The sequence below is a fragment of the Neofelis nebulosa genome, chromosome 13 (genome assembly GCF_028018385.1).
Source record: "Neofelis nebulosa isolate mNeoNeb1 chromosome 13, mNeoNeb1.pri, whole genome shotgun sequence".
Classification (NCBI taxonomy): Eukaryota; Metazoa; Chordata; class Mammalia; order Carnivora; family Felidae; genus Neofelis; species Neofelis nebulosa.
The window spans coordinates 11,249,429-11,310,376 of record NC_080794.1 but is presented as its reverse complement, the minus strand read 5'-3'; the positions used below and the strand labels follow the sequence as shown (position 1 = coordinate 11,310,376).

General features: G+C 45.1%; 1 protein-coding gene across 2 annotated transcripts; it reads left to right on the top strand.

Moving 5' to 3' along the window:
- The first annotated feature begins 284 nt into the window (after positions 1 to 284).
- On the top strand, positions 285 to 29,260 carry FAS (Fas cell surface death receptor). 2 transcript variants are annotated; one of them, XM_058696267.1, is made up of 9 exons: positions 285 to 1,021; positions 15,252 to 15,417; positions 19,763 to 19,900; positions 20,934 to 21,042; positions 23,963 to 24,021; positions 24,176 to 24,244; positions 25,683 to 25,789; positions 26,841 to 26,865; positions 27,579 to 29,260. In XM_058696267.1, the coding sequence occupies exons 1-9, from the start codon at positions 992 to 994 to the stop codon at positions 27,863 to 27,865; spliced, it is 990 nt and encodes a 329-aa protein (XP_058552250.1). In that variant the 5' UTR covers positions 285 to 991; the 3' UTR covers positions 27,866 to 29,260. The 2 variants fall into 2 exon arrangements, with proteins under 2 accessions (XP_058552250.1, XP_058552251.1); XM_058696268.1 differs by having other exon boundaries at positions 287 to 1,021; positions 25,683 to 25,744.
- The last annotated feature ends 31,688 nt before the right edge of the window (positions 29,261 to 60,948 follow it).

Genomic DNA, 60,948 nt, shown 5'->3' with positions numbered 1-60,948 from the left:
AAGCAGAAAGGGGGGCGGGGGCGGGGGAGACTGAGGCTCAGAACTCCATGAAGGGTGGGAAGAAATTCTGAGTACTTCACTCGAGCCCCGCCTGGGAACCGCTTTCAGATTCACACTCCCTACGACGTCATACAAACTTCCCTTCTGTAAAACTCTTGCAAAATACTCTCTGACCAGACAGATCAATTTCTCCAAAACAGTAAAGACTTTGAACTGTGTTAACGCCATCACTAAAGAACTGCAATTTTAAAGAGAGAGAGAGAGAGAGAGAGAGAGAGAGAGAGAGAGAGAGAGAGAGAATTGGCCAGGAAATGATGAGTAACAAGGAGGGGAAGTCCTCCTCAACACGAAATGCTGCTGGAGCTGCGTGATGTGTCCTAACCGGTTAGCTTTGTCCTCTCCTTGAGCGATAAAGGCGAATCCCCAGGGCACAACATCTGAACCCTTTGCGGGACAGCTGTCACCGGGTACCACAGTCAGGGGCTCTCGGGAGCCTCGATCGCAGCCACCGCCCGCGAGCGGAGGGAGGCCGGGTCTTCGTCGGACCGTTCCCAGCCATCGGCCGAGGCTCCGGGTCGCAGCAGGACGGCCAGCCGGCCCCCCCGGGGTCCTCACCTGAAACCCCGCCCGCCGGCCGCTCGCGGAAACGCCTCCGCGCTGGGAATGCCCGTCTGTGCACCCGAGCCTGACCCCTCCCTGCGCCCCTCGCGGCGCCTCCCCCCGTCTCCCCCTGCCCCGGGCGCTCCCCGGCCGGGCTTCCCCCTGCGCCCCGGCCCCGGGACGGTCTCGGGGAGCCGCGGCGGGGCGCGCGCAGGTGCTGGGAGACTTCCGGGGCGCGGGGAGCGCGGTCGGGGCGGGCCGGGCGGGGAGCTCCTTCGCGGGCTGGCGGGGCCCGGGGAGGGGCCAGGCGGCGGTCACTCCTCCCGGACCCGGGGGCGGCGGCGCTGGCACTCGAGGAGGCTCTGGCGGACCGGCGGGGCGCTCCACAGCCATGAAGGGGCCCTGGGCCGTCCGTTGGCTGGTGAGTCCGCGGCCCTGGGGCGCACGGCGGGGGAGGCGCGTTGCGGGGTGGGGTGGGGGGGATCTCCGGGATCTGAGAGCCGCCCCCTCCCCGGGGATGGGGGACGAGGTGGGGCGGGGGGGGGGGGGGAGTGTTCGGGATCGGTGCTGCGCGTCCGGCTCCGGGGACCTACCCCGCGCGCTCCGCGGCCGCTCCGGGATTTGGGGCAGAAAGCGGCCTCCGGGCGGTGGGGGACGTCGGGCTGGGGTTTCCCGAGCCGTTTCTTGGCTCGGGAAAGTGATTTGGGGGCTGAATGCGCCTCTGGAGGCTTGTGACTTTCTTATCAGGGGACAGAAAAAGAAACTGGTTTTATTTCCCTTCCGGGAATCCCTCTCCTTAAGACTGTAAGTCACCGTCTCAGGTTTGTGTTCTCTTTCGTCTCGTTTCTTTTTGTCCTTCCTTTTCTTCTCGAAACCTGGCTGCGCTGGCGCTCCTGCCGCTTCTGTCTCCCCCCCCCCCCCCCCCCCCCGGGGCGGGAGGTGGGACCTGATCCCAGCGCGCCCGCACCCGGGCGCCCGACCTTGGCCTCGAATCCCGGGCAGCAGGGAGAGTCCCCAAGCTCAGAAGCGCCAGCCTGGTGGCCCGTCGAAGGGACTTGGATCATTTGAGCTCCATGGGAGTCCACGGATTCTCGTTCTATCGGGACCCACCCAAGCTCCCAGCGCCGTGATGGGGCCGCTTATAAATGCCACCCCAGTCCAAGCTCACCGCGGGTGCGGGCCGCGGAAGATGCCTTCAGCTCCATTTCACAGATGGCGAAATGGAGGCCAGAAAGCTCACGTAAATGCACCCGAGATCGCACAGCGCGTGTAAGGGGCAGAGCTGGGCCTTGATTTAGACCTAGGTCCAAAGTCCAGGTAACTTGTTGCTGGGGCCTGGTTTCCAGACCACGCCAAAAGTTGAAAGGGAAGGGGCAGGGATGTCTGGAACCATCTTATGATGGGGGGTGGGGGGAGGGAGAAACCAACAACAACAACTCACTGGGCCTTTCGGAAGTAATGCACAGTATTTGGCTTCCTTTAGGAGCTCTCTTAGAGAAGATGTAAGATTCAAAATTGATTTGTACAAATCAGACTACACTCTCTTCTTCCTATCCTTAACCACTGCTTTATCGCAGGGCCGGTTGCTTTTGCAAAATCTCTCCCGGTTCTTGGGACAGCAGCACTAGTGAGTGTAGCAAAATTATCCAAACCCAGAAGGGCTTCGTTTTTTAACTTGTATACTGTTGCATCTTTGCCAGAAGTTTTTGCTTTTCTGAAAGAATGCACACACAAATAATGTGTGTGTATACCTATTATGATGATATGTGTATAGTTACATATAATATATGGCCTAGCAGATTAAGAAGTTTCAGGTTTATTCAATAAAATTTGTAAGTGCAGACGAATAAAGAAGAAAAAAATCTGGCACAACCCCATCACGTAGGCAATCGCCGTCTATATTTTGTGGTGTGCATTCCGTTTCGCCCCTCCAACGTGGCTCTTAAATTTAATTACACAGAATCTTGCCTCGTGCCCACTGCTCGCCCAAGAGCATACCTGTATTCTTCAAGATGTTTCCACGCTGTCGTGTCACCTCCTGTGTTTCTAGCAAATGCTGCCTTTTGTGCCTTTGCAGGTAGCAGTGCTGACTTATTAGTAACAAGAATGAGAAAATGGCGGGAGGAGTGGAACCCAGAAGCAGATGTTTAACCTTGGCAATGGGCTTGCCTCATGTATTCTTCCCCTCGGTTTTTTCCAGTCTTCTAGTCTCTGTTGCTGCCCGTGGTCCACAGATACGCCCACCTCTTACCTCCGCACGTCTCTCTCTCCCTTCTTGGAGCCTTCTCTCCTCCAGCTTCTCCTGCTGCTTGTGCGGCACCTACAAGAAATAAGTTTGAAATCCCCAGACAATTCACGAGTGTCTAAAGGAGACAGAAAAAGAGTCAGACCTAATGTAGAAATGTGTCTGAGAAAGAGCTGTGGGGACGTCTTGCTTGTTTCCTTCCTTTCTTCTTTTCTTTTCTTTTTTATTCTATTCTTTTTTTTTTTTCTTTTTCTTTTTTCTTTTTTTTTTAGCACATGGCTCTGGTAGGTTTTATCTTGTATTGTTGAGGTCTGTGGTCAGGCAGGGACTAGATGCACAGTTTTTTCTACATTTCTTAGAGCAGTTGTCTTAAAATTATGGTCAAGAGAAAGGAGAGGGCATTTGAAAAGAAACCAGTGTATTTATAAGCAATCATATGGAAGATTTTTGGTGGAAGAATTAAGAACGATTGCTTAATTTATAATTTAGTCATTTTCCTTTAAACCAACCTAAGAAACATGAAATGAGTTGTAGTGTGTGTTTTTTTTTAATTTTTAAATTTTATTATTTTTTTATTTTAGAGAGAGACAGTATGTGAGCAGGGGAGAGGGGTAAAGGGAGAGGCAAGGAGAGAGAGAGAGAGAGAGAGAGAGAGAGAGAGAGAGAGAGAGAGAATCAATCCCAAGCAGTCTCCACACTGTCAGCACAGAGCCCCATGAGGGACTCCATCCCACAACCTTAGGATCATGACCTCAGCCAAAATTAAGAGTCAGCTGCTCAACTTGCTGAGCCACCTAGGCGCCCCCTTTTGGTATATTTAATGTAATTTACTTTAGTTCATTATTTTATTATTTTTAACTTTTTAATGTTTATTTACTTTGAGAGAGAGAGAGAAAGAGCGTGACCAGGGGAGGGGTAGAGAGCGAGAAATCCCAAGCAGGCTCCCCACTGCCAGCGTAGAGCCCACTGTAGGGCTCGATCTCACCAACTGTGAGATCATGACCTGAGCCAAAATCAAGAGTCAGACGCTTAATGCACTGAACCGCCCAGGCATCCCTATTTTATTTTTTTGACACAATGTGTTTTTTAATGGGTTTTACTTCTCTCACAATGGGCTTAAAAATTTTTAGAATGAAACGAAATTACGAAATGTAATTTAAAACAATAACCACCGGGATGTAAAAACACAGACTTCTAAAGGATGGCAAGATTGGGCAGCAGAAATGAAATTGCTACACGGAGCCCATCAGGGCCCCAGTCTTAGCTCCAGTTAGATCAACAAGTGTCCCCTCCTCCCTCTCTGACACACAGTTACCACCCCTAGTGGCAAATTAGAGTTTAAAACTTTAGAAAACTAAATTTCAGTTCTTGCCCTAAGTTTAGAGGGGGAAAGGTAAAAAGAGTAAGAAGGAAAGAGGACCGAGGATTTGGATGTAAGTCTCTTTGGGACACTATACAAGTAATTCATTTCTAAATAGCTCTTAGAATAGAACTGTCAGGATTTTGAAAAAATCTCTCAGAAGGCTAGCGAAGCCAGATGACTCCAGTTACAACTAGCAGTTAGAGAAAATGAACAACACTGAAGGGATGTCTAAAAACCTGAATAAGGAAATCCCCCAGTTGAAAACCCCTAGTGAATGAAGTGCCTTTTGGCAAATTATCTTGGTCCCAAAAGTCCCTCGTGAGCACATGTTTTGTAATAGGTACTAAAGACCGTTGCCTTAGGATGAAAAATCATAAAAGGGCATGTTTAAAAAGTGGACCCATAAGATGCAAAGCAAGGCGAAACCAAATTTAGGACAGTGAATCTCCTTCTTCCTTTTAAGTCAGTATAGAGAGAGAAATTGACTATGATGTGAAACAAAAAATAATTCTTGAGAAAATAAAGCCACATATTTTTTTTAATTTTTTTTTTTCTTTAACATTTATTTATTTTTGAGACAGAGAGCATGAACAGGGGAGGGGCAGAGAGAGAGGGAGACACAGAATCTGAAACAGGCTCCAGGCTCTGAGCTGTCAGCACAGAACCTGACGCGGGGCTCGAACTTACGGACCGCGAGATCATGACCTGAGCCGAAGTCAGACGCTTAACCGACCGAGCCACCCAGGCACCCCATTTTTTTCACCACCAAATACAAGCAGTTTTTATTTTATTTATGGCCTCTTGGTTTCATCTACACTTGCACATAATTACATGTTTCCTCAGTGGTGTTTATAGTCTGCTTTCTGTCCCTTCTTGGGTACACAGTTTTTATCTTTTAATTTGTATTGGATGTGTTTACAGAGAGGGCATTTATTCAGTGCACTTGGATTTCTATAATGCTCATCACTTACTGTTTTATTTATTACCTTGTAATAATCTCTTATTATAAAGAAAACATTTCTAATTGTACTGGGATCAATCTCTATATGTCTTATCACCAAAAAAATTATTTGTAAACCACTGTCAGGACCTTAGTGTATTTAGTACTATATTCCTTTTGCTGTCTGTGTGTATCTTTTCCCAAATGTGGGGAAATGGCATTTAACTACCTCAAAAGTCCTTTTCATTTCCGGAAGGCCCTTGCTTTGAAAAAGAAAAACAAAGTGCCTTTAGCTTCCTAACACCAGCTAAGTGTCTTCAGCTCAGTCCTGAACAGGAACAAAACTCAATGCACTTGCGCCCTTTTCTTTCCTTTGAAGTGAGATGGAAACCGTAAAGCTCTAATTAGGAAGAAACTGATCGCGGTAGCATCGGTAACCCCACCTTCCCCCGAAGGCATGCGCTCCTTCTTGCCTTTGATCTGTTCCCTTCGTGTTCTGGAATGGACTTCTGTGCAACTGCGATCTTTGCACCACCGCAGCCGTCTGTGGGCATTTAGAAACAGCCGTCTATGTTGGACAACTGGCCCGAGTTCCACCAGGTGTGAGGACGATAGTGAATTTAGCGTGGACTTGGGCATTTGGAGCAAGATCAGCCTTACAAATGAGCAAATCCGACTACAGGTCAACGGGCGGACATGCTGAGCCCAGCAAGGCAAGCGCGCCTCCTGTAGGTTTTGTTAAACTGTGAGCTGGGATAAACTTGCAACATTGGAATAAACTTGGCCATGGAGCCATTAATGACAGGCTGTCCCCTGGTCAAGTCATGCAAGATTCCAGATGTATTCACCTCTGTGCTCTGGGAGGCTGTAAAAATACAAGGTGTGGGAAACATGGATGCTTTTGATTTCTGAGGGCAGAGATCTTGGAAGAGAGAGACAGAGAGAGAGAGACAGACAGAGAGAGAGAGAGAATATGTACTCAGAGCGTGTGGATTATGTTCTTGCCCCGTGCTGATGATTGAGCTTTGGTTTTTTGCCATCCTCGCAAGGAATCCTTGATCATAGTAGACTGTTTTTTCATATGGATGTCTTAATAGATTTAGGCCTGATTGCAAAAATTGGGCTGACACTGTCCCAGACTGGTTTTTTGTTGTTTTTCTTTTTTTGTCCACATGGGATTGACACACACTGTATATATATATGTGTGTGTGTGTGTGTGTATATACATATATATGTGTGTGTGTGTATATATATGTATATGTTATATATATATGTATATGTTATATATATATATATATGTTAGTGTGTATTTTTTTTTGACACAGAGAGAGGGTGCATGGGAGGGGCAGAGAGAGAGAGGAAGACAGAATCTTAAGAAGGCTCCACACTCAGCATGGAGCCTGTTTCAGGGTTCGATCCCACGACGCTGGGATCATAACCTGAGCCGAAATCAAGAGTGGGAGGTTTAACTGATTGAGCCACCCAGGCGTCCCTGTAGGAACGTATTTTTAATATTAGTTGCTACCTAAATGGTGGAGGATTTGGGTTTCTCTTGAAAAGTGGGAGACCTAGGCCCACATGCCCTACTCCCCTCCCCATTGCCTGTTACATACTCCTGTGCTCCCTCTTTGGCCCCCTGGGCATTTAAGGACTCCAGGCTCTTGTTTAGAATTTTGTAGCCCCCCCATTATGTGTTTTCTCCATCAAAGGTGACTTCCCTTCCTTCGGGCCTATTTTTGGAAGGGTGTGTTTCTCTGGGAGAAGTCAACTTCTGGTTCGCAAGGGCAGAACACAGGCTGTTGGTCTGTAAAGCTCTCAACTTGTCACTTGTAAATGTCAAGGCTGGCTCCCCTCAGATCTTCCTCTAGGAGGACAGCTGTGGTGAACATCCACGGGACTGAGAACTTGCTGAAGGTGGCCATAGGGAGGGCCTCGTCCTCAGAGACTCTGATTTATTATTATTATTATTATTATTATTATTATTATTATTTTAACGCATCACTACATGATTCTGATCTCCATCACAGTTTTGAAAACTGTTTTTCTAACTCTAGTCAACATCTAATCCCAGGTAGAATTTTCTAGATTCCCTCACTGTATTTTGTTCATTGCTTGATCACTCAGAGATCTTGCCAGTCCCTTACCGCCCCCCCCCCCACCTGCCCCCCAACTGCCTCAACTCTTTCTCTCTCTCTTGGTCTTTTCAGAAGCTGGCCTTAAGAAAGAAAAGAGATTACACCTTTTGAAAGAGTAAGAAGGAGTGGAATCTTCACTTATCTCTTTCATGCAGAAAAATTTATTTTATTTCTCTGCATCTCCATGTTTCAGTAATGTACCTCTTACAAAAGGACATGACTGTTGCCTGATTTTTTTTTTACCCGAATACATTAGAAATGCCTTTCATCATTGGAAATGGTGGACTGGCCATGGTGGACTGGCCATGGCCTAAGACGTCTTTCTCCTCCTTTGTTTTAAGTAACTAAACATCAAAAAAAGCAAGCAAGGAAACAGAATCATTTCTTGCTCCATTTATGTCCTCAGCAGCAGGGGACAGGGCGAAGCACTGAAAAAGGTCACACTCTTTCGATGCACCTGTTACTCATTCTTGCCATTCGAAGGGCAGCCATTTTTCACCACCTCACAAACATTATTTTCCCGTTTGCTTTCAACTTCACTAAGAGTAAAAAAATGTTTAAAAAAGGTTTTTTTTTGCCACTTCCATTTCAAATCCTATTTCCTCTCTCAAGGGCAGTTGATTTCTCTGGAGTAATCCAAAGGGTAGTCCCAGCGTCTTCCAGCAGCTTGCTTAATTCAGTCACTGAGACGTCACTCTCTCTGAAACTACCGTGTTAGACCTTGAGTGTTTGCAAGTCTGGGGAGTGTGTGGACAGCTTGCCACAGTGCGGTGTGGTGCATGGTGCGGGGCCCTGATCAACTTCCGGGTCTGGCCATCCCCACCTCAGTTCTTGTATTGAGGGACCTGGTGGGCTGTGAAGGGTGATCCATCACTGATGCTGGGGACTAATGAATGTCCAGTTACTCTCTCAGTGTCTCGTCACCTGCTACAAGGAATAGACTCTCATGCAGCCCTGTTTCTGAGTCTCAAAAGGAGCCAGTGCAAAGATTCTAGTGGGGGGGGGGGAGACTTGGGGTTCCTATTTGTGCATTGCAGACCCCCACCCCTGCAAGAGACCACAGACCCAGTGAGCATCGTGCCAGTGCTCAGAAACTCAGCACCCACATTGGAGGAAAGGAGACGTAAACCCAACTTCTTCCCAAGTTGCAGACCAGGATGTGGAGTTTCGCCTCTTGTGCCAGCCAGAACCCCAACCAGGAAGAAAACTTCCTGCCTCAGTTTTCTCAGACTTGGGACTGACTCTGGTTCTCAGAGAGTTCCTGCCAGACCCCCTCTTTCCACCCTCAATATGCATTTCCTTTGCAGATTCTTTGTTTCTTGTCAACAAGCGTCTGAAAACACACTGAGTTGTTTGTGTGCCTAAGTGGAGTAGAAGTAGTTAGGAAACCATTTTACAAACCTAAAACAGAGCCCAGGGTTAGGTCAGGAGTGCTGGGTTTTCCCTTGGCCCTTCCCAGTCGTAGATTATTGGACAAGTCATTTCGTGTGCTCTGGGCACTATAAAATACGACAGCAGGGGGCGCCTGGGGGCTGGGTCAGTTAAGCGTCCAACTCTTGGTTTCCACTCAGGTCATGATTTCACAGTTTGTAGGATCCAGCCCCACGTCGGACTCCACGCTGACAGCATGGAGCCTGCTTGGGATTCTCTCTTCCTTTCTCTCTGCCCTCCCCTGACCCCCTCTCTCAATAAATAGAGAAACATAAAATAAGAAAATAAAATAAAATAAAATAAAATAAAATAAAATAAAACAAAATAAAATAAAATCGTAAAGTAAAATAAAATAAAATAAAGTAAAATAAAATAAAATAAAATAAAATAAAATATAAATAAAAGACAGTGAGAATTCCTCATGCAAAGGTTTGTTGTAACTACCACGAGGAGATACATACTGTTGGACTTTGTACTGGGCCAGGCAAATGTCACGCCGGAGCGGGGAAAACGGCCTTCTGAGGGACCGGAGCCCCCACTTCACATTTTCATGGATAATTCAGGAGAGAGAGAAACACATATTCTGATTTGCAGAAAATACTAAAATCCAGGGGCGCCCGGGTGGCTCAGTCGGTTAAACGTCCAACTTCAGCTCAGGTCACGATCTCGAGTTTGGTGGGTTCAAGCCCCACATTGGGCTCAGGTCCTGGAGCCTGCTTTGGATTCTGTGTCCTCCTCTCTCTCTGCCCCTTCCCGACTCACACACTGTCTTTCTCTCTCTCTCTCTCTCTCTCACACACACACACACACACATAAATAAACATTAAAAAAATTTTGTTTAATGTTAAAATCCTGTAGATAAGGAACGACTCAACGGAGGTCTGTCTTGCAGCTGAACAGGTGTTTGTGGCCCCTCTCTGCTCTGACATTCCAGGGGTCCATGAGGTCGCTGTGTCTACGGTTATGGTGGCCATAGAATCCCGCTATGGCTTGCTAGTCAGAGTGCTAATGACTCGTGTGGCTCGGGAGACGTGATCCTTACTTTTTTTTTTTTTTTAATTTTTTTTTTCAACGTTTTTTATTTATTTTTGGGACAGAGAGAGACAGAGCATGAACGGGGGACGGGCAGAGAGAGAGGGAGACACAGAATCGGAAACAGGCTCCAGGCTCCGAGCCGTCAGCCCAGAGCCCGACGCGGGGCTCGAACTCACGGACAGTGAGATCGTGACCTGGCTGAAGTCGGACGCTTAACCGACTGCGCCACCCAGGCGCCCCGATCCTTACTTATTTTAACAGCTAGTTGCTAGTGATGATTTCGCTGAGGACCTCAGGCTCTTCCCTACTTTGGCAGGTCTGAGTGCCACCTGCCCAGAAAGCCACCTGTTGGCTCTTCCCCACATTTCCATCCGCTCACTGCGCAAACATCTTACTTGGTGGCCTTCCCGGACCACGCTTTCTAAAACAGCACCGCCCCGCCCCTCCAAGTCTCCACACCCCCTAAGCTTTCTTTATTGCTTTACACAGCACTTACCCCTCCCTGGCATAGTGTGCATTTCTCTGTGTGTATTCACGTCATATCCTTGCATGGGATGCCGCATTGTATGTGTCAACGTGACTGGACCACAGAGCTCAGATATCTGCTCAAATGTTATTCTGGGTGTTTTTATGACAGTGTATTTTTGGTGTGGTGTTTGTTTTTTGTTGTTGCCACTTTTTAACAAGATTAGCATTTAAAGTGGTAGACTTTGGGGTGCCCGGGTGGCTCACTCAGTTAAGCATCTGACTCAGCTCAGGTCATGAGGTCATGATCTCATGGTCTGTGAGCTTGAGCCCTGTGTTGGGCCTGTGCTGACAGCTCAGAGCCTGGAGCCTGCTTCGGATTCTGTGTCTCCCTCTCTCTCTGCTCCCCCTGCCCCTGCTCATGCTCTGTCTCTCTTTCTCTCTCTCTCAAAATAAATGAACATTAACAGAATTAAAAAAAAAAACAAAGTGGTAAACTTTGAGTAAAGGAGATTTTCCTCCCCCATGTGGGTGGGCCTCATCCAATCAGTTGAAGGCCTTAACAGCACAGAGACTGCACACCTTGAGGAAGAAGAAATTCTGCCTCCAGACTTGAACTGGAGTCAGCTCTTCCTGACTTCCCATCAGATTTTGGACTTGCCAAGCCTCTCTCTCTCTCTCTCTCTCTCCCACACACAAACACACACACACCCTCTCTCTCTCTTTGAGTCCTATTTCTCTGGAGAACCCTGACTAACACAGCTCACTTACATATAATCTGTATGAGAATAGAGTCTTTACGTGTTCACGGCTCTGTTCCAGGCACCTGTCTGGCACATAGTAGGTACCCAACAAAGTATTTGCTCAGTTAATTAATGGATTAATGGGTTAGAGAATATTCCCAGCAGAATACACAACTGAGGTTCTCTGACTTTCTCATCTTTAGGATGATGGAGATGTAAAACTATTTTTCTTTTTCATTGTTTCCCATTTGGTTATCATCTGACTTAGTTTCTTCACATTTCAGACCTTTAATTTAACCCATTTTCGGGCCTTTTCAGCTTTTCTGCAAACTTTTTTTTTTTTTTTTTTTTTTTTTTGAGCATTCAGATCATTTAGTTCTTTGTGGGTTTCCTGCCTTGTCACAGTCCAAATGCCTCAGTTCCTGCCCGGACAGTTTGGGTTAGATCTTTGCATACTGCAAACTTGAGTTAATGCAACCATCAAAAAGGAAATACAAGCTGTATGGAGCACGGGGCACTGCCTACATCACATTTTGTACCCGTCACTGCCTGCCCTTCAGATCAGCTTTCTTTTTCTTATTTAACGTAAGTCTCTGAGGCTCACTTGAACTCAACTCTGTGAAGCAGATGTGATCAGACATGAAATGAAGTTAGGCCTGATGTCTGTGCTCGTGGCCAGTGATAGTCGTGTCTTTCCATGCTCTACCCCGGGTTTTGCATGTCTCAATGTCTTGATGGATTTGGCACAGTGGATGTTGATTTCCAACGAAAAATTTCAAAACTGGGGCGTCTGGGCGGCTCAGTCGGTTGAGCATCTGACTCTTGGTTTGGGCCCAGGTCATGATCTCACAGTTTCATGAGTTCGAGCCCCACGTTGGGCTCTGTGCTAGCAGCATGGAGCCTGCTTGGGATTCTCTTTCTCCCTCTCTCTGTCTCTCTCTGCCCCTCCACTGCTCGTGTGCTGTCTCTTTCTCTCAAAATAGATAAATAAACTTAAAAAAGAAAAAAAAACCTGTGAAACAAAAACAACGTGAGTTGGAAAGTACATTGGTTTTAGACAGCTCTAGAAAGTCGACTAGATGCACGGTTCTCCAGAAATCGCATTCGTATCACAATCCGTGAGTGTAAGATGTGAACACTTATCGCCTAAACCAAGAATGACTCGTGGACCCGCTCGTAACACTGTCTCAGCAATACTGGATGGAATTAGAATACCAAAGAGGATGGGGCCCCCTGGGCCTAGGAGACCCCCACGCACACAGGATTGGGTATCAGCTCTCAGCACTTTTCACTTGTCAATTTGGGCTGGCTCAGTCCCCATCAGTCTCTTCTGAGTTTAACTATGTACCATTTTCTTCAGTTTCTGGTGGGAAACCTGAGTTGAAAGAGGAGAGCAAGTGTTATTCACCGTGACCTCCGTCTTCATAGCCGTGGAGGTGCCTGACGACAGGAAAGAATTTGGGGTGCTTACATCCAGTCTTGTGTTATCTGTTGCAAACAACACTCCCTGGTAACTTCCGGCAGTGGGGAGATTTTTACACTGGCTCGAGACTGTACGTGCTGGCGATGCCTGGAATGTTAGATGGCTAGTATGTTTAATCCCTGACCGTCATATAGAACAGCCAGACGGTTTTGGAATAAGGATCCTAAAAATTTGGAAAATTTTCATTGGAAAGCCCTTCCCATCTCAGCAGTTAACACTTTGCTATGCTTACCGTCACATTATTTTTCCCAGGACGCCCAATTCAGTTACTATGCATTAGCTTTTGATTCTCTGATCTAGAAGAGGGACGGATATTAACCGGATGACAGGATAACCCACAGATAAAGTAAGAAGTGGGGAACAGTCACCCAGAAAAGAGAGTTGGATGCTAATAAAGATCTTTTGTGCAAAGTTGCACATTTTGGCTTAGAAAAAGCTCATAGATTCAAAAGTCTTTTAAAAAACTGAGAGGCATCCATCCCGGGGCGCCTGGGTGGCTCAGTCGGTTAAGCGTCAACTCTTGATTTCGGCTCAGGTCACAGTCTCAGAGTTCGTTGAGTTCAAGCCCTGCATCAGGCTCAGCGCTGACAGTGTGGAGACTGCTTGGGATTCTCTCTCCCTCTGTCTTTGCCCTCCCCTGCTCACTCTCTGTCTCTCACAGAATAAATAAACTTAAAAAAAATTAAAAAGTAAGAGGCATGCCAATATAAAGTGTAAAACATCCCCAAATTATTAATGCACCACAAACAACCTGCCTGCAAATCTGGTTTTGGACACTTAATACTCATTGTCTATTACAATCAATGTTACTTTGTATTCTTGTAACCTGGCGTATAATAGGTGCTCAAGGAACGTCTGTGGGATTGAAGAGGCAGTGAAGCCAGCATATTTAGGCATTATTCCTCTGATCTGGGTACCAGTTCCAGTGGTTCTTTACGCAGAAGTGTTCATATAGAAAGCATATGTATAGGCTATAGCCTGTAGTAAGCACCCCTGTCTCTTGGGTGTAGGGAAAGAACGCCACTGTGAAAGGCATTTGGAGACTCAGACAAGTCCTACCTTTTGCTGGCCAGAGACCCCGGTCAAGTGAGATATTTTCTTGATATTTTGGTGTCATTCGCCCTCTTGGAAGAAGACCGAATTTTAGAAATGCATTTTTAAGCACATCCATCCCAGGAGGAAAAGAGGGCCATCTCATCTCCTGTAAGGTCCCGTGGTATCCTGTGACCTGAAGGGGACACAGGCTTTGGTGACATAGGGGGAGGGGCTAGAAGGGAAGACGTAGGAACTTGTGTGCAGGGGCTTATACGTGAAGAACACTTAGTTCTCTTTACTCAGAAGATGCTGGTATTATTACTATGCCATAGAGTAGAAAAAAATAATATGTGCCATGAAAACGGTGAAAAATGACCTTAAAAAAAGTCTTCGGAATTAAGAGTTTAAATTTTTTGGATGCTTAGCAATAGAATTTACATATTCCACCTAAAAGAAGGAATTGTTTATATTTATGGTTAGAGACACCAAAAATACTTAGGCAGTCAGAGAAAGGAACCAACCAGAGATTATGTCCAAATGCTTCCGTACATTTTGGGGGGCTCATTTTTCCAAGGAATTCTGGTGTGTAACTGACTAAGATAAATTTGACACCGATATCACTTAAACCGATGGACTTTTATCTCCAGAAGAAGGGAACTGAAAATAGAGTAAAGACTGGTTCTCCACTAAAAGAAGTTCATTTTTTTTTTTTTTTTTCTGAACAAAGGTGAAGAAAATCCCATCGGATTCATTGTATGGTTGGACAACCAGACAAGACTTCATCAAAACTGTTTGTTCTGTGGTTAGGTATAAAAAGAGAAGACATAGAACTTGTTATAAACTAAATGCCAGGTTTGGGAGAAGCTATCACTTCTTATCCTCCTAATAACTCTCCAAGACACAAAGTGCTGTCGTCACCTACGAGTCAGGAAATTGAGGGTCAGGGTGGTTTTATAAATTGCCTGAAGCCACACTGTTGGTAGAAAAGCCGGGATGCACACCGCAATCAGTCATTTTGAAATTTACTGGTTTTCCTACGTCACGACGTTGTCCCTCACTAGAGCTGTGTGACGATAACAATAATGGTAATTAAGAAAACAGTAATAATACAATTTACTGGGCACCTCTTTATTATGTGCCAGAAATCGCGTGAAGAGTTGTTTTTTTTTTTTAATTTTTTTTTTCAACGTTTTTAATTTATTTTTGGGACAGAGAGAGACAGACAGAGCATGAACGGGGGAGGGGCAGAGAGAGGGAGACACAGAATCGGAAACAGGCTCCAGGCTCCGAGCCATCAGCCCAGAGCCTGACGCGGGGCTCGAACTCACGGACAGTGAGATCGTGACCTGGCTGAAGTCGGACGCTTAACCGACTGTGCCACCCAGGCGCCCCGCGTGAAGAGTTTTAAGGGCGTATTCCGTTTAATTATCACAACAAACTCATGAAAAGGACATCATTTCCACTCTATAGATAACGCAATGGAGACTGGGAGCATTTGAGGGACTTTACCCACAGTGATGGGGCCGGTAACTGGGGGGCCAGGGTTCACTTGAGCCCAGAATCCTGGCTCCTGTCATCCCCAATGCCATTAATAGAGTAGTTTGGATTGTAACACAACCAGTGTGCTCCTTTTCTGGAGGCGAGTCAGCAGAAGGAGGCAGCCCCACGTGGATTTTGCCTGTGCGACAGCAAATGTAACCATTCGGGGCAGGTCACCCCTGTTTACCGCGTTGCCTGGTTGACAAGTCAGTGTTTGCTCATGCTTTCCTTTTTCAGATACTTACCTCTGTTGCCGGATCACTGTTCAGAGGCGACAGTGCTCAGGTCACCGATGTCAACTCCAAGGTGTTGAAATTGAGTAAGAACGCTACGGAAGGGGAGCCTGGATGCAAGGAAGGTCTGCATCGTGGGAGCAAGTTCTGCTGTCTGCCATGCTCTCCTGGTATGTGACCCAAAACATCCAGCCGTTAGCTGGAAAGTCAGGGTGAGGCGTAGCACGGAGTAATAATGGAGAAAAAATGTTTGCGGTGCTTGGTTCTCCTCTATCAGAGCATTGCTGGAAAGAGAAACAACTGGGAAATTACTTTCCGGACGCTAATGTAGTTCAACTGTATCCTGCTTGTTGGGTGCGGGTACAAATAAATACGATTTATAAATGGCAGGTGCCACTGGAGGGAGAGCATTTCTTCAGCTGTTTTTCAGGAGCAAAAGAAGACTCATGTGTGGATATTAAAGCTTATCACAGGGGCGCCTGGGTGGCTCAGTCGGTTTGACTTCGGCTCAGGTCATGATCTCATAGTTTGAGTTTGAGCCCCGCATCTGCCCTCTGTGCTGACGGCGTGAAGCCTGCTTGGGATTCTCTCTCTCCCTCTCCCTCTCTGCCCCTCCCCTGCTTGCTCTCTATCTCTTTCTCAAAATAAATAAAAATACACTTAAAAAAAAACTCATCACAATGGGCCCGACTAAAATATATCATAGTATATCATAGTAATTGCGGGGCTCTGAGAGCAAGGGACCCCCCCACCCTTCAGAGATGTGTCTAGCAATTCCCTTCAGTTGGAAGGTCTCTGGAGCCTGCAAAATACATTTGCGTTTTTGCAGCTGCGACTCGGTGAGCGAGAAAAGCAGTGGACAAAGGCCAACAATTTTAGAACACCAGGGTTTTGAAACGCAAACCAATTTCAGATCGGAAATCCTTCGAACACGAGCAAATTCGAAGCTTTGCAAAAACGCAGTTGTGGGGCAAGCCTGGTTTTCAACATGGAGTAGAGTTGAGGGCTCGTTCCTACCGGCATGAACCCCTCTCAGCTGCACAGTGAAGGGAGGCAGGAGGGGAGAGGGAAGAGCACCTGGACTGCCGTAGATTAACACAGCCAATAAGGACCGAGCGTGGTAGGTTTCGTAGTAGGTCTGCAGGCTTCCAGAACTCCAGCAGCTGAACAGGCTTAGGTCCTGTGTCTAAAGATCCTACCAGCCTCCCTTGGGCTCCTGTCCAGTTTTTAATAACCTTCATGGAAAATCCCACCCACTTAGACTTAATCCTCTTTACATTTGTTTCGTCTTCTCCAAATGGGAATAAAGAATGGCTTCCTAGCTTTTTTATACCTTGTTAAACATCATCCATGGGGCCTCTGGGTTAAGATCCTTATGTCTTTAAAGCGTAAGTTGCAAATTCAAACATGGATAAGAGGCTCTGCGTATCAGACTGTCAAGAATTTTTGTGTTTGCTTTTTTTGTTTGATTTGCTTTGTTTTATTTTCTCTGAAGAAGTGCTTTCAGCCCCGCTGAGCTTGCTTGTGAGATAAGAACTCTCAGAAACCACGACTGGAATGTAAATTATCACTAACTTTTTAAGAAAGAAATTTGGACACACGGAACAAAAACCTGAAAACGTTCATGCCTACTGTTACAGTAATAAATTTATGGGGAAAAGGTCTTTAAAAATCATCAGACATAGGGGCGCCTGGTGGCTCAGTCAGTTGAGCGTCGACTTCAGCTCAGGTCATGATCCCGCAGTTGATGAGTTCAAGCCCCGCATTGGGCTCTGTGTTGACAGCTCAGACCCTGGAGCCTGCTTCAGATTCTGTGTGTGTGTGTCTCTCTCTGCCCCTCCCCTGCTTGTGCGCTCTCTCTCTCTCTCTCTCTCTCTCTCTCTCAAAAATAAATAAACATCAAAAAAAATTAAAAAGTAGTCAAATGTAAAGGAAAATATTGTATGCATGGCATTTCATTGTGGTACCCTGTGATGTGGGATCGGTGAAGTAAATCTGGGAGTATTCAAAAGTTAGAATGTCTCAAGCAAATATATCATGTTTTCTCATATATTTCTGACATGAGCCTCAAGGTGTAAATTCCCTGAGGGGATTTCTCACTGATCTGTCGTTGGATTACCCGACTGTCTCTGCTGCATCCCTAAGAATCCTGGGTGGTGACGAATGCACACTGATCCGCTGCCCTTCCTTCTCCCGCCTGTTGAATTGTAGGCTTATCGCTATTCACATTGCTTCCAACTCTTTTTATGCTCATGGGTGCTGTGATATTCATGTGTAATTTAATCAACTATTATATAAACCCATGCTATATGAATACGGAGAAAAGGCAGATTTTATTCCTATGAAAACTCATTTCCATGTTTGCAGGATTTCAGTAAAGGCGAGTCGCTGAAAGAATTGTTGATGAACGAGATGAGATCAAAGTCAATGGAAAAATCACAAAGTCCTTGAAAGCTTTTCGTACAAATTACTGGTATCTTGAAGGTTTTATTTCCATCAAAAAGAGGAAGAAAAGAAAAAAGGGAGGGAGGGAGGAAAGGGAAGAAAAACAAGAAAGGAGGCATTTTGGATGTCACTTACATGAGGAAGAATCTGGAATTATAACAACTTTTTCTGTGCCATCAGACTGGGAAGTCATTATATAGTTATGTTTCATAATTTGAAATATTTACAGTATTTTTTTCAATGATTCTCTACGTGAACTGACTTTTGATTGACTGATCAAAAAGCCATCCCTTCACCATATCCGATAAGAAGGATTCTGTGGTACACTGAATACATCACACACACACACACACACACCACATGCACATATACTCGCATGTACGTGTGCGTGCATATGCGTTAAGAACACACCAAAATGATAGTGAATCTCTCGGAGTGGTTGACATATAGGTGCTTTTTAGACTTCCCTAACTTTTCCAAAGTCTCTACGGTGAGCAAGTGTACTATCACTTTCAGAAACGCATGTATTTTAAAATCTGATTTGCAAGAAAACAACCGCTCACTTTTGATTCTTTGATAAATTTAGGTTGTATACATCGGAGGAGAGAAAACTCTGGGTTTCTTGTATGCCTGTCATGCCCTCGACCTTGGGCTGGGCATATTGTGCAAGGTAATCTGCTACGGAGGCCGATTTGTTTAGAAACCAGTATAACACTACCACTGGCAAGCGAGGAAAATTAAACTTTGGTTCAGTTTTCTTAAGCATCCCTATGATGTTATACAGCACTGTATTTGAATTTGAAGTTGGTTCTGGGTTTTCACAATCGGTTTATTTTTTTCTATCGGCACACTATTGTCTTAGTTTATGATAATATCACCCATGTTTAAATTGCATAATTTGCGTATGTAGTATTTTGTTTTATCAGAAAGAATGCTATCGTGTTACTAAGAAAGTTACGTATCCAGGAAAAATAGCTTAAATTATTGTTGCTGTGCACATGTGTGTGGCAGACAGACTCTGTTTATTCTTTTAATTTTTTTAATTCTTTTAATACCATGAATAATTGGGGTCATGAGTCCTGCTTCCTCTTAGATTTTCCTTCTCTAGCTCTTGCCCAACATGGCACTTACCCCCATGTTTTCCCCAGAACACTTACCATCACCTGACATCATATGCTTACTTGTGCATTTTCTGCTTCTTCCCTGGAAACACGGAGCCCCTGAAGATCTAGGCTTTGTCTTGTTTCATGCAGCATCTCTGGCTCCTAGAAAGTGCCTGGCACACAATAGGCATTGAATAAACACTTGTTAAATAAATGAATTTTCAGGAGAAAGCATGGTTGTATAAAGCTTACTAACACCGATACAGTGACTCACTTTATTTGTAAAGGAAATGTGAATATTATTCACGATTGTGTGTACTGAGATTAAAAAAAAGCCTGATGATAAATGTTGTAAATACGTTCACGCCTTCCCATCCAAACGTACTCTATCCCTTAATGGCAAAGGAACAGAAAGAAATTGAATGAATACCAGCCTCTGACCTCCTTGCAAAAAAAGTTGCTAGAGGCATTTCTTCAAGTGCATTTGGTCATCGTAAGCTTTTAAAAAAGATATACTCCTGGGGCTCCTGGGCGGCTCAGTCGGTTGAGCGTCTGACTCATGGTTCGTGAGTTCGAGCACCGTGTCAGGCTCTGTGCTGACAGCTCGGAGCCTGGAGCCTGCTTCGGATTCTGTGTCTCCCCCTCTCTCTCTGCCCCTCCGCAGCTCGTACCCTGTCTCTCTCTCTCTCTCAAAAATAAATAAACAATAAAAAAATTAAAATATATAATCCTATTGTGAATCATCCTATGTCTGTAGGCATATTCCTTCAGTCGCTCTTTTAGGTTTAGTCTTGGGAGCCGTCCTGTCTGTTGACGTGATTTTCACAATAACCTTCTCCCCCGTTGTGTTTGTACTTCGTTAGCCTAACAACCCTGACCCCCATTTTGTTGTCATACCTGCATGTCTCCCATGCTGTTGCGTGACCACCTTGTGTTCAAACACTCGTTCCATCTCTCTCTTGGGCAGGCACACGAAAAGCTGCCGACTGTGAAGAAGATGGGGGTACAGCATCCTGTATACCCTGTGAAGAAGGGAAGGACTACACAGACACGAGCCATTTTTCTCCCAGATGCAGAAGATGTAGAATTTGTGATGGAGAGCACGGTAGGCATCTTTCAAAGCAATCAAAAAGACCAATCATGGGGCTCCACGTAGAACCATGCATAATCCAGTTCGAAATTGGGGCCTACTCTGGTACTATGTTTGCACACAGAAAAGGGCAGCATGGAGCTGGCCGGGGTGAAGCGGGACCAGGTACCAGGCTAATCACCTGTCTACACATTTGCGGGTCAAATCCAGGCAGTTCTCCCAGAATAACTAAATACGAACCTGGTGAACAGGGTTCATCCGCTCCGATCAACATTGCATACATTTTTTCGCCACCTCGATTTATGCTCTTGTCGTGGCCCTCAAGAGCTCAGAAGCCTTCTGATACAAGGACAGAGGAATCCAGAGGTGCGTGGGATGCTCCCCGTTCTTTGAGGATCGATTTTGTCCTGATAATTCCAACGGGGGACCTGAATTTTTACGACCGTCCCAATCTATTGTGAGAACCTAGATTCAAATGTAACAAATACTCCCAGTTTCATTTGATATCAAGAAGTCTCTGGACATAAAGCTTTCCTTGGCCCCACGCAGGCTCTAAAGCAATGTTTCTCAACTGTGGCTGTACATTAGGGTCACCCAGGGAGCTATGAAAAATGTCAACTGTTAGGTCCCACCTCAGAGCAATTAAATAAGGATCTCTGAGTGAGGGCTTTGGCCTTGGCCTCACTGACTGGGTCTGGAGCAGGGCCTGATATTCTGCATTTCTCACAGGCTTCCAAGTGATGCCGATTGCTGCTGGTCTCCAACCCAGGCCCTGAGCAGCCAGGCTCCAGAAGAACAGGGGAACTATTTAAGCAAAAGTGAGGTGGCATTCGTTGCTGGATTGTCTGCCCACTTAAAAGTCGGCTAAAATGATTTCGACTATTTCCACCTGGGGTTACCTGTTTGCCATGTAAATGCTCTCTGTGTTAGGGAAGATGTGCCGATTTAAGCGGTAGATCTCAAAACTTCTTGTGGCCCCTGCTCACCATTTGCAGGGTCCACTTATAACCAGCTGCTCTAATTAATAGTCTGAAAATTGGCTTTCTAGGCTTAGAAGTGGAAAAAACCTGTACCCGGACCCAGGATACCAAGTGCAGATGTAAATCAAACTTTTTTTGTAACGTCTCTCTGTGTGAACACTGTAACCCGTGCATGATGTAAGTTTTCATCTTTCTTTGATCAAAATGCTAGAGATCTACCTGGATAGACCATGTCTTCCCAGGGGGGAAACAACACTGGCCGGGAGTCAAGAATTTGGGTTCTAGTCTTGCTTCGCCTCTTCGTTCATTCAAACATCCAGTCTCCGAACATTGATTGAACATCTCCTATGTGCTGGATAGTGCGCGAGCTGCGTAAGCTAACAAATGTTCTGAGCAAGCCATGTTCCCGGCGTCAAACGTCTCAGGAGAGAGGCAGAGGCAGAGAGAGTCAAGAAAAACAATGGTTGGGGCGCCTGGGTGGCGCAGTCGGTTAAGCGTCCGACTTCAGCCAGGTCACGATCTCGCGGTCCGTGAGTTCGAGCCCCGCGTCAGGCTCTGGGCTGATGGCTCGGAGCCTGGAGCCTGTTTCCGATTCTGTGTCTCCCTCTCTCTCTGTCCCTCCCCCATTCATGCTCTGTCTCTCTCTGTCCCAAAAATAAATAAATAAACGTTGAAAAAAAAAAATTTAAAAAAAAAAAAAAAAGAAAAGAAAAACAATGGTTATGGGGCCAACACCGTGTGTCGAACAGCAGAAGAGACCTGCGCCCAGGGTGTTATGAGTTCTACAAGAGAACCTTTCCCCTCGGCCTGGGGAGGTGGGGGGCGGGGTGTGAAGATATGACACGTGGCCAGAGTCTTGAAAGAGGAAAGAGAACATTCCCAGGAGTACACAGATGGATAGGACATCTCGAGCAGGGAACAACATCTGCCGAGAGACAGGTGGACACTCCAGAGAGCAGAGTAGCTGGCCGGGGTGTGGTGAAAAGGAGCCAGGGCCAGATGACAAAAGGTGTTGTCTTTCATGCTACAGATCTTAGTTTTGAGCCAATGGTAGAAAACCTGATGGTGCATCTCACTTTTCTTCTGATTAATTGGGTGATTTTGAGCAGAGTCAGCTAGCCTCCCTGACCCCCAGTTCCCTCACTCAGAGGACGCAGGTAATACTCACTTCTCCTGTCAGCCTCACTGCTGTGACGTCAGGGTGGGTAATATGTGTTGTATATTAGCATTTGCTTTGTAAGTTATTGTTTTGTGCAAATAGAAACGTTTAGCATTATGTTCATGTGCCTGGCCTTAAACTTGTATTTCACCTTGGGAACGTTGGCTTGACAAGTAGGGACATGATGCCTTATGTCTCTTACTTACTAGAAAATTCTAAATTATGGGCAGTCAACTTAGCCCTGACTTCTAGCCCCACATGTCTGAGAGTGCCTCATGGCGATAGGATAGGTAGGGACTAATGTACGAAAATAAGAGGAATAATAGTGTGGGTTCACTTATGTGTGAGTTTCTTTCAAGAAGTCTAGTGCAGCGTTGTAAATGTATATTCTCTTCCTTATGATTTTTAAATGTCATTTTCTTTTCTCTAGCTCACTTTATTGTAAGAATTCAGTATAGGGGTTGCCTGGGTGGCTCAGTCATTAAGTATCAGACTTCGACTCAGGTTATGATCTCACGGTTCGTGAGTTTGAGTCCCACATCAGGTAAGCTCCAGCCCCTCTTTGGGTGAGCCCCACTTCTCTCTCTCTCTCCCTCTCTCTCTTTGTCTCTCTGCCCCTCCTGGGATTGTCTCTCTCTGCCCCTCGCTTATTTGCACTCTCTCTCTCAAAAAAGAAAAAATACAGTATAGAATGCATACAGTATACAAAATATGTATTTTTAAGTTTATTTATTTGAGAGAAAGAGATAAGAGTGTGAGAAGGCAGAGAGAGAGAGGGAGAGAGAATCCCAAGCAGGCTCTGCACTGTTATGACAGAGCCCCATGTGGGGCTCTATCTCACAACTATGAGATTATGACCTGAGCAGAAACCAAGAGTCGGATGCTTAACGCACTGAGCCACCCGGGGGCCCCAGTATACAAAATATGTTAATCCACTGTTTATGTTATCAGTAAGGCTGTTGGTTAACAGTAGGCTATTTAGTAGTTAAGTTTTAGGGGAGTCACAAGCTGTATGTCGATTTTCAGCTGTGCATTGGGGGGGCTGGCGGTCAGTGCCCCTAGCCCCATATCCTCGAGGGTCAGCTGTAATAATAGTTCTAAATACCTCATAATCTCCATTCAATTTTGTTCTCACCATAACTGTTGGATGCAAATGTTATCTCTTTGTTATTGATGGGGAAACAGGCTCATGGTGGATAAGCCACTTATCCTAGCTCGCTTACTTAGGGAATCGGCTGAACCGATCTCATTCAGGCAATCTGACAATCTGACTGTCAGGGTTCGGCTGTCGAAGAAAACCCCAAGGATTTTCCTCTTGAGTGTCCTCATCACCACTGGATGCCCTGACATCTCTACTGGCCAGCTGGGTGGGATTTCTAAGCAGTATCATGGGTAGTGCTTGTCCTCGGGTCTTTTTATAGTTCAGTGGGACTGTTTTGAAATAGTTTTTTGGCAGTTTATGATTTCAAGTTGTTTCCTACGAATTTTAAGATCTTTGTCCATTTCATCCTTTTTCCTAATTGTCAATGTTTTATTACCTTTCTGTAATTCTTGGCAGCGTAAAGATTTTTTTTTAAGTAATCCCTTCGCTCATTGTGGGGCTCAAACCTGCGACCCCGAGATCAAGAACTTACAAACTGTGAGATCATGACCTGAGTCGAAGTCAGTTGTTTAACCGGCTGAGCCACCCAGGTGCCTCTCAACTCTTTGTCTTTTAAAACATCCTCCCTCTGTAGGATATTTCTCACCCAAACGTCCAAATCATGTTGTGAATTTGTGCCAGCGTTAGATGCTAATCTAGCAACATTTGAGGGAATATGTTTGTCAGAGATGCAAAGATAAATAAAATGGCCCGGCGTGTATAGTGTGTCATTGCGGATGACCAAGGAGCCAGTCCACCAGGCATTTTGAATTTCCTCTGGATTCTTTCATTTTTAGGTGTGAACATGGAATCCTTGAGAATTGCACACCAACCAGCAACACCAAATGTAAACAAGGTGACTGTTTCTTTCTATGACTGTATTCTCCTTTCTCTCGTCCCCCCTGTAGAATCTGACGAAAAGCCAATCCCTTCTGATTCTTTGGGAGTACTCTGTTTAATCTTAAAGATGACTTGGTTTCACGTTCAGTGCTCCATGTTTCTCCCTACAGGATCCAGCTCCAAACTTCTGTGGCTTTGCGCCCTGCTCCTGATTCTACCGTCCACACTAGTATGTTGCTGTAAGTTCTTACTGTGTTCAAACTGCAGGATGAAATAACTTGGGAAGTAGTAATTCCCAAGAATTCCCATCTGTCTCCTACCCATAAGAAAACTGCCAGGTAGGCAGCCTTGTTGTGTTGTTAAATTCCTGCCACTGGATGCACCCCCCTGAGACCTGATAAGAATGAGGGGTACGGCCATCCCTCAGCTACTGTTTTTAAACAATTATTCTGAAGTCCCGAATGGATATTCCCATCCTCCCTGTGAACAAGGATGTTTTCATCCAGGCCCCAGCTGAGTTGGCCAAGGACGAGAAGTAACCCTTCACTGCTCACTGAGATGGTCCCATGCATTAAGAGAATAAGAAGTGGGGCGCCCGGGTGGCTCAGTCAGTTAAACGTCCAACTTCGGCTCAGGTCACGATCTCGCGGTCCGTGAGTTCGAGCCCCGCGTCAGGCTCTGTGCTGACGGCTCAGAGCCTGGAGCCTGTTTCGGATTCTGTGTCTCCCTCTCTCTCTGCCCCTCCCCTGCACGCACTCTGTCTCTCTCTGTCTCTCAATAATAAATAAACATTGAAAAAATTAAAAAAAAAAAAAAAAAAGAGAACAAGAAGGTTCTTCCTGGGCAAGCCTGCAGGGAACACTTAATAAATTCATCCTCTCTGTGCCTCCTCTCCTTTTTCAAACTCCATGGGTTTTTCTTTTAATTTTTTATTTCTCCCCCTTAATTTAAAATACTCTGGCCGTGTAGTCTATGCCAGGGCTACCGAGAAAGTCAACACGTAAGCCCCAATTGGGTATATTCGTAATTACTGCAGGAAAATCGCTCATAAAGGCACAGAACGTGTCAGGTTTTGAGAACTCTAGAGCATCCGGTTTTTCCCTCCCCAGTGGAACAAATCACTGTCTCCGGTTCAGGTGAAGAATGCAAAGTGTGCTTTGCCTTTGGAGACCAAACAGACACCAGCTGTGCTTGGAGATGTACCCACTCCTTTCTTGCATCTCCTACTGACTCGAAGGCACACGCACACTGAGTGTGTGTACTTAGCTATTTGTGTGAGTATGTACTTGAACTGCCCGGCATGAAATGTCACCCCGGGGCCAGCCGATGCCAACTTGCCACGTCCTCTGGCTTCTGTGTTCTGCGATCGACACGCACCCAACTCCAAGCTGGTGAAAGGGAGCGGCGGGGCCCCACGATAAGTGATAAGCCAGCTTCCGGCTAGGCCAGGGTGTGATGACCGGACGACTCGCGTGAAACGTGACATACCTCTAGAACATTCGACCGAGGGGGCCGGGATTTCCAGAAACGGGACAGTGCTGCCTCTTGGGTATCGGTCACGTTAAGTTTCAGGGAATTGCTCCCTCCTTCTCACGTTCTCTTCGTGGGAGAGTGTGTTCGCACAGGCTTCCTGCAAGCCTGAGAACCGAGTCTGATAGAAATCTCTTTGTCTTTCAGATGTGTTGAAAAAGTACAGGAATACGAAGAATGGCCGCCAGAGATCTACAGTCTCATCTACTGTAGGTGTTGAAACGTGCATCGGCTTCCTTAAGGAAACAGAGAAAGTAGTCATTCAGCTTTTTATTTGTTCTTTTTTTTTTTAAACAAACACCTATTGTGTGTGCGTGTGCGTGGGCTAGAGGGGCATCAAAAATGAACTAAGGGGCACCTGGGTGGCTCAATCGGTTGAGCATCCGGCTCTGGATTTCAGCTCGGGTCATGATCTCATGGTTGGTGGGATCGAGCCCTGCGTCAGGTGCCGCGCTGAGTGTGGAGCCTGCTTGGGATTTTCTCTCTCTCTCTCTCTCTCTCTCTCTCTCTCAAAATAATAAAGTTTAAAAAAGAACTGAACTGAGATATGGTGCCCAGTTTATAAGAAGCCTCGACACAAATAACGTAAGTATGAGAATGTACTCAGCGTGAGTTGGAGAGAGAACGTGGCCAAGCTTCTGTGTTCTGCGTTGGTGTTATCCCTGCAGACGCACTGCGGACAGACGTTCTTTACGAGAGCAGGGACTCATTATCCGAGCCCCGGGCACACAGAAAACTCTGAAAGCCTGTCGCAGAGGCACAACTCAGCTCGCTCCAGCCACTTGTTACCTTCTCTCTCACCATATCTTTTATCAACGTGGATCAAAGCATTTCAGATAGCAAAAGATACAGTGGGGAGAGAAAACAGTTCACTTGATGAATGATGATTTCCATTTGGGGTCAGGGCTCGGTGAAAGTCGGGGTTTATTAAGGAGTTTCAACTTAAACCATTTTCTCAGCTCAAAAACAAGATTAGTAACTGTAAAGAAAATTGTAGAATAATTATGTTTGTCATGTTTATTCTCACGAGTCTGTATGAAAAAATCATCTCAGCACATTCCATGAATCCTTAGATTCCTTGCCTGCCTAAAAAATAAGCTAATATTCCTTAGTTTCGGGCAGCATAAAACTTTGGATGGTGGGAGAATCCTCCTCAATCATGTAATCTAGCTAATTTTATACATCAAGATACTGATTGTACCTCCTTTGTATTAAGGAAGAATTAGACAGTTACATGTAGAATATTATATACAAATATATTTTTATTTATCTTGCTCCTTCCCTCCCTTTTTCTTGTCCCCTCAGGAGAGTATCCCAATGAATTTCGCAGGTAAGGCTTCTGTCTTTTCATTTCATGGACATGGCTTCCTTAGGCGTTTACGGGCTAATTTCAGTGACATATCGCGAGGTCTTACTCCTCGTTAAACACAGTCCTTCCTGCTCACCGTCAAGTGTTTATCCGACAGTGTGTTTGAATGTATAACTAATACTCACGGTGAAAACTGAATTGGGTAGCAAGAAGACAGTATATTCTGAGGCTTAAGAGAATTTTCCTCCATAAACTGGTTTTTATAGAACGCCTGCTTAAGTTGACCTAGCGGCCAAATCACCTGAATTGCAGACTCTGTTATGAGTGGTGTATTCCTGGTTCTGTAATAATATTCATGATTCTGTTCAGTCCTGCTCCTTGGCCTGTGAGTCAGAGAGAAGATCATAGAGTCTTGCCTGCCATTGAACTTTGTGGGTCATTGATCATCCAATCCATAGGGAACGTCAGAGGTGATCTCTCCCAACGCTCTTAGTTTATAGCTGAGAAAAGAACATGTACCGAGATGTTACGTGACTTGCCCGGGTCATCGAGTGCACTACTGGGGTCACGGGAGGGGTTGGGTTTTGTTTCCCGCCCACCCCCTCCGACCAGCTCTCTCGATCTCTAGGACTTAACGAGTATCTTTAATACTATTGGAGGAGAAGTAAACATGGTTTTCTATGAGCATTTCATCTAGAGAAACCAATGTTTAGAGACTGTCCTCTATTTTGCAGACATCGACTTGAGTAAATACATCAGTAGCATTGCCGAACAAATGAAAATAACTCAAGTCAGAGAATTTGTCCGCAAGAACGGAATCAACGAAGCCAAAATAGACGAGATCAAGAACGACAACCTCCAAGACACAGCTGAACAGAAAGTCCAACTGCTCCGGAATTGGTACCAGCTCCATGGGAGGAAGGGCGCATATTACGCTCTGATGAAAGGTCTCAGGAAAGCCAATCTCTGCGCTCTTGCCGAGAAAATTGAAGATATGGTCCAGAAGGACAATGCGGGCTAACTTGACAATGGAAACTGCAAACACGAAAATGAAAGACAAAGCCTGGCTGAATGTGAAAAACAACTCAGTTCTGAGTATCTACTAGTCCATACAGAGCAAAATGAGCGTCGGAATGAGTTCTTAATCGCTGTTGACCATCCACACCGTTCGCGTGTTTACAGGGCGTGTTTACTTTTTCATTCGTTAGGTTCTAGAGCTAATATATTTACGGGTTTGGAGGGTCTCATGATTCTGACTTGAAGGACATTGGGAAGACAGAGCCGGTTCAAAGTAAATATAGTAGCGTGACTTGTGTACAAGTGTGTGTGCAGAGGAGAAAAGATTGGGAACACACTCTCGTGTCTAAACTCGAGTCAGAGGGTGTGGGTGTGAATAGCATCCGTGCATGTGAATGCAAATGTCTATCCCTAGGTTGATTCCCCTCCATAAATCAATAGAAGCTATGAGTTTATTGCGATGTCACAATCACTGAAAAGACCACTTCGCCTGTACCTTTACCTCCGTACTGACTCTACAGATCCCATTGTTTTTGTAAACTTTCCACTCCTAGAAGAATATTTGAGGAAAGTTTGCATGTGCTCTGAATGTTTCTATCTCAAATATCTTTGTACAGGTTACTGGCATTTCCTTGTGAGGTATTTCCATGTTGAATTCACACAGAAAATGCAGACTGGATTATAACGCTTGGATATTTCCTATTCGTCCGTACGCCATTTTTCTGGATCGGGATGACTCACTCACTTCTCAGGTGTCGAAATGTTTTCATCAAGGAAGGCCTACTGGAGCTTTGTTGCCTGTCCATTCTCTGCCTGATTGGCCTTGTTTGCCAACACGCTCTCCAACCCAGAAGTGCGGCCTAAGAAACCCTTAATGATCCGCTAAAAGCCGCTTAATGATCTATCTGCCCATAGAAACTTCTGGCCTGCTTTGGAGAGACTAACTGCTGTTACAGAAGGTGGCGTTGTGGTCTTTCAAGGACCCACGTCTACCACCGAAGATGATAATGTAGATTCCTATCTTGTCCTGTTCCTCGAAAAATGCTCAGTGAGGCTGCACGTGTCCTCTCTGGCGACAAGCCTACAGACGCAGCTCAGACACGGCAAAAGGGTGAAATCATCCTCAGGTTTTAGGAAGGCTCTTGTTACTCCCTGCAGCTTCCGAGACAAAGAAGCCCCCCTCCCCGCTGCTCCTTCCTTTTACCTGTAAACACTTCCGAAAGTTCGTGTTAAATATGAATTTTAATAAACGCTATTTATATGTAGGTAGATGTAAATTGAAGATAGTGATAAACCGAAGCAGATAGTTACAACCACCTAAAGAGCTTCCATTGGCAAAAGATCTTTTTTTCTTATGTTTGGAAACATAAAATATTTCATTAAAATCCTGTTTTTGGCAGTTCTGGTTGTCTCTTTTTTGGTTAAGGGCTTGCTTTCTGTTTGGGTTTTCCTGTGCTCTGACTACTGCTAAAGGTAGCCTGTGTATGAATCTCTAATTCTCTCTTGGATCTCTCCGAAAGTTTTTTTTAAAACTTCCTTTTTTTAAAGTCCTCCTAGTAGTTAACCGCCCAAATGGATCTGTCCCAAATAGTACATAATTGTTTGTTATTACAAGAGGATTGGATGTGAGGCTCTGAAATGTGGATAAGAAAGTAAATATTTCAGGGATGCCTGGGTGGCTCAGTCAGTTAAGCGTCCGACTTCAGCTCAGGTCATGATCTCACGGTTTGTGAGTTGGAGCCCCATGTCGAGCTCTGTGCTGACACCCCAGAGCCTGGAGCCTGCTTTGGGTTCTGGGTCTCCCTCTCTCTCTCTCCCCCCCCCCCCCAAATAAATAAACATTAAAAAAAAGAAAAATGTTCTACCCTGCATACTTTCCATTCTGGCTACTTTGTGACCACTGGATTATCTCTCTTTTTTAATTTAATTTTGATAATATATCTTACTTAATCCCATTTTTCCCAAAATATTCTTATTTCAAACTGTAATCTATATAAAAAGTTCTGATGAGATAGTTTACATTCCACATTCATTTTTCATACTAAAACCTTCCAAACCTGGTTTGTATCTTATTTATTATTATTATTATTTTCTAATTCTCTCTTTTTTTTAATGTTTATTTATTTTTGAGACAGCAAGAGACAGAGCATGAACAGGGGAGGGTCAGAGAGAGGGAGACCCAGAATCCGAAGTGGGCTCCAGGCTCCAAGCTGTCAGCACAGAGCCCGACGCAGGACTTGAACTCACAGAGTGTGAGATAATGACCTGAACCGAAGTCGGATGCTTAACCGACTGAGCCACCCAGGTGCCCCTATTTATAATTTTTTTTAATGTTTATTTATTTTTCAGAGCCCAACATGGGGCTTGAACTCACGAACCGTGAGATCATGACCTGAGCTAAAGTCGGACGCTTGAGGCTCTTTTACCACCAGGCCTTTCGGAGTCCCCAGTGCTGAGCCAGGATTTTATAGAGCTGTTTTGGGAATCACACCCCCTGGTGACATTGGGGCTCTTGCAGATTCAGCCATGCATCTGGGGGCAGCTTGGCAAGGCTTCCAAGGTCATGGGGGTTAAGCCCCCATCCCGGACAGTGTTTGGCAATAACTTCATTTTAGCTCTTTCATGAATTGGGGAAGCTCTCTCTCAGTCCCTGGGTTTATGAAGGGAGCCTGGTCCCATATTCTCCCTCAAGAGGGACACACATACTCTCTCCCACACAGGAGAGGCTTTTCTTCCAGGCACTGACCCAGCGAGGTTTCATTTGTGCCGCGGTCACCATCTTGCAGGGAAGGCTTTATCTCATTCTTTAGCCTGGCTTTGCCCTTTTACTTTCCTTTTTAAATGCTTTATGCATCATTGCTGTTTATTGAGATGGGGAAGGAGTGGCCCTCAAGAGGTAGACTTACAATGCTGTATTGATAATAAGGTCCTAATTTTGTCACTAGGTGAGAAGAAAGAATATTTTGTGCTACAGGATTTTAAGTATATTTTTAAAGTTTATTTATTTACTTTTGAGAAAGAGAGAGAGAGACAGGCAGAGAGAAAAGTAGAGAGAATCCCAAGCAGGCTCTGCACTGTCAGCACAGAGCCCGATGTGGGGCTTGAACTCATGAACCATGAGATCATGGCCTGAGCCAAAGTCAAGAGTCAGATGCTCAACCGACTGGGCCACCCGGCGCCCCTATATTAAGGTACTTCTTAAGGCTAGAGTCTGGAACCAGGCTGCCAGGATCTGACTCCCAGGTCTACTCCTTGCTAGTGTGTGAGTCACCCAGGCGCCCCTGTTGGACATTCTTAAGTTATGAATGTCAAGTCGATTTCAATTACATCGGGCCCTTTGACAGGAATCAGGAGAGTAGAACAGACGCTGTGGGGGTTTTGTGTAGGCCTGAGGATTATTACAGTGACGAATCTAGAGTCATACAGATCTGGGGTTAGATTCAGTGTCGAGTTTCTCCAAAGCGGTAGAAACAAATGACTCAATATCTTTGAGCCTTAATTTCGCCATCTATAAAATGGAAAAAATGTTCCAACGGTTTTGAGTTTTATGAGGATCGAATGAAGTGTATGTGAAGTATACCACAATGTCTGGTTCTGTACCTTGAAAGACAGTAAGGAACCCCCAGCTCAGGTGCTGAAGCAGAACAGAAACTGATTGCCCTAAGTTTCTGGAGGCTCAAAGACATCACTCGATATGACCCTTAGGGGGAGGAGTTACTTTGCTCAGATACCGACGGCTTTGCATTTTTTAAGTAGAAGAGATGGACTCATAAACTGTAACCAGGTGACCACACTTGGTTACACCTCCTTTTGGAGATTTTGCTGCCAGCTTGAAAGTCCTACCTTTCGTTTCTAGTCGCCAAGCTCAGCTTCAGGCTGGAGACATTTCCCATCAGTAAAGCTAAGGCCAATCTCTGTCTTCCTTCCTTCCCCTGGGAAGTTTAAAGGGAGGGATCGACTTCTGGGGACGAGCGGTGATCACTTGTATTTATTTTATTGAAAAGGGACAAATCCAGCCGGTAACGTCAGCCCCCTCGAGAGACAGACGCAGTCGTCAACGGTCTTGTCTTTTCCTCCACCCCACGGCCTGCCTGGCGCAAGGTCCTGCGGGTGGCACGAGGTCCTGGGGAGGTGGGGGGACTTCCCGCCCTGGGATCCAGCCCGCGCACTGAGCATGTGAGCCCCGCCCTCTCCCTGACCACCCTTGCCTCTTGCATTCCTGCCACGGTGTCCTGACGGGTCTTGCTTTCTCTCTCGGCCCCGGACCCACGGTCCAAGCAGCAGCCACCGCAGCCGCCTCGATGGCAAATCGGACACCGCTGCTTCCCTGTTGAAAATCCTCCATGGTTCCCGTTGCTTCTTGAACAGTCCGTCTACACTCCGGTTACGGGTCCTGCCTGTCGTGGGCGTGTGCACCTTTCTAGCACCCTTTCTCGACCCGTTCCCCTCTCCAGTGTAAAGCCCTGGCCAGGCCAATCCACTTTTGTTCCTCAGAGCCGCTGTGCTGCTCTGGCCCCGGGTTTTTTGCCTCCTTGCTCCTTACCCCCCTTTTTGTCCGGCTGCATACAATTTAACCCTCAGGTCACAGTTTGAGTGCCACCTGCTGTGGAATCCCACCGTGATGCTCTATAACCCGTGCAGCTCTCAGGTGTTCCTATGCAATGCCCCCTCCCTTTTTTTTTTAATTTTTAAAGTGTATTTATTCATTTTGAGAGAGAGAGACAGAGAGAGCAGGAGAGGGGCAGAGAGAGAGAGAGAGGATCCCAGGCAGGCTATGCCCAATGTGTGCACAGCCCAACGTGAGGCTCGAACTCATGAACAGTGAGATCATGACCTGAGCCGAAATAAGAGTCAGATGTTCAACTGAGCTACCCAAGCACCCCTATTTTTTATTTTTTTTAAGTTTATTTATTTATTTTGAGGAGTGTGTGAGCAAGAGAGAGGCAGAGAGAGAGAGAGAGAGAGGCAGAGAGAATCCCTAAACCCCAGCCCAAGGTGGGGCTCAAACTCACGACCGTGAGATCATGACCAGAGTTCAAAATGAAGAGTCAGGCGCCTAACAGACTGAGCCACCCAGGTACCCCTCTAATGCCCTTCAGGTGGCTGCTTGTCTCTCCGTCGCTGGACCACCAGGCACCTGAGGGCAGAAATCGGGATTGACGCAGAGCAGGTATCCGTGCGATCGACTTTTTTTCACTGAATCAGCTAACAAAGGAATAAATGTGAGTCTAGCCATTCGTGTTGGTTCGTGGGTTTGTGACCGCCTTTCTGGAGGAAGATCCTCGCTCAACAAGGAGGCTGACCTTTTGTCTTAAACAAATGATCTTATGAAATCATCACCTGTGTCTAAGGCCCTTCCAGACGCTTCCCTCCCTGTGTTGTTCCAGCCTCTTCGGCCCCGGCCTCCTCAGCGCCCCACACCTTGCTTCTCACCGCAGCACAGAGTCAAAACGCCACCCTTGACTGCCTGCACCCTACCTCTGCCCCAGCCTCCAAGACACATCTCGCCAAGTTCCACCCTTCCTCAAAGGTCCAGGGAAGGCACGAGCTCCCCCAAGGATGTCACCAGCTCCCAGAAGCCTCTAGTCTCCTGAAGTCATCGTGTGACGCCTTCCGGACCTCCCCTGCCCGCCCAGCAGGTAGCTGTATCATTTGACTTGGGAATATGCATGTGCCTGTAAGGTCCATCGGGGCAGGAGAGGAGCCATAGGGAAGGGGTTAAGTGGGCTGGCTCTGAAGACAGTGCTTTGGACTCTGTCATTCCTCTCTTGGGACCCGGCCACCTTGGACACGTCAGTTACCCTCTCTAGGCCTTGGTTTCCTTCCAGGTACTGGAAGAATAGTACCTGCCACGCAGTGCTGCTCCGAGGTTAGATGGATATTCCACCGAGTTCCCGGAATGGTGTCAACACAGCCCTCCTGTAATTATGTCACCTCCAGGGTTCCACAGGCCCAGCCCAACGCTAGCACATGCGCAGTGTTGACACGCGATCCTTGAAACGGATACCTGAGGAGACCACACAGAAAGCTAGGGACGTTGGGCTATGCATCGGCCGTCATGCTACAGGATTCTTGCGGCCACCGCATAAGAAAGAGAAAATACAGGAGTCTGCAGGAGAATGCCCTGAAGTGGCCACTAGGAGGCAGGCAAAGCATGTGACAAGTGCGGCGGTCACAGGTCACAGGCAGGAACTTTTACCCCTCCCACCTCCTTTCCGTGCTGATTGATGTCACAAGTGTGACAGACAAGCAGAGCCTCCCAGCCACCATCCCGGCCACCCAGCGAATGGCACTCCAGCGGGAGAAGCAACCAAGTATTTCTTTTCCTTCGCCTGCTGCCCACTGCCCTGAGAGTACAGCGCCCACTCTGCATGGCAGGGACTTAGATCTGTCCCCAAAACCTGGCGCCCAGGTCCCCCTGCGTCTGCTCCCAGCCCAGCTGATGACATCTCAAAGTCTCCGCATCAAAGCTAACAAACTCAGCGGTCCAGCAACTGACCCAATGACCACCCCTCCTAGGTACCTCTTCTCGGACCGCGTTGGAAGTGGATGTCTCTTTTCCATCTTGGAAGGTCAAATGCCACCTTCTTTCGAGGCTTTGGTGAAGACCACGTGTCCAGTGAAGCCCTCCCTGGGGTCTCAGGCTGAAGACGCTTTTCTGACTCTCACATTCTCAGGGCTTGGGCCCCGTCTGCGTATCAGAGCTCATATGCTGCCTTCACTTTTGTAGAGAGGATTAGAGATGATGGTGCAAAGGATCTAGAACAGCATCTGGGTCACTCAAATACGGAATCCATTTTTACAACTGTCACTCTCATCGGGGCACCCGGGTGGCTCAGTCGGTCAAGCAGCCGATATTTTTTTAATGTTTATTATTTATTTTTGAGAGGAAGAGAGACAGAGTGTGAGCGGGGGTGGGGCAAAGAGAGAGGGAGACACAGAATCCGAAGCAGGCTCCAGGCTCCGAGCTGTCAGCACAGAGCCCGACGCAGGACTCCAACCCGTGAGCCGTGAGATCATGACCTGAGTGGAAGTTGGGCACTTAGCCGACTGAGCCACCCAGGCGCCCCAAGCATCTGACTCTTGATTTCAGCTCAGGTTATGACCTTGCGGTTCATGAGTTTGAGCCCCGAGTTGGGCTCTGCACTCACAGCCTGCTTGGGATTCTCTCTCTCCTTCTCGCTCTGCCTCTCCCCCTGCTCTCGCTCACTCTCTCAAAATAAACAAATAAACTTTTTAAAAAAACTTAAAAAAAGCAATTATCACTCTCGTCAAAATTAATGCAAAGCTTATCACCATAAAAGCGGGAAGGGCGGAGTTGTGTCTGACTAATCTCCCACATGCAAGCATCTACGAAAAGTTTGTTGTTCAAACTACCACCTAAATTAGTGAGCCAATCAACCCCTAATTCATCCCTCAAGTAACAATGGAGAGCAAATGACTCCTTGTGGGTTTTTTTTTCTTGTAATTATGATTCTGAAGTGCATGTCAGTAAATGCATTCATTGTTTTTCTTCCGCTAATTTTGAGGTCAACATAGTCACTTAGGAAGTTCAAGTAATACAGGAAAATTGAAGGAAGAAAGTGCGCGTTAATGTAATCTCACTGACCAGGGATAACCACTCTGATGAATCTACGCACACACAGAGTTAAATAAAAGCGATCTACTTACCATAGATCCTTCTAAGCTGGTTTTCTCTCCACAGTAGGCCATGGATGCTTTTCCATATTAATAAATATAAACAATCTTTTTAACATATTTTAAAAGTATAACATAAGCTTGGGGTACACGGTATTCTACCCCTGAGGCAGCATGCTTTATTAAAACACAAGTGTTATCATTCATTTTGCTAAAATATAAGCCTAGGAATGTCACAGTCACGTCGCCACTACGGGCATTTAGTACTTTGAGTCTCACTTACCTAACCTTGAACTGAAGACGCGGTGGGGAAGCGCAAGAAGACAGTGACCCAGAACTTGGGCACTGCTAAAGCAGCAGGCCCAGAGGTGAACAGAGCGCCTCCAGGTGGCTGAGGAGTAGGACACCCGGGGGACAAAGGCTAAAGGAGAGCAGCTGGGTGCTAGAAATGGTCATCTCCGAGGAGGCACGTTCCAGTCCGCCCTGCTAAGGTTTGGGTCTCCCCAACTCTCAACCCTTCAATGCAAGCCTCAGCCACGTTCAAAGACGCAGGGTCCGGAGCTGCCTCAAGCAGAAGGAGGTTCTTTCCATACCACTCAATGCTGGCCAACCAGCCAACGAGGAAGTTACTAGAAGGAGGAAAATAAAGAAAACGTAGCTGTAGAGGAAGGAAATGAGTTTTACCGAGTGCTTACTGTGAGCCAGGCTATCTGCTTATTTGTAAAAAGCAGTGACGAAATTGAACATCTGTTGAAGGTGAAATTTCTACGAAACTGGAAGCGGAAAGGAATTTCCTCACCCTGGTGAGGGATATCACGGAACAACGTATCACTCAACTCACATCATAGGTAATGGGGAAGGATTAAAGGTACCTTAGCTGGCAACTCCTTCCAATGGCTCTGCTTTTATTTTATTTTATTTTATTTTAATTTTTTAGTACCAACACTTTTTTATGTATTCTCTGCATTTTCCCAGGGTAAAGAGAGAGGGGAAAGGGTCAGCATGTACCCGGTACAGCAACATCAGCCAACAGGTAAGCACTTGCCCGAGATGGACTCACTACAGCCTGAAAGGGCTCATCTCCCGCAGTTCAGAAATGAGGGCAGGGGACCAGGGACAGAACACATAGGTACACCCTTCCTTACCCTCCCACCCTCCGCAGAAATTCGAGATTTCACACGAGGCTTTGGTTCCTATTAAACAATCTTGTGGCCACCTGGACGTGAGTTCCTTCGGGTTGATGCTCTGCCCTCTTTCTCTCAAAAATAAACATTTAAAAAATAAAAAAATACTTAGAGATGAGGACTCCCCTGTCCCCTTCAGCTCCAGCACACCGATCCCTGCAAACTCCCGTAGAAATCACCCAGGCAGACCACCATCGGGCAGATGCGTCCACGGAGCTACCCAGACAACCCCCCAAACGGCAGTGTTACCTGGCCAAGGAGACAGGCCACCATTTGCCCCCAAGATAACAAAAACTCTGCACAAGCCGCCCCAGGCATCCGTGCAAAGTCTCAAGCACCGCTCAGGGCTCAGTTCTGGAAATCTTCACACGTGCCAGTCCTGCCTCCAATGGCAGACTTCCAAGTGGCCGCACAGTAGGGCCACAGGGGCCCCTCGCACCGCCCCACCCCCCCACCCAGGGCTCCACACCAGTCTCTTCGTTCCTTCCGCCCCCGCTCCTGCTCACTGCTGCCACGGGAGCCTTTTACATCCTCCTCCTACTTTCGGATTTCAGGTCATGGGCCGTTTTCCTGACCTCACCCACCGGGCCATGCTGGCCCCCTTCCTTTTTTCCTAACGGCGTGTGTCAAAGTCGTGGTTGAGCATTTGGTGGTGCCACTCTCTCATTACTGTTTGCATTTAGACTGCAGGCTCCTCGAGGGAACGGCGTTCACAGGCCTGAGCCTCGCACGGTGCCTGGCACAGACTAGAAGTGCGGGAAGCGTTCACTGATGGGCTGGCAGACGGACCGAAAGCGTTCACTGACCGACTGACGGACAGACGGGACGTCAAGTCGGGCCCATCCTGCTGCCACAACCCGATCCTTCCCACCTTCGTATCGTACCTTCCAAGCCGTAACTTTGTGAGATTGCTTGGTGGGGTGCCAGCTCTCTCAAAGTTGCTGCTTAAACCCTGTTTACCTAAACCCCAAGTTCAAGGTGGGGAGAGGTCAGACCCACTCACGGTCCTAGCCAGATGGTGAAAGATGGCAATTTTGCTTGACACCAGCCTGGCAATTTCTTGAGGACGTTCTGACTCTGACTGATTGTGTGACTTTGGATGAGTTCACTGGCCTTCATCTGCAGAACGGGGATCACAGAACCATTGGGGGCCATGGGCTCCCCCCACTACCCTGGGCTCTGTGTCATTGCCACCCAGGCGCCCCCAAAATCTTTTTGATAAAATTTTAAAAAGTGAAACGGCTAAGCCTCTAGAGATCTAGGGTATGTTGGCTCCATAAACTTTGTCACCAAGGTCCCTTGGATCTGTTGGTTGTTACCGGGCACGAAAGACGTTGCGGTATCTGCCCTAGGTGATAAATTAACTTCAGCTACGAGAAGTTCTCAGTTCCAAAAACCAAAGGACAGGAGACCAGTCAGCTGGTCCTCCAGGCGCGTCCGTGGAGAGTGACGATGGCTGAACACAAATGCATCAGTGAAAGGTGCTACACAGGGGACAGAGGAAAGGGTCCCTCGTTCAATAAAAAAAAAATACTGTTCCCTCGTTCACTTTGCTTCCAGGCGGCCACAAGATGGCACTCTTTCCCCTGTACTCACTTTGCCTCTGTGCCTGTAGAAGATTTTGTTCTTTGTGGAAATAATACCCCGATCGATCGTCGTCGTTTGATTCTTCTCTTTTTATCCAGGAGAGGAGTAGCACAGCATGGGTCAAGTCAAGGATGAGACCTGAAATCAGGCGAATTCAGGTTCATAGTTTAGCCCTGCCACAAATCCTTCTAGCACAAACTGGTACCACCTTGGATTTAACATCTCTTGAGTTTGTTTCCTTATCTATAAAATGAAGACACATCTCACCTGTCCTTCTTATAATTATGAAGAACAAGAAGAAAATACATTTCAACCATTAATGTGCATAAGAATCGTCTGAGGAGGGGCGCCTGGGTGGCTCAGTCAGTTGAGTGTCCGACTTCAGCTCAGAACATGATCTCACGGTTCATGAGTTCGAGCCCCAAGTCTGGCTTGATGCGGACAGCTTAGAGCCTGGAGCCTGCTTTGGAGTCTGTGTCTCCCTCTCTCTCTGCTCCTCCTAGCAAAATCAATAAATATATTTTTTAAAAAATGTAAGAATGACCTGAGAAAAAGTTTCCATGCAAATTTGCAGGCTCCGTTCCTAGAGACGTTTCAGTAAGTCCAGTGTTGTGCGTGGGAATCTGTATGTTACCGAGCACCTTTGATCACTGGGAGGCCCAGGGACCACAATGCAAGGAACTGCCCTTTGCCAATACATACCAGCGACAGGAGAGAGACTCGGGCACAGAAGTTATTCTTCGCTTCCCTTGTAACAGCATTTGTGATTTTCTATTTTATTTATTGTTTTATTTTTTAAGTTTATTTATTTATTTTGAGAGAGAGCACGTGCGTGTGCAGGGGAGGAGCAGAGAGAGAGGGAGAGAGAACGAGAATCCCAAGCAGGCTCCACGCTGTCAGAGCAGAGCCCGATGTGGGGCTTGAACTCATGAACCGTGAGATCATGACCTGAGCCAAAATCGAGAGTCAGACGCTTAACCGACTGAGCCACCAGGTGCCCCTGTGATTTTCTATTTTAAATAAAAGTTCCACAAAATCTCCACTGCTCATAGATTAACTAGCGAGGGCAGGAATCTGTATTTTGTTCATTCTTTGATGGTTCATAGCCAGTAGTTGAAATATTTCTGTGGTGGTAGCTAGAGCTGGGACGGCCTGTGGAGCATCCCCAGAGGTTTTACTCCATTTATTGGTATATTTCGGTGACAGGACTGGGCAAACTCAATAGAGTTGTCTTGAGTTTTGCCTTTGGAGCCCCAAAGGCTCATTTCCGCTTCCAGATAAATGACCCAGTGCCTTCCGGTAATGACTGAATCATGGCTTCATTCACCCTGCAGACGCAGCTCCAAGTTTAGCAATGAGATTCCATGACTCCTGGGAGTTGTCCATCACCGTGGCTCTGGATGACCCCCAGGATTCCTTGACTGGCACCAGCAAGGTGTTCACAATTCCTGAGCAAAGACCCAGCCCCCACCCCCTCCCCAGAGAGTGCACCCCTACTGGGCTGTTGCCCCGCAGGGAAGGTCTGATTCGAAGCGGGAATATAGGGGTGCCTGGGTGGCTCAGTTGGTTAAGCATCTGCCTTCGATTCAGGTCATAATCTCACAGTTCAGGGGATTGAGCCCCACATCGGTCTCTCTGCTGTCGGGACAGAGCCTGCTTTGGATCTGTTTTTTGCCCCTTCCCTGTTTGTTCTCCCTCTCTCTCTCAAAAAATAAACAATCATTTAAAAACAAAGTGGGAACGTAGTGGAGAGGGATGCAGTGTGGCCCCTCAGCCGTGGCCGGGGAGGAATAGCTCGGATTGTGTAACCACGGCCCCCGGGGTTGGCTGTTTTCCTATCGTCTTAGGTCTGAGCAGACAGGGCTGTTAGCACAGCATTCAGAACCGGCTACAGAGCCTTGCTTCACTTGGACTGTGTCCAAACGTCGCACCGATGGAGAGAAGATGGTGTTCAGCCACAGCTACAGGATTTGGTTTTCCAGCAAACAGCTGCCGAACGACTACGACTTTTGAGTCAGGCACGTTTCCAGTCCTTTCACTAAAAGGTGAATGAGATACCCTGAGACTGCCGTTGGCGAGCTGAGAGGCTGGCCCAGGGAGACGCTCCAGAAAGAATCCGTGGACTCGATTGCCCTTAGGGGGGCCCGCGGAGACCGTTTGCCGGATGGGCAGAACCCTGAATCCGCGCAGGAAGGGGCCTCCGTGGGGCGCGGTCCACACGCATCCCGCCAAGTCTGTCTTGTGAAGGTTTTCCTCTGCTCTGGGGTATTTTCTCCACTCCTGCGATGCTCAGCGTTTCCCATGCATCACACCTTGCTCATCTTTTCACTGAGAAAGGGTTTTCTTCACAGCTTGGAATTTGGAAAGTCCCTTCCTTCCCTCCCACCGCCCCCTCGCCACCTTTTTGTTTTTAATTGAGGTGAAATTCACATCGCATACAACGACCTGTGTTGAAGTGTGCAGTTCGGTGGCATTTAATGTACTCACAGTGTTGTGCAACCACCACCTCGTTCTAGTTCCAAAACATTTCACCACGCCCGAGAACACCCAGCACCACCCGGATCTTGCTGCTCACTGCCCCCTTCCTCCAGCCTCTGGAAACCACCACTCTGCTTTCTGTCTCTGAGGGTTTGACTAGCCCGGATAATTCATAAGATCTAATACACCTGGCTTCTCTCGTGAAAGCGCACTGCTTAGCACAAGAAGCATTCAAATGATGCTGTACGTTTTATTGTCTTATTTTTAAAGTTTTATTTATTTATTTTGAGAGAGACAGAGACGGCATGAGTGGGGGAGGGACAGAGAGAGAGAGAGATAAAGAGAGAGAGAGAGAGAGAGAGAGAATTCCAAGCAGGCTTCGCAATGTCAGCACAGAGTCCAAGGCAGGGCTTGATCTTACACACTGTGAGATCATGACCTGAGCTGAAATCGAGTCAGATGCGAAACCTAGTGAGCCACCCAGGTGCCCCGAGGCCATAGATTTTAATCGCTGCATAGTCAGAGGAAAAAAAGGCTTTCTGGTCTCTGCAGCATCAGAGGGTGACATAAGGAAAGGGAAATATATGTAATGCTGACAGATTTCTGTATCTTAGGGCTAGTTTCCTTTGGATAAAGATCCAGAATTCAGAAGACAACAGTAATGGCTTAGCTACATCATCTCATACCCCTACCTCAATTTCCTCCCTCCTGGCTCTGAGAGCAAGTGTTTGAAAAGGGAAGTTTACGGAGATGGTCTCCTGTGGGGAAAATGGGATGGGACAGAGGATCTCAGACATACAGAGGTCTGATTCTCACTCTTCCCTCTTACGGAGTATTATCATTGGGCCATGCAAGTACCCGTTTTAATTTTGTCTTCATCGATGCATGTTATTCTCAGACTTCGTGGCCGGTACCGTTACCCCCTTTGAAAGAAGAAGGTTCCAAGAAGACAAAGTATGTAAACATTCATGCGTCTTTCTGCTGAAAACTCACACTGAGTTTTTTACCCTAGACAGATTCCTAAGTGATGAGCAATGTCCTCGGTAGGAATGCTTAGTCACGCACTCACTGGAAGCCTAGTGAACTTTCACTGAGAGCCAACAAGCCTCTGGCAGGAGATCTAGCAGTAGGTGAGCAGTGCTTGCCCCTACCTGGAGAAGGTTCTTGACTGACAATACAGGTGACCGGACCGGGCTCAGTTCAGCCAGGTACCTTCTCGGCCTCCTATGGCTTTTCTTTCTTTCTTTTTTTTTTTTAAAATTTTTTTTAACGTTTATTTATTTTTGAGACAGAGAGAGACAGAGCATGAATGGGGGAAGGTCAGAGACACAGAATCCGAAACAGGCTCCAGGCTCTGAGCTATCAGCACAGAGCCCGACGCGGGGCTCGAACTCATGGACCGTGAGATCATGACCTGAGCTGAAGTCGGACGCTTAACCGACCAAGCCACCCAGGCACCCCACCTCCTATGGCTTTTCAACTGTGTGTGTGTGTGTGTGTGTGTGTGTGTGTGTGTGTTTGCGCATGCGCACGTGCATGAACTCTTCACTCTGTTTCAAGTTTACAAAGTGCGATGGTTCCCAGTGAGGGCTAAAGTGGCATTCTTTGTTTCCACGGGATTCTTTCATGATTGCCCTTTACCCCATGACTGAGGAGGCAACTAACTGGCTTTAGAAGCACAAGCCCATACAGACCCTTAATATTAGAGCTTGTGGACGGGACAGCTACGTATTGAGTAGGTACCCAACAATATCCCTGGAATTCGGTTAAATTCTAGGGATACAGTAATGAATAAGATGGACACTCAGGTTTATCTCAGGGTGGAAATATACAGCAGGAAACAACTACAGTGATTAACCAAATAATGTATTCTCTGATAAGGGATACCAAGAAAAAGTACAGGTGCTAGGAATTGGCGTAACAGAGGAACTTAATGTAGAAGGGTGTCAGGATAGAAGATCAGGAAAGAGCTTCTCAAGAAAATGGCATCAAACCCGCGTCCTTCCGGATCTAAATGCCGCTCTATCTAGATATGAGCAGATATTCATGAAAACTTCAAGACGATGATCTCCAGGCAGAGGGCATTGGAATTACGTGGGATTATTCTTTTTCCTTGAGATCTTAGAACACGGATGTATATACCCTCAAAAGTTATACGTTAAAGACATTTCCTAGGCAAATAAGGTACACACACATTTGTTGAGGGTTCTGGTCAAGTGGAATCGAATCAAATCCATCCCTGGACTGAACTGTGCTGATTTTGTAGTTTAATATGGAACTCTTTGATATTCACAGAGGAACTTAGGAAATCTCCAGTTTCATTTTTCTGAGAAGTGGATTGCAAAATACCCATTAGCAATTCAAAAAATAGACAGCGTCTGCTAGACGCTAATTGAAGCCATCACATGAGGCGAACTTTCCCGGACTTCCAGGCAGGGTGCTTTTATGAGGCATCCCACTGGTCAGAGACTCTCTACTGTGCAGATGTACAAAGGAGGTTACTGGGCAGAGTTGCTACCGCATGGAAGCTTGCTCTCCAGCCGGAAAGACAAGCCAAGCACCTGGAGTCACAGGCTGAGTGCACGTGGTCTGTCTTCTCTTATTCCTGCAAATAGCCTAGGACGTCAGGCAGGGCATTTTGACTTGGTCATTTAATTTGACCTTGGTGACATTGAGTGCACCCAGATCATCTGGTGGGGTAAGTTTAACCTTTAGAGGACGGTACTCGTGCCCAGAATGTGTAATGTGGAGGCTCAGTGCAAAAATCTGAATTCCTGGGGCACCTGGGGATGCTCAGTGAGTGGAGCATCTGATTCAGCTCCGTCCATGATCTTGCAGTTCGTGAGTTCGAGCCCCACGTTGGGCTCTGTGCTGACAGCTCAGAGCCTGGAGCCTGCTTCAGATTCTGTGTCTCCCTCTCTCTCTCTCCCCACTCATGCTCTGTCTCTCTCTCTGTCTCAAAACTAAATAAACATTAAAAAAAATTTTTTTTAATCTGAATTCTTAACTTATTTCTCCAGTAATGGATTCTGGTGATGCCCCTTTGAAACATACTTACCTGGAGGACCTGGAGATGCTCTTCAAGGGGCTCTGAAACCTCAAAAATTAAATACCATGTATTAACTTGAACTTGCATGTACATTTGTCAAGGAAACAGTCCATTCTGTTCATGAGTTTACTCTAAAATCCCTGTTGGAAATGGGTTAAAAATTACCTCCTTGGAGAGTAAATATTGCTTTGCACTTCCCAAGTGTGAGGTCCTCCCTCATCCAGGCAGTTGACACACACCATCTCATTCCAACAAAAACCTGTGAACTAAGGAGTCTGCCAATAATGAACCTGAGGCTCAGAGAAATTAAATATTCCCTCCTCACCCCAGTGCCCCGGTACGATTCGTCCATTTAAAGCATATAGTTCAATTTTTTCAGTATATTCACAGAATGGTGCAGCTATTACCGTAATCTAAACGTAGAACATTTTATCACCTCCCCCAAAACCCATACCCATTAGCAGTGAGTATCTCCTCACCCTCAGCCCTAGGGAACCGCCAGTGGCTTTCTGTCTGTATCTTGGGCCTTGCACATCAGGGCAGTCACGCACTGTGTTGCCTCTTGGGACGGGCTTTTTCCAGCTAGCGTATTATTTTCACTCTGCTGCTCTAGCTCGTACTCTGTATCAGCCCCTCACTCCTTGCTGGGGACCCATGCGACTCCAGAGTACGGATACGTCACTTTATTTATCGGTTGATGAACACGTGGGTTGTTCACGCTCCATGCTGCTGACACCCGTGTACGAGTTTGCGGCGGGCAAACTCCCACTTCTCATGGGTGTAGACCTAGGGGTCAGTAGAATTGCTGGATTATGGTTCATGTTTTGATACACTGTCGAAGTTGTCTACAGAGGGACGACACCACTTTACACATCCAGCCGCAACGAACGCGATCCCAGCTCCCCCACGTTATCCCTGACACTTGTAACTGTCTTTTTGATTAGAACCAGCCTCAGGGAGTGTGGTATCTTCACTGCTGTTCTGATTTGCAACTCCCTACTGACTAAGGATGTTGAAAATGTTTTTGTGAGCATATTGCTATCTGTACAGCTTCTTAGGAGAGACTTCTCTGCAAGTCCATTACCGTTTTTCATTGGCTCATCTATTAAAAAGACATCAAATTGTAAGAGCTCTGTATGTTTTCTGGCTGCAAGTCATTTATCAGGTACATGCTCTGCTATGTGTCCTATCCTGTGGGCTCTCGTTTCACTTTCTTAATGGCATCATGTGCAGCATGAAAGTTTTTTTTATTGTTTTTTTTGTTTATTATTTATTTATGAGGGAGAGAGACAGAGCGGGGGAGGGTTAGAGAGAGAGAGACGGAGACACAGAATCGGAAGCAGTCTCCAGGCTCCGAGCTGTCCGCACAGAGTCCCAACTCGGGGCTCGAACTCACGAACCACAAGATCATGACCTGAGCTGAAGTTGGATACTTAACCGACTGAGCCACCAGGTGCCCAGAAAGTTTCTAATTTTAATACAATTCACTTTGTTTCTTTCTCTCGTCATTTGTGCTTTTCGTCTTTTATCTAAGAACCCATTGTTTAACCCAAGGTCACGAAGACTTGCGCTTGGGTCCAAGAATTTAATACTTTTATAACTTGCATTTGGGCCTATGTTCTATTTTGACTTAATTTTGGTGTATGGTGTGAGATAGGAATCCAATCTGATATATCTGCCTGTGGAGACCCTGTGGTCCCAGCACCACCTGTTGAGAAAAAGATTCTTTCTTCTTTGGGTTGCCTCGGAGCACTTGTCAAAAATCAGTTGAGGATTGGGGCGCCTGGGTGGCGCAGTCGGTTAAGCGTCCGACTTCAGCCAGGTCACGATCTCGCGGTCCGTGAGTTCGAGCCCCGCGTCAGGCTCTGGGCTGATGGCTCGGAGCCTGGAGCCTGTTTCCGATTCTGTGTCTCCCTCTCTCTCTGCCCCTCCCCCGTTCATGCTCTGTCTCTCTCTGTCCCAAAAATAAATAAAAAATGTTGAAAAAAATTAAAAAAAAAAAAAATCAGTTGAGGGTAAATGCTAGGGTGTCTATATGAATACTTCGTTCTAGTCCACAATCTACATGTCTATCTTATGCCAGTACCACACTATCTTTATCACAACACATTTGAAATAGGAAAACACACATGCCCAACTTTGTTCTTTTTTAAAGATTACTCCGGCAGGGTGCCTGGGTGGCTCAGTCAGCTAAACGTCCGCCTCTTGCTTTTGGCTCAGGTTGTGACTTCACAGTAGTGAGATCGAGCCCGGCCTACGGGCTCTGTGCCGGGGGTGGGGACTACTTAAGATTCTCTCTCTCCTTTTCCTTCTTCGCCTCCCCCACTCTCTCTCTCTCTCTCTCTCTCTCTCTCTCTCAAAAAAAAAAAATAAGACTTTTAAAAGTTTTTAAAAAATCAAAAGAAATAGGGGCATCCGGATGGCTCAGTCAGTTAAGCATCCAACTCTTGATTTCAGCTCAGGTCATGATCTCACAGTTCATGGGATCAAGCCAGCCATGGGCTCTGCACTGACAGCTGGGAGCCTGCTTGGGATTCTCTCTCTCCCTTTCTCTCTGCCCCTCCTCTGCTTGTGCTCTCTCTCTCTCTCTCTCTCTCTCTCTCAAAATAAATAAATAAATAAACATTAGAGAAAATTTTTAAACAAAAAATAAAGATTGCTTTGGTTATTTGGGGTCTTTTGCATTTCCACATAAATGTTTGTATCAGCTTGTCAATTTCTGCCAAAAAAACAAAACCCACCATGTAACTGCAAAGCAAATTTATGCTTTATCTTCCTTTGCTTGCTTGATATTAGACTCAGAATATATGATATTGGCAGACATATATTTTCAAGATGTTGTGCTATTGAAAAATATTTCTAGAGTCAATTTTCACCAAGTAATCATAAAAACAAAAACCTGACTATGGTAGTCAAAAATGGAAAAACCGAAATATTTGCAAGATTCTGGGTTTTCGAAGCTATTAGAATTTAATGTCCCACTGAGTGCCATACTCCAAAGGCTTTTTTACCATCTTAGTGACTGATTGCCACATGGAAGTTAATGTTACATGCTGAGAGTCTAACATTTGCAAGAAGAAAGCCAACGGGTTTATCGTTAAAATTGAAATGATTTGTTTCTAACTGGTGAAATGAAGGTTCCAGTTGGCTTTCAGTGAGCACTCTTCGTAAAGAGCATACTTAGGTAACAAGAGTACTCCTACCAATGAAAAATCAAGTTGTATATAATTGAGACTCTCTTTTTTTTTTCCTTTTAAATTATGTTTTTCAGCATTCAAAGGCGCCCAGAGTCCTATGATTTCAAATAATTCCACAAGAGGAAAGTTGAGAAGGAAGAATTGCACATGTAATATTGTTTTCCTAGTAATGGCATGTCTTATTTACTAAACTCATTTAAGCAGTACTGAGTACTTACAATGAGGGAGATACCATGCCCAGCTGTGGGACCGTAGTGAGAGCAAAACAGACAGAGACTCAACTCCTGGTGCCAATGGTCAAGTTGGGGGAGACCTTCCTCCAAGCCTGCTGCTTTCGTGCTGTGATCTGTGAGCTTCTTCCGAATCCGCCTGCATTCCCAGCAGCATGGCCTTGGTCAACATTTGTAGCCTCGCGTGTAAAATGTGTGTCGGGCTGTGAGGATTCCGTGATGTGAAGGGAGCACCCAGTTTGCAGCAATGCTCCAGGAAAGGAGTGCGGCTTATGCACAGGGCACAGGTCTTACGCATCCTTTCAGACTCCTTTCTCTGCACCCACCTCTTGGAACCCAAGCTATCAGGACAGCTCCTTTAACTCTACTCGTGCCCCCCGTTCTAGTCCCAAGGCCACGTCATAATTTGCTTTGAGGTGTTCACTCAGCCTTGACTGACCACCTGCACACTTGGAATTTCTGGTTCTGGTCACCATTTCTGGCACAGAACACCCACATGCTAGCATCCCAAGGTCACTGAGAGGGTTGGATGACCTCCAGAAGCACAAGGATATTATCTCCTTGAGGGGAAAAATTTAACCACTGGGAACCATCAGGCAAGAGGAATCTGGGCAGATAAATCCTGTCTCCTTCCTCTTTCTTCCACGGAGAGTGTTTCCTGGCCACTCAAATGGAGAATACCCGAAAAGCTATGCCTGCTGAGCGGCTGTGTGTGTTTTCGCGACTTGTCATGGATCGGTAGACAAGCATCATCGCAGGTGGCCTCACCTGCTTCCTTGTTCAGACACACTTCAGCAGAGTTCAGGCAGAAATTCTCTTGCCATTACTGCCTTTCTTGGTCTAAGATGATTTTTCGTGTAGATTTCGGGTAAGAAATTGCTAAGAGCATTGACACAAGCATTGATAATTTAACAGAAAACTCCCTTTTTGAGCATAACCCCAATGTTCCTGGAAACCTCTTTTTAGATCAGGCTCTCTGGAACGCTGGAAATGGTAACACAAGAAAAGAAACATCCCAGCTGTTTATTCTGTCCTGCGGAGGAACACTTTAAGCTACAGAACTCAAGCTTCCTCCCTTTTTTCTCCCACTTTCCACATGCTATCTGTCACCGACGGTGGCCAATGCAAGTTGATATTTTTGAACCACTTCCTTGCTCTTGGTCCCACTATCAACTTCTTCAGACTTGAGTCATCACTCTTCCAGAAAACATTCTCAGAAGTGCTGGTCTGCCAGCCTCCGGCGTCACTCTTCTCGAACCCATTGTCCAAACTTCTACCAGATCAGTTGGTCCAAAAACTAAGGTAAATTGCTTCCTCCTCTGCTCACCAAACCTCGAAAACTCCCCACCGCCTTTTGGAAAGAGCCTTCAGGTCAAACCCCTTCTCTGACCATCCGCCCCTCCTGCAGGAGTAGAGTAAGTACAAAACTGTATGATAAATATTGAGGAGGGACAGGCTAAGCGTTGTGAGAACACAGAGACAGGCTCCCATTGTAGCTGGGAAGTGGGCGCCATTGTCAGGGGGCTATTGATAATTGAGCAGCGTCTTTTCTGAGACTAGTTTTAGAAAGAGTGCAAACCACTTGATGAGGGAAACAAAGGCGAGGGAAATGTAGCTTACCTGAAATCTCCTTACAGCCCACAGCCGGCTGGTAGACACCTGAAACATGTAGGGTGTGACCTTCCTCAAGCAACTCATGGCTGCCTTACTTCCTTAATGTTTTTGTTTCATTACAGACTAAAAGTAACCTTATCTTAACAGCAGCTAGCCCCTCAAGGTCCTGAAAGCCTGGCTTTCAAATTCCTAAGAGACCTGGCGCTATCCTTAATCCCCACTAACTTAAAAGTATATAATCAGTCGCTCCTCAACAAGCCCAGTGCAGCTCTTTCTGCCCGTGGGTCCTGTGCCCACGCTTTCATAAAATTACTTTTTTGTACCAAAGACGTCTTCAAGAATTCTTGCTTGGCCATTTATTCAAGAACCCCAGCACACTGACTCTTTTACTGTTCTTTCTCCCAGATAAGGATGTTCCCTCTGGCAGATCACAAGATTGCTCAGCCCATACTCCTCCTTTTTGGGGGAGGGAGGTATGCGTTCCTTCCACACTCCCTACCCCACTTCCCCACCCTCCACCCACCCTAAACCCTACCCCCACCACCCCACCATCCAAATTACAATTTCCCATATGCTTTGAATTGTCAGCCTCGGCCACATGACTTCCTTGTCCAGTGCGATGTGAATGGAAGCATGTACCTCTTCTGAGGAGAAGCTTTAAGAGCCATACCGTGAGTGGGTCCATCATTTTTTTTTTCTCCCTTTACTAGGAGATCAGCAGGTTGCAGCTAAAGGCTGATCTTCCAGTCTGGGTCCAGAACAAAGATTATTTGGAATGGAACTGTAGTGGACCCACAATGGACAAGTGATGTGCCTGAGAAATAAATATTTGCTGTTGTACGTCTCTGGGGTTTGGGGGGTTGATAGTTACTGTGGTAAAACCCGGTCTAAGCGGATGCATACCTTCCTTTACCAAGTGTCCCGGCCATCCATTGCTGCCTACAGTCCACCCCGAAATTAGTGACTGAAAAGGATGGCAAGTATTTAGTTTGCTTACAAATCTGCAACTTGGGCAGGCCCTGGGAGGTGGGGGGACGTCGGGAGTACCTTTCTTTCCCTGCTGCAACGAGGCATAAACCAGTAGAGGGCAGCGGCTGAGAGCTGGCACGCTTTAGTCATCACTCGCTGGTATGTCTGGGGCTTGAGGTTGCTTGTGACCCGGATTTCAGCTGGGCTGCGGCCGGGACACCAATGCGCAGGTTTTCTCTTTTTCATTTGCAACCTGCCAGCATGGTGGTTAGGTCTTGACCGCTAGCGCCCCTTTTAGCCACCTGATCTTAGACGTCATATGGAGTCATTTCTACGGCACACTTCCTATCCTCATCATCAGAAAATATGTATCAGGGCTCTCCAGGGAAACAGGATGGCGAGGTTGTATGCAATGAGCTTTAAGGAATTGGCTCACGCACGCGTGGGAGCTGTCGTCTGCAATCCACAGGGCAGAAGGGCAGAAATCTAGGTTGCTGTTCTGAGTCTGAAGGGGGTCTAGGCACAGAATGCTTTCAAATTTAACTCAGGTGTTGTAAATTCCCCAGAAGAAATACAGCTCTAATGACACAAAAGAGATAATCGGTTCTTCTTGTGACCCAACGACACAAGTAATCCATTCATGGGAATTAATGAAAAGTGGCTATTTTACACGAAAAAAATGGGAGGGGGGGCAGATGGGGCAGGGGAAATTTCTAATGCACATTTAATTTAAGATACTCCAATTACAATGAAACATAATCAAATGCACTTCACAGGAAAGAAAATTAAATTCTCGCAGAATACAGAAGTAAAGGAAAACACAATCTGAAAAAGTTGAAAGGAGATGACGCATATTTGTCATTAAAATGACCTTAGAGTTGCCATTAATATAGTCTGACATTAAATAGATTCACTTAATCCAATCAGTTAATAAGACAACTGTGGTAGGAATCACAGAGTATCATCTAACCACATCAGATGACAAATTTGAAAGAAATTAAGAAAGACATGAACCCAGAAAACAGGGTTTAAAAACTAACCCCTTGTGATGAGTATGAGCTTGGAATCTCCCTATTGAGCCTACAGCTGACACCTTCACACGGTGGGCTGGGTGGTCCCAACACACTCATGGCCTTGGCATTGTCAGCCTGCACTTTGTTCGGGCCCTTCTTCTGTGGCCTCTAGCTGCCGTAATGCATTTAAGTTGAATGCTATCAAATAATTTGCCAAAATACATAAACTGTATTGAGTGTTTAAGGTGATTTGGGATTAACTACATTTATCGGTGAATTCATTAGGTGTACAATTGTTTCAGTATTTGGGAAAAACTTGATAGTCGGGGTTGCAAACTTTGAGGTATTCGACGGGAGAATTGAACACAGTGATTACAAATACATTTAAACTATTTTAATGATCTAATATTATTAAGTTTGTGAATAGCTTAATATGTTTGAATTGAGGTATCACACATTAATCAAAGCCTCTCCCAGAAATAACACTTCATATTTTATATAACATGTACTCAGTTGTTAGATTTACAAGATTGGCAAATAATATAAAGGCTCAAAGAAAACTAGGTCTCTAAATTTTTACTTTAGTAAATATTAATTTAAGACCCAAGTAGCTTTAAGTAGTTTTTTTTTTTTTTTAACTTGAAAATTCCCCCATGAAGACAAAACTGTCATTGGTAATCTGGAGGTCAGACACGAAATTTTCAAATTAATAAGGATGGAGATTCCAAGTAACTGGAATCAAAGTTACATCAACACATGACTGAATTAAACTTTCCCAGACAAATACTCTTTTTTATCAAGACCTTTTCCATGCTGTATTCCTATGAAGACCAAAGAATGTGTTAAATTTAAATCATCAGTATAATCTCTAAATACACATATAAAAAATATAAAGTATTATGCTAATATGTCAACTCTGAGTGGTACATTTGTGTGATTTTAGTTTTTTATGTATTTTGTATTATTATTGAAATTATTTCTCAGGATATATTACATTTATAATCTGAACACATTAAATTTTTTTAATTGTGCTAAATGTCATGTAAAGTAGTCATACTTACATCAAAATATATGTCCAGCAGGATCCAATAAAGGGCTCCCAATGGCCAGAGCTGGAAGCATTTGAACAACAAAATAACAGAGTATCGGGTTATAACCCAAAGCGTAAAGCATTTACTCCACCAGTCCATACTGATATAACAAATAGGTGAATAAAAATAATGAGAAGAGACAACTCCTCTATTCAGAAAAATTCCAAATAATTGCTGTAGATACTCCTCACTTTAAAAAAATGTTTATGGGGATACTCCTGGGTGGCTCAGTTGGTTGAACATCTGACTTCGGCTCAGGTCATGATCTCATGGTTTGTGAGTTCAAGCCCCACACGGGGCTTGCTGCTGTCAGCCTGGAGTCTGCTTCGGATCCTCTGTCCCCACCTCGCTGCCCCTCCCCTGCTCATTCTTTTTTTTTTTTCTCTTTCTCTGTCAAAAATAAACATTAAAAAAGTTTTTTTAATAAAAAATATGTATTTCTTTACTTATTTCTTTATTTAAGCAATCTCTACGCTCAACATGGAACTCAAACTCACAGCCCCGATCAAAAGTCGCATGCTCTTCAGACTGAGCCAGCCAGGCACCCCGATATTCCCCACTTCTTATGTGTGAGCTATGTGTGTTAACTTCCTTCAAAAGAGCAGAGTATGGAACTTGGGGGGGCGGCGGTGGGTAAAAGTAACTTTACAGTGGAGACACTGGACAAACACTATCTCAGCCAGGTGGTCAAAGTCAACGTCAAAGTCATCAAGCATGTTGATAGTATGGAACCCTGATGTGACATGATCAAAATGGCACTTCACCTATGTGATCTTCCTTGCGCAAACTCATAACCCTAGTCTAATCATGAGACAGCATAAGACAAGTCCAAAATGAGAGACATCCTATGGAACACCTGACTAGTTTTCCTCAAAACTGTCGAGGCCATCAAAACACAAGGAAATCCTTATCAACTGCCACAGCCATGAGGAGCCAATGGAGACATACGACTAAATGTGATGTGGTATTCTGAGCGTGATCTTGGAGCAGGACAAAGGCAGTAGGTGAAAATGAAACAAGTATGAATAAAACATGGACTTTAGTTAATAATTATGTGTGAATATTGCTTCATTAATTGTAACAAATGTTATGTATATGTAACATAGATTAACGTATATGTTAATAACAGGAGAACCTGGGTGTTAGGTAGGTGGGAACTTACTGTATTATCTTCTCAATTTTTCTGTAAATCTGCTCTAAAAAAACAAAGGTTATTAAACAAAAATGTTTCCCTGTCTTCCTAACACAAAACTTCTGAAAATGGAAACTTCCACTGGGAGTGCAGGTCCAGAGGCTCAACGAGGAGGAGAATCTATGTGCTATGATTTGAGAGGGATGCCCACAGAGGCCGTGCCCCCAACTTAGTATGCAGAGAGCAACTTGGCCCATTTCTTGAGTTCCCAAAGGCTTTCCTGCACTTGAGATATAAAGCCTTTTTGAGGATCTAAGCCTTGTGTTTTGGAAGACTTCGAGGAAGGTAGGGAAGAGAGAGAGGGAAAAATATGGAATTATACTATTTCTTCTTGTTTACTAGGTGGTGCATTTTCCCTGCACCCTAGTTGGTTTTTGTTGAACTGAAGTTAGAGCTTTGCTTTTCCTTTTATATGAAGACCTTTTGGTAACTGGCAACCCAGGCCAATCTTTTCACCTTCCTTCTTGTTGCATTGGATTTAAATTATTCTGGGATTTGCCTCATTTGTTGATGCTGGATGTTGGGCTCTAGCTGTTGAGCAGTGTTCCTGATGCGAAGAATTTGCTTTTTACTGGGCAAAAAGTTTGTTTCTATTTTGAAAAATGTAAATAAAATATAACACTGTAATATATGTGTATGTATATATTATCATATATATGGTGAATATAACAAAACCATAACACTACATAATACAATAATAAAGCATTAATGTACTCACTACCCAAGTGTAACAAATATCAGCAGCTTGCCATATGTGTTTCAGATATCTTAATAAAAGAAAAAAATTTAAAATATTTGACTGGGGAAAAAACACCATAAAAACCACAGACAAAAAATTCCACTTTAAGAATTTTGCACTGTATCTTGGATCAAGTAGGAAGTTAAGATGTACATCCTCAGGAAAAAAGAAAGTTACAATACAAAGCTCCAAGAAATAAAAAAAAAAATTAATAGAAATCTGTACTGTTAAAAGGAGGGAGAAAATATCATGCAAGTTTCCTCTTAAAGTTTCAGGAAGTAATTTACTAGAAAAGAATACAGAAAAACTAAAACACAGCCTTGGGTCTGTCTTTCCTGGAAAAATACAATTGTGTGTAAAAATATGTACGCGCACGCACACACACACACACACACACACACACTACTTTGCCCCGGTGTTTATCCTTTCTGGAACTTTCTAAATCACCGAGAGGTCAAATTTACTTTGCTTCTAAATTCTTTGGCTCTTACTGTCTAAGCAACCACTACCTTATCGTTTATTATCGTATTTCTTGATTTAGACAGTTGAGCAGTCTATTTCATAACTCCACAGTGCGGTTAGGTCTTATCACTAATCAGTTTATAATTTCATATCTTTTAAACCCAACTGGGCTTGTGTGTCATGATTTTGGAGACAGAGCACCCAGTGATTTGAGAAGTGGTGTATATTGTAAATCTTCAATAAATTCACATTGTGTGATTGAGTGAATTGATATTTTTAATGTATAATCAGTGATTGGTTTGTACTTTAAACTTCCTGTATTAATTCGGAGCAAATGCCCTCTATTCTTGAGACCCTCACTAACTTCTATTAATATTTCAAAGCCCATCTTACTAAGTCCACACTTTTGAAAGAAGCCTTTTCTGACCCCTCCAAACCATTAGGCATTGACAATTCTAATCCATACAGTTCATTTGGAACTTTACCATGTACCTTTTGTATTTTATCTTATGCAGCGCATTGTACTTGCCTTTAAATTGCACCATAACTGATATGTTCACATTTGTACATTTTGTAACCATACTATGAGTAATTTGACAGAGGACATCGCAGAAAGCCAGCATTCTGAAGTCAGAAGCCAGCCACTGACTGGTTGTGGGCCCCTCATGCCGTGCCTGGTGGGTGCTCCATAAATGTGGGACAAATAAATAACTTAAACCCTTCTATTTTCCATTTCTTACATAACCTAGAGAAATACTGCAAAGACCAAAAGACATAATGTGTCAAATATAGTCATATGTAATAGAAAATGTGTATTTCAGGACCCATCGCTGGCATGGGCCTGCCTTTTAGTTTCCCACAGATCTAGTGGATTTTCTCTGCGTGGATCCCCAAGATATCTTTCTCTTTGCCTTTGAAGGAAAATACACCTAATTCATTTTTTATTTATTCTTTTACAGTACCCCGTCTATTTCCTTCATGCATGTTTTTTCATGTACCCAACACTTCTGGATAGTATTATTCACCTGTAGGGTCTCCCATAGATCCCTCCCTCGCCCCCACAACCACCCCTCCAGCACTGAGCTTGACAACTCATTTGCACCTTTTTCTGAGGATTATCACACCACACCGTTTGCTAAGTGGGCCGCAGCTCCTGGGTGGCTTGCGTGAGTCACCCTCTGGGACAAAAGGACAGGATCTCTGCCTCCACTGCACTTGCAATCGTGAGATAAGGAGAATGACTTATCCTTTCCCCTGAGAGGTGATGAGGGGACACTGGCAGGAAGTGGGTGGGGGGACTCCTCCCGGGAACTGGGAAATGCACTGGCCTCTTGGAGAGGTCTATGAACTCCGGCAGGACAGAGGACACATTTCTAAAGAAACTTCTTAAGCAGGGGTTTTCTAATATTTGAGCATATAGGAATATTTGAGTGCATAAGAGTCACAGAAGGAGTTTGTTAAAAATACAGACTACGCTAGAGGTGCCTGGGTGGCTCAGTTGGTTAAGTGTCCGACTTTGGCTCAGGTCATGATCTCACGGTTTGTGGGTTCCAGCCTCGAGTCAGGCTCTGTGCTGACAGCTCAGAGCCTGGAGCCTGCTTCGGATTCTCTGTCTCCTTCTCTCTCTGCCCCTCCCCTGCTCAAGCTCTGTCTCCCTCTCTCTCAAATATGGATAATAAAACATTTAAAAGAATTTAAAAAAAAAGAATGTTTGCTCCAATATGACTGAGAATTTTTAAAAATCTGAAAAAATCCTGAACTATCAATAGCAGGGGCTTTGTTAAATAGTTTATTTCATTTCAATACATTCAAATAATACTGCTTAGTTACTTTAAAAATCACACTTAAGTGTAAATTTATTCAAATGAGAAAATATCTTTGAAATATTGTTAAGAGACAAAGAAAGATACAAAGGAATGTATATAATATCTCCTTTTATGGCATATATGGATGATATTTAAATGGTTAAGACCATCAGCAAATGATTGATTTTTCTCTTCTCTTTTTTATAATTACAAGATTTTTCTACATTAAGTACTTATTATTTATGCAATCAGAAAAAGTGTATGTGAATAAAATAGTGATAATTTTTTTTAAATCTCCTGGGAAGGATGTGGCCTTTTTGAGAAATGAAAGCAAGTTTGAGAGAAAGCTGAAAGCCTAATAAAACAGGTACTAAAAGCATGTTAGTGGGGGAAAAAAAGACTCAATATCGTAAATTATAAAAATTTCACTTCTGGGAGCGTCTGGGTGGCTCAGTAGGTTAAACGTCTGACTTCATTCAGCTCAGGTTGTGATCTCACAGTTCATGAGTTCGAGCCCCGCGTTGGGCTCTGTGCTGACAGCTCAGAGCCTAGAGCCTGCTTAGGATTCTGTGTCTGCCTCTCTCTCTGCCCCTCTCCTGCTCATGCTCTGTCTCTCTTTCTCAAAAATAAACATAAAAAAAGTCATTTCTCCTCAAATTGATCTATAAATTAATGCAAATCCAAATATATTTCAAGCATGCCTATATGCCTGCTATGTGTGTGTGCATGTGTACATGTAGAAATGAATAAGATGCCTCTATCATTTGTGAAATACAAAGATCTGAGAATAGCTGAGATAATACTGTGTAAAAGAAAAACAAACCTGAAGGTCTCACATTACTAGATACAGAGATTTGCTATAGAACAGTTAAGCGCTGTCAGTGTGGTACTGGGACAAGAATAGACAAACAGACCAAAGGAACAGAAAGGAGTTTCCAGACACAGACCAGTTCATAGACGGTCTCTTGATTACTGCAGTGTCATGGGGAAAAGGAAAGGATCTTCACAAACCTGCTGGGTCAAGTGGAGGTCCATATGAACAAAGATGAATTTTCACTCCTACTTCTCACTGCCAGACAAAGTGATTCCAGGTAGACAGATGGCATGGCAACATAATAAAGCTTGTAGGTTAAAATAAGGAAGAATGTCTTTACGACTTCGAAGTAGGCAAAGATTTGCTAAATGAAATCCCCTAAAAAGCACTAATCATAGAAAAGAGACATTAGACTGCATTGTCATGAAGAATATCCATTCTTGGGGCATCTGGGTGGCTCAGTCGATGAGGCATCTGACTGTTAATCTAGGCTCAGGTCTTGATCTCAGGGTCGTGAGTTCAAGTCCTGCATTGGGCTCTGCAATGGGAGGTAACCCTATTTTTTTTAAAAAAAAGAAAAGACAAGACATTTTACGAAAGGAGGTATTCAGATGACCAATCATCCCAAGAAAAGGTGCTCAACTTTGTAAGTTGTTAAGGAAATGCTCATCAAAAACAATTTGAATGCCGTTTCCCAATTACATGAATGACTAAATGAAAAAGACAAGCACTTCCATGCGTTGGTGATATGGTGGCTCGACCGGAAGTCTCCTGCACTCGTGGTGTTGGGTAAGTACTTGGGCATACTGTTTGGCAATATCTAGTAAAACTGAACAGGAGCATTGTCTATGACCCAGAGATTTCTTTTGTGAGAACACACCCAGAAGAAATGCATACCATAAAACAGAATTATCTGCGATGGCCCCATACCGAAACCAACTCAAATATACATCAACAGTAGAATGGATATATACATGGCAGTGTTTTCATACAACATGAGGAAGACAATGCTATGTGCAACGATGCAGGTGATTTTCAAAAATGTAATACTGAACAAAAGAGGCCAGTGTATAACCATTATTTCACATCTATGAAGTTTTTTAAAAAAACAAGAAGAAAGTAATCTATCTGTTATAGATATATCCCCGCAAAGGTAATGCCTGTTAAAGGGCGTGAAGATATGGGTAATGTTTTAGTTTTCTATTTGGGTGCTGGTTACATGGTATGTTCACTTACTAAAAATAAATCAACAAGCTAAACACTTGTACGTGTGTTACACTTTAGTAAAATATACATTTTAAGAAAAGTGGCTGAAGGATCCATTTGTATATTATTTATTATTTGGTGGAAGGGTGAGTTAAAATACATATATTTTTTTAAAGATGAAAGGTAAACCTAGTTGCCAAAAACCCAACTTGGCCTCAAGCTTCTGTGTGTGTTGAAGTTTTGATACATAGCAGGACACAGATTCCAAATACGTTTTCCTCTTGAAGTTTCCTGAGCTCTGATCTGGCTCTTCCAGTAACTTCTTGACTCAGCCCCTTATGGTAGCGGTCTTATCTTGGTGCTTCAGTCCTCGGCTTCCTGTCTCACTGCCACTGGACTCAGTCGCCTGCGCGAGCCCAGGTCCCCATCCCCTGGACTGGCTTCATGTCTATTCTATGGCTTAATCTCTTCAGATTTTGCCTTCACACCAGCGGACTCTGATGATTTACCATCTGAGGTGATGAAATCCCTATGTAGATAAGCCCTGGAAGGAAAACTAAAACCATTAAGAAGATTTATTCTGCAGACATTACTTTCCTCTCTCTCCATCTGGCTTTTGTAAAGCTCCCAGAAATAAAAAGCATAGAATGTCCATCACAGGAAAAAAAAAAAAAAAAAGACAGCAGGGCACGAGTTGAAAATTGAAATGTCCAGAGAGGCAAGGCAGATGAAACATGATGAACTGTTTATAAAAATGTGTTTCCCATGAAAAGAAAAACATACGCTCACTTTCATTTTTTTTCTAAAATTATGCAACCGTCAGTCTAAATTTGTGGAACAGAGAGAGAGATGCATTTACTCTACATATGAAGGATAACTGTGCAAATAAAATCCTTAATGGCAGCACCTCTTAGGGCAGACGTCTACTCTAGTAAGCATAGGGCTCATGTCTTAACTACAATGGATAGCTGATACTCTGTTCCACCCGTGTGATGCTGTGGCGAAATATAAACCTGGCACTAGAAGAGATAGAACCTATATGTTTAGGTAAAATCTCCTGACGCATAAATTCTCGTGTAAAAAAAAAAAAAATTACAAGACCATGAAAGTCAAATCCAAAGTGTTTGGGGGCTGGATTTGGCCCAGGAAACGTTAGTTTGTAACCCCTCCCATGATCTATTTGCATATTCATCAAATTTATCTCTAAGGAAATTCTAGGATACTGACGATGGAAATAACTACAGATCTGGGGATGCTTGCAAGCTTTGGCCCAAGCTAGGAAGAGTCAAGGTCAAGTACTTTTTCTTGGATTCAGAGACAGAAGCAGGTTTAGGAGGGTAAGCCCAATTCATTCATTCACCCGATGAGCACATACTGGACAGCAACTCCCCACATGGAATTTGGTTTAACTTGGTTTGATTGGATTTATTTAGTTAATTTCAAATTTATTTCAGTTAATTAATATACAAACTTATTCATTTAATTTCCAAATGTAAGCAAATCCATAAATCAAGAAAGCTTTTGGTTGAATGATAGGCCTAGACTGAACACTCAAGAACCATGAACCCTCTCTGGGAAAACTTTTGGCATCAGCTTTTATGGTGTTTATTCAGGGGTTAGTCATAGAGTCTAGAAGGAATGTAGAGGCCTCTGAAGGCTGAACTTTCTTTTTGTTCTTGTTTTAAGTTTATGTATTTTTGAGAGAGAGAGAGGGAGAGAGAGAGAGGGAGAGAGAGAGAGGCAGAAAGAGAGGGAGACAGAGGATCCAAAGTGGGGTCTGCCACTGACAACAGGCAGCCCGATGCAGGGCTCGAACTCACGAACCATGAGATCATGACCTGATCCAAAATGGGACTCTTCTTTTTTTTTTAATGTTTATTTTTGAGAGAGAGAGACAGAGCATGAACAGGGGGAGGGACAGAAAGAGGGAGACAAAGAATATGAAGCAGGCTCCTGGCTCTGAGTTGTCAGCACAGAGCCTGACACGGGGCTCGAACCCTCAAACTGTGACATCATGGCCTGAGCCGAAGTCGGACTCTTAACTGACTGAGCCACCCAGGTGCCCCCATGAAGGCTGAACTTTCAAACCAAAGTCTTGTCATTGCTCAATTCAAATTCAAGATAGAGAAACAGAAGACGGAGAAAAAGCTCACTAGACACAAACGGTTAAATAAGAGTGAATCCATGCATTTGGAAGTGGGAACAGCACTGGGACTAAGGTTCTAAGAGCTAAAGAGAGATCCCAGAGGAGGATTTAACACATACCCAGGGGTCTCACCCTTCCCCTTTTTATTTTAAAGGGACAGGCACAAAGAATAAAATGTGTATCATCCCAATAGCCCTTTTTTTTTCCTACTTTCCCTAATGGGACGAGGGTCGAGGTCTCTACTCTTTTTGGTGATGCTGTCTCTGGGGTCCAGTTTTTTCCTTACATGTACAGGCCAATCTTTAATAAATTCTTTTCCTCTCACAATATTACCCAAAGAACCCAGACATTAATTCTTTCAAATGACAGCAATTACCCTTTTATGCAACATCGGTTGTCCAAGCTACAGAGGGGCTTCCCAGAGATGTTGAAGTTGCCAATTCAACCCAGATTGAGTGCAAAGCCAACAGGAATCCTTTCCTGGAACCAAACTGCGTCTTTCTGAACTTTGTTTACAGACATCAGCTTCTTCTCTCTTTAGTTCTAACAGCGTTTGTGACAAAGAAATATGAACACATTCTTTAGCGGTTCCAAGGTCAAGATCATAGAACAAAAGGTCCCCATAGTTTATTCCTTCTTATCAACATTTTGTGTGGATGAAAAAGGATTGTTA

Excerpts from the sequence above, each read along its gene's own strand:
- FAS (XM_058696267.1), top strand. The coding sequence starts at position 992 with ATGAAGGGGCCCTGGGCCGTCCGTTGGCTG. Across the intron at positions 21,043-23,962 it reads CACTGTAACCCGTGCATGAT|GTGTGAACATGGAATCCTTG; the intron begins GTAAGTTTTCAT and ends TTTCATTTTTAG. Across the intron at positions 24,245-25,682 it reads GTCCACACTAGTATGTTGCT|ATGTGTTGAAAAAGTACAGG; the intron begins GTAAGTTCTTAC and ends TTTGTCTTTCAG.